This window comes from Triticum aestivum, chromosome 6B, assembly GCF_018294505.1.
Source record: "Triticum aestivum cultivar Chinese Spring chromosome 6B, IWGSC CS RefSeq v2.1, whole genome shotgun sequence".
Classification (NCBI taxonomy): Eukaryota; Viridiplantae; Streptophyta; class Magnoliopsida; order Poales; family Poaceae; genus Triticum; species Triticum aestivum.
The window spans coordinates 714,696,108-714,758,714 of NC_057810.1; the positions used below are offsets into that span (position 1 = coordinate 714,696,108).

At 46.8% G+C, this 62,607-nt stretch overlaps 4 protein-coding genes, 4 non-coding genes and 1 pseudogene across 8 annotated transcripts; 7 read left to right on the top strand and 2 right to left on the bottom strand.

Annotated features, from left to right (window-relative positions):
* The first annotated feature begins 10,015 nt into the window (after positions 1–10,015).
* On the top strand, positions 10,016–12,249 carry LOC123135114 (protein DETOXIFICATION 35-like). The gene is made up of 4 exons (XM_044554219.1): positions 10,016–10,564; positions 10,674–11,714; positions 11,797–11,883; positions 11,982–12,249. Exons 1-4 carry the CDS (start codon positions 10,097–10,099, stop codon positions 12,063–12,065), a joined length of 1,680 nt encoding a protein of 559 aa, XP_044410154.1. The 5' UTR covers positions 10,016–10,096; the 3' UTR covers positions 12,066–12,249.
* Positions 12,250–16,101: 3,852 nt separating this feature from the next.
* Positions 16,102–16,185, bottom strand: TRNAL-CAA (transfer RNA leucine (anticodon CAA)). The gene has a single exon. It is a non-coding gene; the product is annotated as a tRNA-Leu (tRNA).
* A 167-nt stretch (positions 16,186–16,352) lies between these two features.
* LOC123139921 (rRNA 2'-O-methyltransferase fibrillarin 1) lies at positions 16,353–19,708 on the top strand. Its single transcript, XM_044559633.1, has 6 exons — positions 16,353–16,763; positions 17,224–17,319; positions 17,439–17,516; positions 17,603–17,779; positions 19,182–19,250; positions 19,336–19,708. The coding sequence occupies exons 1-6, from the start codon at positions 16,425–16,427 to the stop codon at positions 19,501–19,503; spliced, it is 927 nt and encodes a 308-aa protein (XP_044415568.1). The 5' UTR covers positions 16,353–16,424; the 3' UTR covers positions 19,504–19,708.
* LOC123140413 (small nucleolar RNA snoR60) lies at positions 17,910–17,984 on the top strand. Its single transcript, XR_006469978.1, has one exon. It is a non-coding gene; the product is annotated as a small nucleolar RNA snoR60 (small nucleolar RNA).
* LOC123140412 (small nucleolar RNA snoR60) lies at positions 18,170–18,244 on the top strand. The gene has a single exon (XR_006469977.1). It is a non-coding gene; the product is annotated as a small nucleolar RNA snoR60 (small nucleolar RNA).
* On the top strand, positions 18,593–18,688 carry LOC123140274 (uncharacterized; annotated as a pseudogene).
* LOC123140491 (small nucleolar RNA snoR136) lies at positions 18,770–18,915 on the top strand. The gene has a single exon (XR_006470040.1). It is a non-coding gene; the product is annotated as a small nucleolar RNA snoR136 (small nucleolar RNA).
* A 2,213-nt stretch (positions 19,709–21,921) lies between the features above and the next one.
* LOC123139920 (receptor-like protein EIX2) lies at positions 21,922–25,744 on the top strand. The gene has a single exon (XM_044559632.1). The coding sequence runs from the start codon at positions 22,011–22,013 to the stop codon at positions 25,506–25,508; it is 3,498 nt and encodes a 1,165-aa protein (XP_044415567.1). The 5' UTR covers positions 21,922–22,010; the 3' UTR covers positions 25,509–25,744.
* An 11,960-nt stretch (positions 25,745–37,704) lies between these two features.
* On the bottom strand, positions 37,705–39,784 carry LOC123139723 (uncharacterized). Its single transcript, XM_044559453.1, has 4 exons — positions 39,305–39,784; positions 38,505–38,924; positions 38,271–38,426; positions 37,705–38,130 (listed from the first exon to the last, which is right to left on the bottom strand). Exons 1-4 carry the CDS (start codon positions 39,782–39,784, stop codon positions 37,705–37,707), a joined length of 1,482 nt encoding a protein of 493 aa, XP_044415388.1.
* Positions 39,785–62,607: the final 22,823 nt, after the last annotated feature.

Sequence of the window (62,607 nt, forward strand, 5' to 3'; positions counted from 1 at the left end):
GAAAGTATAGGGATTTTAAAAAACATGGATCTGAAAGAAAAAAAAACTAGGTGAATTTTGAAAGCTTGCGAAAACTTGGAAAATTAAGCGGATTTGAAAAAAGCATGCCAATTTAAAAACATTCACTAATTTGAAAATAATATGTGAATTGGAGTCAGCACAGTCAAAACCGGTGTGAAACTTGTCCGGTTTCAATAGTTGAGTGTGCAACTTGTCCGGTTTTGAAGTTACGGGACCAAATTTAAATCCGACAAAAGTTGAGGAACGAAAAATATAATTTTCTCTAATTATAATAAATAATATTTCTTGCAAAAAATATATGATAAATAGCATGTTGTACCGACGGAACATATGTGCATCTTCCGTTGCATGTCTTACCGTCTTCGTGCCGTCACGCTGAACGAAACCTGTCACCGTATGCTGCTGTGGATGCTGTGTATCCTTAAGGCTGGTCACAGTGGGGAGGAACTTAGGAGTAACATCACACACTCCAATACAACTTTGCTTATGTGGCACGTATTTAATGAAGAGAGAGGTGTTTGTGGTAACTAGCTAAGTTACCGGAACATCACACATTCCAAGAAACAATGAGTCTATAACCTAATAAATACATCATTGCATGACACTACATAGATGTTCCTACCCACTATGGATGTAGTAACATAGTCTAGGGATGTGTGAAGTTACTAGCTTATGTTCTTGCCCATTGTGACCAGCCTAACTGTTGTCCACACCCACATTTAATACATGTACCCACGTGTGATTGTTCCATTGGTGCGGCTAACAGGAGTAAGCGAGCTCGTGTGCTCTATTGCCACTCTCGGTTATAAGCGCGCTATTGTACTTGCTCTTAAGACGTTATACACTAAACCATTGATTTGGTCTTATCTACTCATTTGATATGGAAACATCAAAGATGGATATCTTTGATTTGCATGAAACATCGGTTGCATGTTTCCAATGACTTTAATCAGCAACTACACATCCATTCCACATGGATTAAATTTAGCCATTATTAACTTCTTCATGCATTTAATAACCTTTCATTTACACAAAGAAAAATTTCTTTTTTTTTTAGGGTAACTATTGCCATCTTTATTTAAAATTCAAACTTCGGAATGTCATCCGCGACTACAGAAAGAACAAAGTCTGGGGGGACCCCCAACCACACCTTACATAATTCATCACCAACCCCTACTTTAGCTAATTTATGCGCGGCAATATTAGCAGACCGCCGGACCCATGAAATTTTGTGCTCGACGAACGACCCCAGCACGGCTTTCAACTCCTCAATCCAGGGACCGTTAGCCGACAGATTCCTCGCTGGATGTTTGAGCATATTCACCACGGCCTGGGCATCCATCTCCAAATGAACTCTTGTTGCGTTCATGTCTGCAGCTAACTGCAAAGCCCGTCGACACGCCAAGATCTCCGTTACTTCTGGATCCACAATGGTTGGGAAAAGATGACATGTAGCTGCCAGAAAGGCACCCTTGTGGTCTCTCAGAACTGCTCCTCCTCCTCCCTTCGCCCCAGATTTTGAAACTGCTCCATCTGAGTTTACCTTAACCCATCCCTCGTCAGGAGGCTCACAGCGTTGCGCTTCTTGCCTAACAGGCAGACCCATCTTCCGTGGATGTATCTCCCTCCATTCCGTCATGTGGGCATAAATTGAGCTCATTATTTCATGTGCTATGGCGATCGGTTTACCATCCCTAGCATTATTCCGAGCGAGCCATAGCCCATAAAAGAATGCACCATAACCTCTCGATCTTCATCAGATGCCCCAGCAAACCAATCGAGGAGCCAGCGAGCTAGAGCGCTCTGGGAGTCCGTCGTGCACGGTGGGGTCGCCACCGCAACTCCCTTCTCTGAGCGAAAGAGCTGCCAGAACCTAACAGAATGTTGACATGTCCAAAACCGGTGATAGTTGGTTTCTTCTCTACCACAAGAAGTACAAAAAACACCAGGTTTTATCCGTCATCTGTGTAGTTCGAAACCCACAGCCAGCCCATTTTTGATCAAACGCCACACATGAATCTTCGCCTTAAATGGTGCACATGTGTCCCATAGCGCCATAAACCCCTTGTGAGCAGTCACCGTATCAGAGGACTCCGGCTGTCCGGTCCTCGTTCTTCCCATCCTCTTTCTCAGGTGGTAAGCAGATTTAACCGTAAAGCGACCGTTTTTTGTGTAGTTCCAAGCCATGTAGTCCTGTTCCTCCGGACCCCCAATAGCGATGTGTTTTATATCCGCCGCATCACTCGGACTAAACATGGCATCCACCATTGCATCATCCCATGACCGACCATCAGGGGTTAACAAATCTGACACCCTGGTTACACCGGGTATGAAGAGTTGGCCCAGTGGCTTCATACTTCCCTGCCTCGGAATCCAGTTATCGTGATGTATATTCACTTTCGAACCATCTCCAATTCGCCAGATTGTTCCTTCCCTTAGGAGATCTCTACCATGCAGCACACTGCGATAGGTATAAGATGCGTTGGAAGGGCATGTGGCTGTCATGATTGTTTGCTCCTTGAAGTAGCGGGCTTTGAGAACCCTTGCGCATAGCGAGGTTGGTTCTTGCAGAATTCTCCCCGCCTGTTTTGCAAGCAATGCTTGGTTGAAACCCTCCGGATCTCGAAAACCTAGACCCCCGTCTCTTTTTGCAGCACACATTTTTTGCCAAGAGATCCAATGTACTTTTCTTTCACCATTTGATTCACCCCACCAGAATTTTGAAGATATCGAAGTCAGATTCCCGCACATTTTCTTGGTGAGCTGAAAACAGCTCATGGTGAAGGTAGGTACAGCTTGGAGTCCGGATTTCACCAAAACCTCCTTCGCCGCTTTGGACAAACCTTGGCCCTTGTAGCCCCCCACTTTTGACTTGGCACTTTTCGTCACATACTTGAACGTGCCCTCCTTGGAACGACCAACCAGTGTTGGCAGCCCAAGATACCGTTCACTTAGAGCTTCCGAATCGATCCCAAGTGCAGCCTTCAGCTCTGCCTTTGTATCTTCCCCACACCCCTTGCCAAAAAATATTGAAGATTTCTGTAAATTCACCCGTTGCCCTGAAGCCGCTTCATAACTATTCAAAATCTCCTTTAAGGCCACCATATTGTCCCTCGATCCTTCCAAAAAAACTATGCTGTCGTCCGTAAACAGGAGGTGAGTAACATGGGGGCCAGTGCTCCCAAACGTCACCCCTTTGAACTTGGCGTCCTCTTGAGCCTTCCTCAACAACGCCGAGAACCCCTCCACACAAAAGAGGAAGAGGTATGAAGAGAGCGGGTCACCTTGCCTCAACCCCCGGGAGGGTGAAAACCTCCGAGAGCACGCACCATTCATCCTGACAGAAAAATTGGCAGTGGTAACACACCGCATGATCATCATAATCCATCGTGGTGCAAAACCAAACTGCTCCAACATCTGTTGCAAAAACACCCATTCCACCCTATCATACGCCTTCATCATGTCCAGTTTTACCGCACACAACGGCTTCTTCCTTTTACTATTCCGTATTGCATGAACACACTCATAGGCAACAAGAACGTTGTCAGTGATGAGACGACCAGGTACAAACGCGCTTTGTTCCTCCAATATAAGAATGGGGAGAATGCCTTTCAATCTATTAGCCAAAACTTTGGTAGCAATTTTATAAAGCACGTTGCACAGACTAATTGGTCTAAACTGAGACAGCAACTCCGGTGAGTTGGTCTTGGGAATCATAACAATGACTGTATCGTTGAAATCCTCCGGGGCGGCCACGCCACCCAAAAAGTCCCTCACAGCCCGGCACACATCATCACAGACCTGCGGCCAGTGCCGCTGGTAAAAAAGAGCCGGGAGCCCGTCCGGCCCGGGCGCCTTTGTTGGCCCCATTTGGAAAAGAGCTGCACGTATCTCTTCATCAGTGATAGGAGCGGTGAGCACGTCATTCATATCCGGAGAGACCACTTGATGAATGTTCTGTAATAATGCATTGGCACCTGACGTACCATCAGACGTAAACAGCCCCTCGTAAAAACTTGTCGCCATCTCTCTCATCTGTTCATCAACCGTACACCTAGTTCCATCCTCTCTTCGTAGAGCTTTAATCGTGTTCTTTCTTTTTCTGTGGGTAGCACGGCTCTGAAAATATTTTGTGTTCTGATCGCCAGCACTCAACCAGTCGACTCGTGACCTCTGCTTGTACATGATCTCCTCCCGTGTATAGATTTCCTTTAGCTGCGCTTCAATCTCGCGAACCTCCAGTGAGTGTCCGGTCGAAAGAGCAGTCACCTTCACATCACTCAGCTGCCCCTTTAATTTTGCAATCTGCCTTCTGATCGAGCCAAAAACTTCCCGCGCCCACCTTTGCATCGCCCCTGTCGTGCCTCTGAGTCTTTGCCACACTGCAGCTAGACCCTGGTGCCCCGTTCGAGCAGTTTCCCACGCATCTTCAAACATTGCTTGGTATGTATCATGGCGAGTCCACGCTTCCTCAAAATGGAAGGCTCTATCTCTTGACCCATCTCGACGCGGAGCCGTCTCCAGCGCCCGGACCAGCAAAGCTTGGTGGTCAGACTCTTCGGTTACGGTGTTCAACTGATGTTTCTGGGAACATCCGTAAGAAAGAATCGGTACAAGTGGCTCGATCTAACCGCACTTGAATATTTTCCACACCATCCCGCTTATTATCCCATGTATATTGATAGCCCGAGAACCCCAAGTCTGCCAAACCACAATCAGCAAGACAGTCCCGAAAATCTTCCATTTGCATGAAAGGTCTTGGATTACCCCCAATCTGGTCAGAAAGAAACAAAGCCTCATTATAATCGCCCAAGCAAATCCACGGCAGATCATCTTGAGCCCTCAAGTATCTAAGAGCATCCCAAGATTTCTTGCGTAGTTCCGTTCGAGGTTTCCCATAGAATCCAGTGATCCTACAAGTTTTCTCTTCCCACATCACCTCTGCATCAATAAAGTACTGGCTCCACGGACGCACGGTAACTTGAAGATGATCTCTCCACCATAGAGCAAGACCCCCACTCTTCCCTTGACAGTCTACCGCTACTCCACGATTAAAGCCCAAGCTCCACTGGAGTCGCTCCATCGCTCTCGCCGTTTTTTTTAGTTTCACAAAGAAAAACCACCGCTGGGTTGTAGGACCGTATCAGGTCTCTCAGTTCGCCAACCGTCGAGTCCAACCCCAATCCTCGACAGTTCCAGGCCAAAAGATTCATGGCGTCCGGCGGCACCCCGACTTGGGGTCCGCCGATCCATCATTGATCTCGGAAATACGATCAAACACATTGGACGTTTTCTGCCTTGTATCACGGATAAAACCATCGTGTGAAACCTGTCTGTCCAGGTCGTCCTTCGCCACCCAAAATTGCTTTGGCCCCCTCTTTCGTCCACCATGATCATATCTTGGTTGGTGCTTGTCGTGCTGCACCTCTCTATACTCTTGCCTGGGCTTTCTGATATAGTGGCCTTTGGTTCTTGTTCTGGCATGTTCTTCACCTTGCCCCACACGATTCATTCCCTCACCCCAATGGCCTCCCCTGTAGTACTCCCCCTGCCCGGCCCATCTCTCTCTCCCAGCGTCCCTTTGGTTGGCCTCATTGTTAAACTGTTGCCTCGCGTGAAGCTTATTTCTCAGATCATTTTCCTTCTTCTGCTCTAGGCCCGTTCTCAGGTCAAACTCTTTACCTCCATCTCTTCTGACCTGGTCCTTGGATGGACTGTTAACTTCAGTTCTCTCCGTCCTAGATCCACCGCCAGTGCGGGAATCCATTGATCTGGATAGCTCTTCATTCAAATTTCTTTTGACTGGCACATCTTGTTTGCCCTTGTACTGGCGTTCCCGGTCGCTGTCGCCGGTTCTGCCACTTCCCCAGCTATTGTTGCTGCTCATCGCCGGACCAAAAGATCCCTCCTTATCGTTACCCTTCCTGCCCGAAGAGGCCCGGAGCCAACCTCCCCATTGTGACGACGAGTCCAGCGGGGGGTGACAAACGCCCCCCGCATGCACTAAACGGCCACACTCAAAACAAAAGTGTGGTATCTTTTCATAATGAAAATCGAACCAGTGTCCCACCTTATCATCTCGGGAGGCCTTAAGGTAGAAACCCCTCACAAGAGGTTCAAAGACAGAAATCTTAGCTCTAACCCTCAGGTTGTTTCCTCTGGCAAGTCCATCTTTGTCACAATCTACTTTAACAATCTCTCCTAGCCAATTTCCCAACGCCTTCCCAAACTTTTCAGTTCTCTTATCTGGGGGTAGATCATCCACCCGGACCCAAACATCCACTGTCTCAAACACCATCTCGGACGGCCTCTTGTTTCCTTCGTATTCGTTAAGAATGAGCACACTGAAATCATATTGCCAAGGTCCATTGTTCATTGCGTGTTTCCAGTCCCCTTCGCTACCAAAGTGAACTTCAAAAACATTGGATCCCAGGTCCCTAAACCTTGCTTCTCTGTGCAAGCCCCAAGCCCTCGTCATCGTTCTTTCCAGGGCACTCCGAATCATTGGTCTATTTGAGCACACCTTACCCACTGCTGACCATCGAGAGCTTTTTGGCAGTACTTCTTCCGATTCGTCAAAAACCAGTCCTTCCGCCTCCTTGTCCATCAGCACCATGCCACTCATCCTCGCCGAGAGACTCGACGTCGGGTCCGGGGTTTTGCTTTCAACAGGGGATTTGGAGGATCCCCTACTCATTGATTCACCCATCTTACGCGTCGGCGTAGCCATTACACCACCTGCCGCATCCACCGTCGTTTTGCTCTTCTGTGCCGACGCCCCCGGCGCCGTCGCCCGAGACGCAGCTCCCCTGATGTTCGTGGATCTCGACGCCGTCGCTGCAGGGTTGGCCTTCGCAGCGTTGTTCTTCTCCTTCACCAGAGCCGCACCCTTCGCCGGGGCAGTCCCCGTGCGTTCCTGCGCGATCGCCGCCGCCGCCGCCGAAGATGCCATCACCCCCCCGGCCTTTGTCGTCTCCTCAGGTCCTTTCTCCGCCATGCCTCAGCCCGCAGCAGAGAGGAGAACACCACCCGATCAGGGACTGAGTCAGCGTTGTCGCTTCCCCGATCCCTACCGGAATCTCTCTCACCCCCGTAGCGAAAACCCTAACCCTAGCACGCGAGCACGATCGCCAGGCAATCGCCTCTCGTCGCCTTAGCGTTTTCCTGCGTGGTGGACCCTCTCGAAAAAATTCTTAAAAAAGGTTTCCCAAGGCAACGCATGGGATATCTTTTTTTTTTAGGGTCACCGGATATCTTTCTAGTTCTAAATGCAAACAATTCTTTTTTGCTTATGTGGAGTGACATGGCAGGCACGTGCTACTACTCACAGATGGTGGGCCCACCACTGTGCTACGTGTCCCTCTCCAGTTTCTACAGTAGCAAGATCGTGGATTGCACACGCTACATCTTTGGCTCAGCTGGAACTTCCACGACGCTGCAATGCTTGACACTAGATGCTAAGCCTAATGCCAGGTGCATTATGCTTAGCATAATGAGTACCCAGTGTGGTCGGGTTAGGATTCTCTGCAGTATTGTACGGTGCTATACAGTCATTGCCATGTGGGACCTGGCCCTACATGTCATCGACACTACAGCACCATACGGTACTGCAGAGGATCTCAACCCATTGTGGCCGTAGTTATGCCACTAGAAATGCATAGTATAGAAGGGGGCCACTGCCCCCCCCCCCCCCTCTCAAACCTTGAAATCAATTTTTTGTGTATCTCACATCAAAACTTATTGGCTATTGGGTTGCATGGAGCCCATAATTTTAAAAATATCAAAAGCGATGTTCTGTTGGAGGGGAACTTTTGGCCTATGGGGACATATGCATCCTATATGGAAAAAAAAAATTAGTAATTCAACAAAAAGTCAAAAATTTCTGGAAATATTTTTGAAATAAACTTGACCTTCTATTGTACTCGTGAGAAAAAGAATCCACAAAAAAAAATCCCTTTGACTTGTTTTCAAAAAAGACAAATTTTTGGCTAATATAGTGTGAATAGTGACCTATAATAGCAAATAAATTTTGTCTTTTTTGCTGTGAGGTCAATTTTCGGTTTTTTTCTCATCGAGATTTATATACCAGTGCAAAAGTAAGTCAAGTGTTTTGTCAAAATAGTTCTTACCTATTTTGACTTTTTATTAAAATATTTTAAAAAATCCCCATATAGGGTGCATATACAACCAGGAACCAAAGTGTATTTCCCTGTTCTGTTCCTCTTGTAACGGGAGCATCTGACTAGGTCATAAACTACTACAAAAAGAAAATATGGTTGTCTCACACCTTAGCACCCATGTTGCTCGGCCTGGTGACCAACGTTATCCTTTAGATCATGTTCAAAGATCCCGCTCGACCACCTGGCGCATGCTCGGAAGTGCTTCATCGTCGCAAGATGGCTATTGAATAAGATTTTTACCTGCTGATGTGCTCCCGCTTGAAGCGAGTAAGAACATCCCTTTAAAGCATCACTCTTTCGTGAGGCTAATAACTTTCTTTTGCATATGACACATGACTGTTTTGGACACTCCCTGATACGTCTCCAACGTATCTATAATTTTTAATTATTTTATGCTATTATAATATCAATCTCGTATGCTTTATATACCATTTATATTGTTTTTGGGAATTAATCTATTAACTCGGTGTCCAGTGTCAGTTGTTGTTTTCTGCATGTTTTTTGTTTTACAGAAAATTCATACCGAACGGAGTCCAAAGATGATGAAACTTATTGATGATTTTTTCTGGACTGAAAGAGACCCCAAGAGCTTTAGGGGGACTAGACAATGCACGAGGAAGCCACAAGACAGGTGGACGATGAACGAGGAAGCGACACGACATGGATTTTCCCGAAACCATAGGACGTGGAAGCTGGAACAAGCAATCATATATGCTAGAACTGGCGGTTGGAGATGTTGCATTTGGTGATGTTTTTCACCGGAACCAGAGCTGCAGCCGGAGACGCGGTCGTCATCGTTTGTTACAAGCGTATCCGACAGAAGTTACATCCACTCTACATAGAGCTGCAACCCTTTCACACGGGAGTTGCAACTGCCGACGACATAGGTTGACGAATGCTACAACCGTACACTACAAAAGCTTCATCCATGTTTCCGAGAGCTGCAAACGGCGACACCATCGTCGGGCGGGCGAATGCTATAACAGTGTACTTAAGAAGCTTCATCCATGGGCCCCATGAATTTTTTGCTAGAACCGCTTCTCTTTTTTGCTGAAACCTTCTTTAGATTTTGCTGCAATTGAGAGGACCGTGGTGTCGTTGCCATCGTGATTTTTTGCTGCATCAATTTGTTTCCTACAACCGCTCCCGATTTTTGCTACTACCAGCTCTGTGTTTTGCTGGAACCAGCAGCCATTTTTGTTACTACCCTTTTCTTTTGGGTTTTGCTGGGACAAAGAATTTTTGTTACCACCATCTGCTTTTTTGCTGGAATTAGTGTCTTTTTTTTGCTACCACCTGCTTGGTTGGCGAGCGCCGCCATGGTTGCATGAATATTGCAACTGGAGGGACGGCAACATCAGCGAGGGCCGCTGTTTTGCCGCCGGCACCGAGAAGGAGCACACATGGATGCACCTAGGAGTGGTAGGGGGCAGAAAAGCTGCTACGCGTCAACGGCCTAATTTTTTTCTTTTGCGTTTTGACGATGGTGAGCGGCGGCGACTTTCAACGGCGAGCATCGAGGGGCGAGGCAAACATGGTTACGCCCGCCATGGATTTCCCCCGTGTTGACCAGATCGAAGACTAGGGGAGAAGAAAGAAGATGCACAACTGGTGGCCAAATTTGGGTCGGCGCACCGGCTCCTAGCACTGCCTTGGGTTGTTTTAAAAATGGCGATCTTCTTTTCATTTTTGAATCATACTGTAGATCGCAGCAACAAAACAGACATTTATTATAATAAACCAAAAAATAAAAGACGAAGAGATATTATAAAGCAACGGAATCGCAACAAATTAGAGACGAGGCTGCTCAACCATCCGCCCCAAATAGGGTAGAGGAGCTCACCACCGGCCGCCACCATCGTCTACACCACCACCACCACCGGCCGCTGCCTGCCATGGCATACACGGAGCCTCTCCTTTTCACCACGCCACACAACACCCACAGCCCGCGCGCCCTCCACCGTGTCGCCGCCTTCGGTCCCCCCACCCCCGCCTCCACGCCGAGGAAGCCCGGCCAAGACGACGACGACGAGGAACCCCTTGCCGGCAGCAGCAGCATGGTAGTGTCGATGCGCGACGACGAGACCGACGCGCTCGTGGCCACCGTCGGCGGCGAAGGCGACGAGCCGGATGACGACCCGCTGGACGCGCCGCCGGTGCGGACGGCGAAGGCCGGGCTGGCGGTTTTCTCGGACGAGTCGCGCCGGCTCTGGGCCATCGGCGCGCCCATCGCCTTCAACATCCTCTGCCTCTACGGCACCAACTCCACCACCCAGATCTTCGTCGGCCACATCGGTAACCGCGAGCTCTCCGCCGTCGCCATCGGCCTCTCCGTCGTCTCCAACTTCTCCTTCGGCTTCCTCGTGAGTCCCCATCCTCCTTTCATGATTGTTCTTCCTCTCCCGATCCACCGATCATGGCGATCCAGATCGAATTGACAATGGAAATGGATGCATGGAACATTGCATGCAGCTGGGCATGGGGAGCGCGCTGGAGACGCTGTGCGGGCAGGCGTTCGGGGCGGGGCAGGTGGCCATGCTGGGCGTGTACATGCAGCGCTCGTGGATCATCCTCACCGCCTCGGCGCTCCTCCTCTCGCCGCTCTACATCTTCGCCGGGAACATCCTGCGGCTGCTCGGCCAGGAGGAGGCCATCGCGGCCGCAGCCGGCGAGTTCACGCTGCGCATCATCCCGCAGATGTTCGCGCTGGCCATCAACTTCCCGACCCAGAAGTTCCTGCAGGCGCAGAGCAAGGTGGCTGCGCTGGCGTGGATCGGCTTCGCCGCCCTGATCGCCCACGTCGGCCTGCTGGCCCTCTTCGTGTCCCTGCTCGGCTGGGGCGTCGCCGGCGCCGCGGCGGCCTACGACATCTCCTCCTGGCTGACCGCGCTCGCGCAGGTGGCGTACGTGGTCGGGTGGTGCCGGGACGGGTGGACGGGCCTGTCCCGCGCGGCGTTCAACGAGCTGTGGGCCTTCGTGAAGCTCTCCCTCGCCTCCGCCGTGATGCTCTGCCTGGAGATCTGGTACATGATGGTGCTGGTGGTGCTGACGGGCCACCTCGACGACGCGGAGATCGCCGTGGACTCCATCTCCATCTGCATGAACATCAACGGGTGGGAGGGGATGCTGTTCATCGGCCTGAGCGCGGCCATCAGCGTGCGCGTGTCCAACGAGCTGGGCTCCGGCCGGCCGCGCGCCACGGTGCACGCCGTGGCGGTGGTGCTGGCGCAGTCGCTGGCGCTGGGGCTGGCGGCCATGGTGCTGATCCTGGCGACCCGGGACGAGTTCGCCGGCATCTTCACGGGCGACCGGCACCTGCAGAAGGCCGTGGCCAACATCGCCGGCCTGCTCGCGGTCACCATGGTGCTCAACAGCATCCAGCCCGTCATCTCCGGCATCGCCGTCGGCGGCGGCTGGCAGGCCGCCGTCGCCTACATCAACCTCGGCTGCTACTACGCCTTCGGCCTCCCCCTCGGCTTCATCTTCGGCTACCTCTTCCGATGGGGCGTCAGGGTAAGCTAACCACCGCCGCCGATCAGTTCCAGCATCCACCATGATTGATCACCTTGCTGCAATGCTGATCTGATCTTTGCAGGGGATTTGGGCGGGGATGCTGTGCGGGACGGCGTTGCAGACGGGGATCCTCATGTACATGGTCTTCAAGACCGACTGGAAAGCAGAGGTAGCTAATTTCCTGCTGTTTAGTTCAGATTTGTACTGATCAATGGAAGATTTGTAAAAATGTGTGTCCTGATTTGTGCCGCGTGTTGATTTGAGCAGGCAACGAGGGCGCTGGAGAGGGTGAGATTGTGGGGAGGGCAGCACGCGAAGCTTCCCACCACAGACAGCGAAGAGACTAGCTAGCTAGCTGATTAAATTCAGAAGCTGTGTACTAGAGCTTAGCTTCAGTTTTGTTTTACAGATAGTGTGTGACATCAGTTGATTGATCAGAATTATGTGAAGATTGAGGTAGATACTTAGCTCTGGGCTCTTTTGGATCTTGTTTGTAGAAACACCTGCGAATATACGTAGATCTACATACTGGATATATGACACGCTAAACTGAGATTTTTTTAGAACTTCGTTAGGGTTTTTGAGTAATTTGATGAAGTAAAGTGTTTTGTCAGGCAACCCTAGCTTCCACACAACCTCTCATCCTTGCCGGCTGATTCTGTCGATCTTCCTCGGCTCCGGCTGCCGGTTTCGACACCGGGAGGCGGGGAACACTATGGATCTTCGGCTCGTTGGCATTTTGGTGTCCTCATGTCTCGTTCATATACAAACAATCTGAACTCATGTTTGCCATGAAAAAAAAATCAAGCTTTTAAGGTTGCGTGCATACAGTCAACACTAGTTTTAATCCACATTTTTAAATTCAAAGTTTCAAGCATAACATGCAAAGCAAAGTGAAGATCATCAAACATAGGACAAAGTGATCTAAAATGCTCAAACATGGAGCATCAAACACCACCATTGCCTCACTCAAACTTGTCCATCTTGGAATTGGATGGGACTAATAAGACTTTGAGCCATAGTGGAGAGATTCTGAGTTGAATTGCGTTTGAGACTTTGAATATAAATCATAATTAATTTTATCTAGAAAAGCCCGACGGGGTGATCATCAAGGTAGACTTCGAGAAAGCCTATGGGGCAGGGCGATTCTTTGCCACCTATCCTATTCAACACAGTTGCATATATGTTGGTTGCCCTAAGTGCAAATCGAGAAAGAAAATGGTCATGTTGGTGGACTCATTCCTTGCTTGGTCGATGTCAATGTGTTAGTATTGCATTATGTTGATGTCACCATCATTTTCTTGGAACATTATCTGGAAAAGGAAATCAATAAGAAGTTGATGGTTTGCATATTTGCACAACCTTTTGGCCTTAAGATTAATTTTGGTACGGGTGAGATATTTCGCTTTGGTAAGGCCAAATAAGCGAACAACTAGTACAAGCAACTTTTTGGTTGTGAGACAGGCTCACTCTGGTTCAGTATCTAAGGACCATTTTGAGAGAAAGCTTGGTGGTTGAAAGGGCAAGTTTTTATCCTTTTTGTGCGTGTGTGTGTGTGTGGGGGGGGGGGGCATTGTTCTCATTGGCCTGTTGATATTTATGATATCCTTCTTTGAGATACCAGGGGGCAAGGATAAATGTAGACTTTTACATATCCAGATTTTGTGTCAGTGTGATGAGCATAAACAAAATACATGTTAACTAACGAGACATTATTTGTAGGGCAAAGGATCAAGGGGGCTTAGAGGATGAGGATTTTGAATAAAGAAAGTGTTTACTCAACAAATGGTTGTTCAAGTTTTTTACTGTGGGAGAAGGGTGATCAGATTTTTGCTACACAATAAATACCTTAACTCTAAGTCCTTGCCCCATATAACAAAAAGCAGACAAATTCAGATTCTCAAATATTTGATGAGAGTTAAAGGTGGTTTTGGTAGCAGGTGCTCCTTCTTGGTTGGTGATGGGCCGACAATGAGATTTCCGGGAAGACGCCTGGTTAGGGGACACCATTAAGTCTCTGGTATCCGACCTTGTATAATATTGTGAAGTGGAAATAAGTTTTGTCACATCGGTGATATGTGATGTATTGTTGAACATTGCATGTCGGCGGGCTCCCACCTAATAAATGGATGACATCCTCTTGTAAATAGGTTGATGAGATCAAGTTATCGCAGGCCCCTCAACGTTTTTCGTTGTAAGTTGCATTCATCGGGTGTATTCTTGGTTAAATCTACGTAGGTTAACCTCATCAATGTTGGCCTTGTCTTAGTATGTTTGGAAGGTAAAATTCATGTTGAAAGAAAGTGGTACTTGAACAGGATATGGAATATAACTTTTAAAAACTAATGACGAATGTTGTATAAAGTGTTGTTTTGTGACTATGACGAAATAATCTCTCTAATATTGTTTGTCACTCTCCATATATCCAGCAAAATACTAGCATTACAGTAATAATCTCTCTAATATTGTTTGTCACTGTCCATATATCCAGCAAAATACTAGCATGTTTATGGGTTTGTCGTGCACAAGTAGTACACCAGTAAGTCTGAAGCCATCATCTTGGCAACATTTGTCGCTACTTATATCCACTTGATGAAGGGGTGCCGATAGTCCGAGCCTAATACGAAACAGACCTCGCAGCAAAGCCTAACATCTAAAAATGGAGGCCCCAGCCAAGCCACATACCTGGTCTGGGGCACACACCAGTCCGACGCACTCTGAGAGGCCGCCGCCTTCCACCGATCCATCTTCATAATAGGTACTGATACACAACCTTGCCAGGTCTGCCATCGATGCCACCACGACGCTAGACGGCGCCATCCTCCTACGTGAGTCCGTCTACAATCATCGAACGCCGAGACTCCACTGCGCCATGCTGCGAAGATCCACAGTCGTCGATGCGTAAGATGAAACACTGCTCCACCAATGATTCTATCTGCTGGTCCCTCGAGCCCGTGCACACCTCCAAGACTGACGCCCCCAAGGAGGAAACGACGCAAGAGTGTCGCCGTCATTTGATCTAGGGTTTCCCCCGGAGGTAACAGATAGAGGTCTGGAACTTCTCCACGGCGATGTCTTCAAGAAGAGAACGATACAGAAGAGCACCGCCATCGCCGGCCTTGGCATCTAGCCAAGCGCAAGGTTTTCACCCAGATATGTTCGAAGAACCTCCATCAAGTCTTGAGTACAGATCGCCGCCATCTCTACCTAGGACTGGAAGTAGGATCTAGGCCGCCGCCGCACCGCGCGAGCAGCAGGGCCGCCCGAGACAAGCCCCAGCCGCGGCACCGGAGAGCCCTGCACCAGATCCCACCGGCGTCCGAGGAGAGGACGATGCCACGTACCCAACAGGAGAGGACGACGCCACGTACGCCTAGCAGCCATCGCCGCCCTTCTTTTTCCTAACCACCCCCTCTTCAAAACTCTAGCCACCACCACTTCATCGCTCTTGCCGCACGAAGCCATTGGCCCTCTTCTTCCCCCCTGCCGCTTCAGCGATGGAGGAGGTGGGGACCTAGGATCTGCGTCGCGCCTATAGTCTGGTCTCTTTTAGTTTGGTTCCTTAGCGGCGACCTTGTGGTGACAACGCTTGTGCTATCGTGCGAATCAAGAATAAGGTTTTCCATCTCTTGATACACCTCATTGGTGACAGTCTTGTTAACAATGCAGAGGAGGGGAGGAGGTTGGGGCCCTCGTTGACGGTTTGATTTGGGGTTGGGTGGTGTCTGGTCACTACTCTTAATGGATTTGCGGATCTAGTCATGTTTTCGCGTTATATTGATGGCCTTGGAGGGAGGGGGTTGAGGCCCTCGTTGATGGTTTGATCTGGGCGTTGGGTGGTGTCTAGTCGCTACTCTTAATGGATTTGCGGATCTAGTCGTGTTTTCGCATTATATTGATGGCGTTGGAGCAGAGGAGGTGGGGACCTAGGATCTGCGTTGTGCCATTATAGTCTGGTCTCTTTTAGTTTGGTTCCTTAGGGGTGACTTTGTGGTGACAATGCTCGTGTCATCGTGCGAATGAAGGATAATGTTTTCCATCTTCTGATACACCTCATTGGTGACAGTCTTGTTAACAATGTAGACGAGGGGAGGGGTTGGGGCCCTCGTTAACGGTTTGATCTGGGCGTTGGGTGGTGTCTAGTCGCTACTCTTAATGGATTTGCGGATCTAGTCGTGTTTTCGCGTTATATTGATGGCCTTGGAGCAGAGGAGGTGGGGGCCTAGGATCTGCGTTGCGCCACTATAGTCTGATCTCTTTTAGTTTGGTGGTGTCTGGGTCCTCCGACCCCGCCTTTTCACTTGAAAAAAAGGCTGTAAAAGTAATAACATAAGAATATAAATAAATAATATAAATTTAAAAAATAGGAAAAGATCAAAAATAAAAATGTCAGGAGTGGGGTTCGAACCCACGCCCTCAAACGAGGACCTGAACTTGAATCAGGCGCCTTAGACCACTCGGCCATCCTGACTAATTTATTTTTAATCCCCACGATTATCTATATAATCTATATTAACCAGCTCCTTAATAAAACCGTGCGATCCAGCCGTCCATCCACCATTCACCCCACCAACGGCCCAGATCAATCCCCAACCCTAATCCCCCCTCTATAAGTCCTCCCCCAACCTCCGACCCAAACCCTCACTCCCTCCCCAAAACCCTAAACCCTCCCTCCTGCGGCGGCGGCGGCGGCACCACACCACCAGCACCATGAGGGCACCCATGAGAGGAGGAGGAGGCCGCGGCGGCGGCAGGGGCTTCGGCGACAGCGGCGGCCGCGGGGGCCGTGGCCGCGGCTTCGGCGGGAGGAGCGACGGCGGCGGCCGCAGCGGCGGTAGGGGCTTCGGCGGCCGGAGCGCTGGCAGGGGCCGCGGCGGCGGCCGGGGAGGCGGCAGGGGTGGCCCCGGCATGAAGGGCGGGGCCAAGGTGGTCGTGGTGCCGCACAAGCACGACGGCGTCTTCATCGCCAAGGCCAAGGAGGACGCGCTCTGCACCAAGAACATGGTCGCCGGCGAGTCCGTCTACGGCGAGAAGAGGGTCTCCGTCCAGGTCCGTGCTCGCTCCCTCTCGGTTGCCTCTCATGCTTATGCGCGGTTCCACACAAATTCTTAGACTTTTCACTGCTGCTGTGCGTATGGCCAGCTTCGATTCAGCGGGGTCATCATCTTAGATTCGGCTATTGTTAGTTCCTAGAGGAGCAAATGATACTCTTATGTTGGTAGTTATTAGATATGTTCACTAGCTTTAAATTCTGTTTATTGATTATTATGCTCTGTTCTGCTTCTAGAGCATGTGAATGATGTTCACTCTGTTATGCTTCTAGAGCATGCGAATGATGTTCATCGCTGCTTGAAAGATGCACTCTTTTTTGATGCCCATATGTAAATGATGCAATTACTGGCTGATAGAGGTGCACTTATTGGCGATGTTGTGAGATGATGTTCATTACTGTTCTACAGGTGCAGTAGACTGATGTTCATTACTGTTTTGTTATTGAATTATTGTACAGAACGAGGACGCATCCAAGGTTGAGTACCGGGTGTGGAACCCCTTCAGATCCAAGCTGGCCGCTGCCGTGCTCGGTGGTGTGGACAACATCTGGATTGTGAGTCCTTTTTGTGCCCTGGCTAGCATTCTGAATTGTTTGTATACCTTGCTTTGTCAAGGATGTAGGTCAGATTATAGTCATTGTTGTAGTAGCTGACTTCGTGGTGGTTGTTTCAGGCTCCTGGAACACGCGTGCTGTACCTCGGAGCCGCCTCTGGAACAACCGTGTCTCATGTGTCCGACATCGTTGGACCGGTGAGATCTCGTCGCTATTTCCTTTGTGTATTTCAGTGAATGTCGCTTAATGTGAGTTGTCTTAACGAAGTCTTATCACTTTGCAGAATGGGTTGGTGTATGCCGTTGAGTTCTCTCACCGGAGTGGTAGGGATCTTGTCAACATGGCCAAGAAGAGGACCAATGTTATCCCCATCATTGAGGATGCTAGGCACCCGGCAAAGTACCGGATGCTGGTCGGCATGGTTGATGTTATCTTTTCAGATGTTGCACAGCCTGACCAGGTATGCCTTTATGAAGAATTTCTAGAGCTCTGTTTCTACATTCTTGCTTACTGTCAATATGAGACATTATAGTTTACACTTACTGGTATTGTCTGTCTGTGTGCAACTCCTTTGTGAGTTGTTGGCGGCTTAGCAAAAGATGAGCTTTACTCGGATTCCCCTTCAGGACATCAAATGGATGATGCAAAATCGAGTCTCTGATGCGTTCATGCCTCTTTAATTTTTTGTCTCTTATGCATTTTGATTACAGCCATACTAAAATCCATTACCATAACATTTGATGGTATATCAAATGATCCCCATACCAGTGGTTAACAATAACTGGTGTGTAACAATCTACTTTTATTAGTGTGCAATGTTTACTTGATTTTCTGTAGCCATATTTGGGCTTAGCAGATGATGAGCTAACTCGGATTCCCCTTCAGGACATCACAATGTATGATGCAAAATCGAGTTTCTGATGCACTTATGCCCATTGCCAGACCTTTCCTTTTGTGTGTTGCTGCATTTCTATGTTCTTGGATTTTGGATTTTGACCATCACGTAATTGTATTTCACTGACTTGGTGTTAATTTGCCTTTTATCTGCCTTGTTTTGCTTAACATTTAAGTTTGGATGGTGTGTTACAAGTAGCCTTGCACCCTTCCCACTGTGACACAGCGTATATGATTAGCCAGTCCTGTATTTATTTTGGTTGGAAGTTCCCTTCTTCCCCGAGGCCTGTTCTATCTTCTGTGAGTCTTCTTTGATTAGTCATGTTCGGCTCTTAGATATATCGATATTTTGTTGTACCTTAACCTCTTTTGATATTTTGACAACCGTGATGAGCCAATTTTACAGTTACAGACCTGTAATGACTCCTGCGGTAATGATCGCATGGCAAAAGAACATCTAAGGGACTGAGTTGTCTTGGAAATCTAGATTTGTATCTTGGATCTTTCCTGTATCTAGTTGTCTTGATCATCTTAGATCATGCTTTTCGTGTTTCGATCTGCTTCTCTTAACAGTATTCGTGCCTGTGAATTAATTTCTATGGTTCCTGGGTAATGAGGAGATGGGAAGCAGAAATTAATGTTCCTCTCGCTATCCAGTGCAGAACTTCTTGTGTTGCGATTGGACGTCGAGGAACTACACTTCTCTTTTTGCTTTTAAATTTGCTGGTCCAGTTACAATTTCCAGTTTGATCTTTGATAACATCGTGTTGTCTTGTAATCTTATCTCTTTGCTTCACATTCCTTTCTTTGCTCACAATATTGAACCCACATTGAGGCTTGATTTTGAATTTGTTCTTGCATTATCAATAATAAAGCCTCAGCTTTAATATTGAAGCATGATGTGGGTGACTTGTTAATATTGTGATTGATCACTTCTGAGCCTTGTCATTGCATCTTCTGTTCCACAGGCTAGAATCTTAGCCCTTAATGCATCATACTTCTTGAAGAATGGCGGCCACTTTGTCATTTCGATCAAGGTACCACTCAGTTTCATACTTGGAGCATGCCTTAGAAAATCTGAAATTTCCATTTGAGCTGACATTGCTCTTTGCTTTGAATCAGGCCAACTGTATCGACTCGACCCAGGCTGCCGAGGCGGTGTTTGCGAGCGAAGTGGAGAAGCTGAAGGCCGACCAGTTCAAGCCCTCGGAGCAGGTGACCCTGGAGCCCTTTGAGCGCGACCACGCCTGCGTTGTCGGTGGTTACAGGATGCCCAAGAAGCAAAAGTGAAGTTGAGAGGAAGCAAAAGAAGTGGATGTGTTGTTTCTGCCATCTGCTTGCTCGGATGTACTAGTAGCAGTAGTAGTAATGTGTGACCCAAGTGTAAGGGGTTTTGTGAGACAATTCCTGCTGTTTTACAGCAATTATGTACTTGATTTGAGCAGAAAATGTCACTCCATCTGAAATGAGTGAACACACTAAAAATGTTAAAACATCTCTTATTCGTGAGCATCTTATATATTTTTAAAAAACAACCCTAGTTGAGCAAGAGACTGGAGATATTCACAGAAACAATGAAACTGAACTGAAAGGAAGACAATTGTCCTTGTATGACTGGGCATCAAAATACAAATTTAGAGTTGTCTCAAAAAGTTCTATATCAGCCACTCATACATAGCTCAGAATTTAACAATATTTTTTCAGATTTCTGTAAAGAGGAATATCAATTTCAGCATGCTACTCAGAGTTCAGGTCATCCGGAATAAAACAAAGGAAAAGGAAAAGAAGATCTCACCAATCAAACTCAAAGCAAGTCTACCAGTGGCTGCTTGTGGCCATTGGAGCCAATGTTGGTGTTTTGTGTAAAAGCTTCCAGCCTGTAAGAGAATTGTTCGGTTCATGTTAAACTTGATTTGAGCAGAACATCGTTATATCTCTGACGCAAACTTGATTTGAGCAGGAAATGCTCATCTTTTGCACAGTTATCTGTTTGAACATGATGCACACCGCCGCAACCCCTCTAGGACTACCAAGCCTCCGTCGCGGCCCTCCTCCACGCCGACGATCTCAAGCGCCGCAGGTTCGCTTTCTATTTCGTGGAATATTCAGATCAATTCAGACTCGTCGCTAGATTTCTAAGGAGAAATTTGCTATGACGTGCTCGCCTCGGTCGATTGTCGAAATCATTCGGCCATAACTTGACTTGACTTGAAGAAAAGTATGCATGCAGTGCAAGGCCATGACGACGACTGCGAATGCGCTGCTTCTCTCTGCTATTATACTACATAATTAACACTTGTTAATTAATCCTAACACTCTCCACACTATCTGCACTACTCCTTTGCTTGTTCAATTGCTTTGCATGGCATGACTGTTCAGATCGTTATAGTTTTCTCATGGTTAAGAGCATCTCCAGCCGTGCCCCCCAACAGGCCCGCCACGTCCTTTTCTAGCGCCGGCGCTGAAAAAACGGCCTAGTCAGACCCAGGCGCCAGCGTCAGTTTCGGTCCTAACATGCCGCGCATGGAGTGCCCGGTGCCCCTCACCTTCTCGCGCCGTCGCGGCAGCTCCTGGACGCCGCGACGGATGGAGACGGCGACCTCCTCGTCGTGGGGCTCTGGCTCCCTCTCCTTCGGTTCGCCGGCGCTCCGCCCCGTCAAGCCGGAGCCACAGGAGACGCCGCTCGGGCGCCGCACCCGCCCCTCTCCTTCTTCCCGGCTCGTGAGACCGAAGACCGAGCCGGGGTTGCTCCTCGTGAAGAAGGAGCATGCGGACATGGCCGCCTCCGCCGAGACCGCCCTCAAATGGGCGAAGGCGGACTACGTCCGCGAGCAGGTGGAGCGCCAGCGCCGCGCCCTCGAGGAGATCGCCGCTCGGCGCCGCAGACGTGAGGAGGGCGGCGTCGTCATCCTCAACAACAACGATGAGGAGGCGCCCATGCCGTCCAACCCCTGCGCATCGGCGACGCTGGTCAGGGTTCCAGCAAGGACGGCGGCGGCACGCACGACGACGGCGACTATACCCGGTTCTACAGGCTCCTCGGCACGTAGAAGGCGGGCTTTTCGGCAGCGGCGCGGCGGCGCAGTAGTGCTTGGCGTTTTTTAGTTTAGTTTAAATTTATGTGTTTTAGTTTTTGTACAAATATCAATGAAATCGTCTAGTTTGGATGAATATGCGTCGTGTTTGGCTGAACTTTGGCCGAGTTTATTTTTCAAAAACGGGGTGTGCGCGCCCCCAGGCGGTGATATTTCAAGCCCCTGGGGGGCCGAACGGCCGGAGATGCTCTAACTTCAGTATTAGAGTCCCTGAAAAAAAGAAAACTTCAGTATTAGAGAAGTATGCATACAGCATGACAAAGACCAGGACCTGGACTGGCTTTGCTTGTGGACCATACAATGGGAGTGGTTGTTGGTAAATTCTGATGAATATGTTGAGTACTGAGAGCTACGAGTCTTTGTATTTATGCATCTAAATTTGTGTATTTCAGGTAGACGGAGGGGTTGCCAACACTAAAATAACTCTCTAGATCTTAATGCTAGACGTGACACACAATGTGTGTTATTGAGCGAATGCTGGATACAGATTACAACTCCAACTTGTGCCGTGCTGTGCATGGTGGGCTGTCCGAATCAACAAATTATAGCCACACCTTGAGTATAGGAAAAGTATGCATGACAAGACCAAGATCAAGACGTGGGTTGTAGACCATACTCCTATACTGCGGTTGTGGTGGAACCGGGATAGAGATAAGCTGCTCTGTCATCCATTCTCCTTTCCATCCGCCATTTCCAATCAATATGACTAAGCTTGCGCTCCTCGTCCGAGGAACTGCACTACTGATTTGTCTATTGATCTTCCAAGCATCATCCACTTCACATGGCCAAGCGAGTGTATCAGGAGCCTGCATCGGCAGCGAGCGAGATGCGCTTCTGTCCTTCAAGGCAAGCCTCCTGGACCCTGCTGGCCATCTCTCGTCATGGCAGGGTGAGGATTGTTGCCAATGGAAGGGAGTCCGCTGCAGCAACAGAACGGGCCATCTCATCAAGCTCAACCTCCGCAACATCGACATGGAAGACTACATGGGCTACTACATGGACAACATGTACTACATGTACGACTACAACTACCCGAACAGGAGCGGATCATTGAGCTTGTCGGCAGGCGAGATGAGCTCTTCTTTGGCTACTCTACAACACCTGAGGTATCTTGATCTGAGCTGGAATGACTTCAACGGCACAAGCATCCCTGTGTTCTTGGCTTCCCTCAAGAACCTAAGGTATCTCAACCTCTCGTCGGCACGATTCAGTGGGAGAATACCTTCCGAACTTGGCAATCTCTCAAAGTTGCAATATCTTGATCTCAGTTGGAATTATAACTATTATGATGGAAATAACTCTTACATAGTGGATCTTGCATGGTTGCCACGTCTCTCTTTGTTGAGACATCTTGACATGAGTTCTGTGGATCTTGGTTCTGCGAGGGATTGGTTTCAGAGAGTTAGTATGCTTCCTTCTCTTAAAGTGCTTCGCTTGTCCGGCTGTGGACTCAATGGTACCGTGTCTGCTAGTATATCAATTTCCAACCTCACACATCTTAAGGTCCTTGATATATCCTATAACACCTTCAGAATACCTTCCCAATTTGGAAATCTCACAAAGTTGCAATATCTTGATGTCAGTGGGAATTATTATCCTGATGTGGCTCTTGCATGGTTGCCACGTCTATCTTTGTTGAGACATCTTGACATGACTTATGTGGATCTTGGTTCTGCGAGGGATTGGTTTCAGAGTGTTAATATGCTTCCTTCTCTTAAAGTGCTTGGCTTGTCCGGTTGTGGACTCAACAGCACCATGTCTGCTAGTATATCACTTTCCAACCTCACACATCTCGAAGTCCTTGATATGTCTGGTAACAACTTCTATACTTCACTCAAGCATGCATGGTTTTGGAATCTCAAAAGCCTTAAGGAGCTTTACCTCTCTGGTTCCAGCTGGATAGGGTCTATTCCTAGTGATTTGGCAAACATGACGGCCCTTCAAGTCATAGATTTAACTGGGAATCAGCTCGTGGGTTTGATACCAGAAAAATTGGGAAATTTGTGCAATTTGACCAGAATGAGGTTCAGTGGTAACAACATAGGTTCGAGCATAGGGGAGTTCATGGGGCGATTGCCAAAGTGCTCGTGGAATACACTGCAAGAATTCTCAGTGCAATATGCAAATATGACCGGGAATCTACCCGGTTGGATTGGGAACATGACCAATCTCAGTGTTCTTCAAGCATCTAAAAACATGTTAACTGGCACTCTACCTATAGGAGTTGGAGCATTGAGTACTTTGAAAATGCTGGACCTCGGGTACAATAACTTCAGCGGCGTGCTATTGAAAGAACATTTTGCAAGCTTAGGGAAATTAGAGGTTCTGGAGCTCGGGTACAATAGCTTCAGCGGTGTGCTCTTGAAAGAACATTTTGCAAGCTTAGGCAAATTAGAGCTTTTGGACCTCAGCTACAATAACTTCAGCGGTGTGCTCTTCAAAGAAATCTTTACAAGTTTAGGTAATTTGGAATATTTGGACCTCAGCTATAATAATTTCAGTGATTTTCTCTTGAAAGAACACCAAACAAGTTTAGGTAATTTAAATCATTTGGATCTCAGCCATAATAAATTAGATAGTGTGCTTGTGGAGGAGCATTTTGCAGGCCTATTGAATTTAGAGTATTTAGACTTGTCGTACAACCCTCTGAGATCAGCTATCAACCAAAAATGGGTTCCACCATTTAGATTGAAGGTTGTAAAATTCCAATCATGCCAACTGGGACCCATCTTTCCAGAGTGGCTAAAATGGCAATCTGACATTGATGTTCTTGTTCTCAGTGATGCAAAGCTGGATGATGTTATTCCTGATTGGTTTTGGGTAACATTTTCTCGAGCTTCAACCTTGCAAGCATCAGGAAACAAATTGCGTGGCTCATTACCAGCAAATCTACAACACATGTCAGCTGACTATATACATCTCGGGTCCAATAAGTTGACAGGTCAAGTTCCACAGTTGCCTATAAATATAAGCCGACTGGACCTATCTTCAAACTCTTTATCTGGGTCATTGCCGTCAAAGCTAAATGCTCCTGCACTCGAAGACTTGATGCTTGCAAATAATCAATTAACAGGCACCATCCCGTCGTCTATATTCCAATTGACTTCTCTGTATAGGTTGGACCTATCAGGAAACCATTTAGAAGGAGATATTATGCAGTGTTGGGAGGAATCTGATGCAAACTCTACAAGTCAATTTGGTTGGAACTTGTTCAGCTTGGCCCTAAATAACAACAACCTGACTGGTCAATTCCCTAAATTTCTTGCAAGGTCATGGCAATTGATGTTCCTTGACCTTTCTTACAATAGGTTATCTGGAGCATTACCAGAATGGTTGCCAGAAAAAATCCCACGGTTGAAAATATTAAGAGTGAGATCAAATTTGTTCAGTGGTCATATTCCTAAGAGTTTCACTTCCCTTCGCCGTCTTCATTATTTGGACATAGCACATAACAACATATCAGGAAGCATACCGCGGTCTTTGCCAAACTTGAAAGCAATGAAGGCAGTGGTGTCACATGACATGAAGGATTACTACTATGAAGAGAGCATCCCAGTAATCATGAAGGATCAAAAGCGTGACTACACCTTCGCAATCTACAATCTATTGGCAATTCTTGATTTGTCAAGTAATAATTTGGCAGGGCAGGTTCCAGAGGAGATAACTCTACTCATTGCACTTACCAGCCTGAACTTATCAAATAATCTGTTCATAGGAACAATCCCAAACCAAGTTGGTGATTTAAAGAGGTTGGAGTCACTCGACCTATCCTTCAATGAGTTTTCTGGTGCAATACCCTCAAGCTTATCAGCTTTAACTTATTTGAGCCACTTGAACTTGTCATACAACAATCTGTCCGGTGCAATACCATCCGGCCAACAGCTACAAGCTCTTGATAACCAGATGTATATCTACATCGGTAACCCTGGTCTTTGTGGAGATCCTGTTGGCAGGAGCTGCTCAACACATGATGCAGAGCAAAGTGGCCTTGAAGATATAGATCATATGCCATCTGTTTATCTTGCCATGAGCATTGGATTTGTGGTGGGTCTGTGGACAGTTTTCTGCACCATGTTGATGAAGAGGACATGGAGGGCTGCCTTCTTCCAGTTTGTTGATATGATGTACGACATGGTTTATGTGCAAGTGGCTGTAAGGTGGGCTCACGTGATGGAGAAAACTCAAGACGGTGCACCATGAAGTGCCAAACTCCGCAGCAAGCGAATTGCATGTATCTAAATAGTATTTGCACCATATCTCTATTTGTAGCTCTAAATGAGCCTTGGCTGGATGTCTGTACTCTATTGTATTGTTATTTGTATGTTTGCACCATAGCTCTATCTGTTGCTCTAAATGAGCATTGGCTGGACGTTTGTACTGTATCGTATTGGTATTTGTATGTCTATACTTGAACCAATGAAGAGCATGTATACGTTTTGCTGGATTGTTTAAGCTGAAGAAAAAATATACTGCCCTATAACTGCACTCTGCCTTTTTCATGTTTTTCGGTAGCTTTGTAGCATCTGTTCCCAGAGAGTGATAATTCATTTACATAGCAAAGAAAAAAGCACCTGTTGGTTAATATAAAAACATATTTGTTTGTTAATATTAAAACATATTTGTTTGTCTGTTCAGCATCAAGGAGCAGAGGAGGAAAGCTCTGTTCCATTTGAGCTGACGTTTCTTTATTTTGGTGAGGTAAACTGTATCGACTCAACCATGCCCATCATGGCTGTGTTTACCAGCGAAGTGAGAAGCTCGAGGCCGACCAGTCCAAGTCCTTTGAGTGCGACCACGCCTGCATCTTTGGTGGTTACAGGGTGCCCAGGAGGTAAAAGTGAAAGTAAGAAGAAAATAAGTGTATGTTTTATGTCTACAGACTGTTTCATTTCAGAAAAATTGGATTTTTTTGCGCCCAGGAACTGAAGCCAGTATAGAATAACAAGTGTATGTAGTATAAATTCACTGGTGTGCATGATGGACATTTAGAACAAAGAAACAAATTGTGAGCAGTCACAAACCGCGTCGTATCCCATAGTCAACACTAACGTCTGTAATCTTCAGCTATTAAACTTGTTTCCAGGGGAAAAACTTCAGTTGTTAATATCAAAACCACCATTTAAACTTCAGCTGAATTGTTTTGGGTACTGTGTGGAGTCACTTCTTTCTCCCAATCTCCTGTTTCCTTCTACAACCCGGTACCTTGCTCTTCCTTCTCCAGTTTACTGATATGATATACAAAATGATGGATAAAACTCAAGACAGTGCACCATGAAGTGCCCACCCCGCGGCAAATGATGGATAATGCTATCTGTACGCTTGCACCATATCTTTATTTCTAGCTTTAAAATGGACCTTGGCTGGTCGTCTGCACTGTACTGTATGGTTATGTTTCTACATTAGCAAATGAAGTGTATGCATAGGTTTTTGCTGATTGTTTAAGCTGAAGAAAAATATAACGGCACCTATGCATTTTTGGTGGTGTTCAGTTTGCTTTGTACCATCTATTCCCAGTAATGTTCTGTTTGCTTTGTTCACTGCAGGTAGCCTTATTCATGTTAGTCTGAAGTTGCCATTTGAGCTGACATTTCTTTGCTGCAAACTGTAGCGACTCGACCATGCATGCATCTCTCTGCTGTAGCGAGCAAAGCACAAGTTCAACATACAGTCGGGTAGCTCTATTTTGATTGATTTTAAGATCGATGGTAATTTAGCATGCCTCTTGACAGACAACATTTCTTCTCTGTTTCACTGACCCACTCTGTGATGCTCTGCTTCATAGTTCTAAAGGAGCCTTGGTTGGACGTTTGTACTGTACTGTATTGGTATCTGTATGTCTATACTTTGACAAATGAAGCGTATATATATGTTTTGCCGGATTGTTTAAGCTGAAGAAAAGAATATACAGCCCTATAACTGCACTCTGCCTTTTTTATGTTGTTTGGTTTGCTTTGTATCATCTATTCCAAGAGAGTGATAATTTATTTGCATAGCAAAGAAAAAGGCACCTGTTGGTTAATATGAGAACATATTTGTTTGTATGATATCTCTGAAGGCAAGAGAGTGCTTGAACTCTTATTCATGTTAATTTGAAGCCTCCATTTGAGCTGACGTTTCTGTATTTTGGTGAGGCGAACTGTATCGACTCGAAGACGCCAGCCGAGGCTGTGTTTGCCAGCGAAGTGGGAAGCTCGAGGCCGACCAGTCCAAGTCCTCGGAGGAGGTGACTCTGGAGCCCTTTGAGTGCGAGCACGCCTGCATCTTTGGTGGTTATAGGATGCCCAGAAGGTACAAATGAAAGTAAGAAGAAAGTAAGTGTATGTTTTATGTCTACAGACTGTTTCATTTCAGAAAATCAGATTTTTTTGTTTTGCGCTCAGGAACTGAAGCCAGTACAGAATAACAAGTAGATTCAGTACAAAATTTACTTGTGTGCATGACGGACATTTAGAACAAAGGGACAAATTGTGAGCAGTCACAAACCGCGTCGTATCCCATAGTCAACACCAACGTCTATAATCTTAAGCTATTAAACTTGTTTCCAGGGGAAAAACTTCAGTTGTTAATATCAAAACCACCATTTAAACTTTGCTTCAAGGAGAAAAATAGGATGAACTGCAGCAGACATTCTGGTCTTCGGTTTCATGCGAACTCACACGCTTAAAACATCCAAAAATGCACGAGTCTGCTAATGAAAACGAACTAAAAAAATGTGAGGGAAGCTTCATATCATTTGGAAGTAAAACTCAATGCTGAAGTAGGCGCTCGAGATTTGGTCAAGCAAAAGCAAAAGCAGATACTCCCTCCGTTCCGAATTACTTGTCGCAGGTATGGATGTATCTAGATGTATTTTAGTTCTAGATACATCCATTTCTGCGACGAGTAATTTAGAACGGAGGGAGTACAAGGTAAGGTCTCTGTTTCAGCAAACCACTGACCAACAGACAGCTCGAGATTCAGTCATTCTGGTGACAATGACATGGCACATGGACATAAATCAGGAACCACCAGACACTCCCACAGTGTATAGATCGAACGAACACCAATGCCTCGAATCAGCTCCCCGGGCCTCAGTACCGAATCAGCTCGACAGAGAGATGCTCTGCTTTTACTAGTCATGCAGAAAGCGGATTGTGCGTCGCCACACTTGCATAGTTTTTTTTTGCGGGGGGAAAAGAGTTTTATTCCAAAATGATATGGTTACAGTCGAGAGGCAAGAGTTCCTCTATACATGGGGGTCCTCTGTGTAGCCATACAGCAGTGCTACACTCAGTACGACTATATGTCGTGAATCGATCTGCTACCCTATTTTGTTCCCTACCCTACTACACTTGCATAGTATTAATAAGACCGATCACAGAAAACCTCACTAACTTCCCAAGATAAAAGGGTGGAGGAACTTAGCTTCTGGTACCATTATCACACACCCATAATACCAATAGCTGGTACAAAAAAAACCATTGGCGTATAAATGACTTCCCAAATTGATTCTCTCAAACACTACAGTACATTCAGTACAGTCGCAACACGCACGGAACATATGAAGAATACATGCTTTAAAGTGCTACCCGAGTTTGGAGTTTTTTGTCCTTGGCTATTTCCGCGACAACCATCTCTATGCTGTAGCGAGCGAAGCACAAGTTCAGCCTACAGTCAGGTAGCTCTATCACTGATTGATATCAAGATCGATGATAATTTAACATTCCTCTTGACAGACATCATTTCTTCTCTGTTTCACTGGGTCACTCTGTGACACTCTGCTTCATAGTTCTGAAACAATCTTATGCCAAAGCGTGTGATGAACTGATGATCCATTTATTCGTTTCGGGTTAAAAATGTACAGCCTTACAACCCCGTGTATCTTTTTACAGATAAGCATGATGAGGAGCATAGATCTTCAGCCAAGTTTAGAAGTGATTCACCTAACCAAATTCAAGACTCGGCTTGCTGTCAAAGGAAGGTGATTGGATCTCAAGACTCGGCGAACTGAACAGAAGAAGGCAGCTGGTTGTTGGGTAGATAAAAGCAGAGAAGCCTCTCTCCTGTGGACCAGCCTTCCTCCTCTGCTCCTCGTCTCCTTTGCCAGCCTTCCATCTGCACATCATTGATCCTCCGCATCTTCCCAGCTCTCCTCCTCTGCTCATCGTCTGCTTCGCCAGCTACGCAACCTGGCTTCGACTACTCATTGATGAATTCTTGTTCCCTTCTCCTAGTGCTTTGCTGGTCCCGCTTTGCCCGTGAACTTGGGAGAACCTGGCTTTGCCTTTGAGAATTTGATCCATGTACTTTGTGAGCTCGTAGGCTATCTTTATTCCTGATGATGGCTCGTTGTGCTCAGCAGTTCATACCTTATAGCTCTTATGCTTGCACATCCAAAAATAAAAACCGCATGACAACCTCTGCCCCCCTCTGCGAAGAGCCTATCTTTTGCTTTTCTGTAATTACTTTAAGCAAGAGTCAATAAGGTTCATCCCTCTTTCGCTCTATGTATTCTCTAGTTGGCAAACATCATGTGGTGAGGAAAAATCCATGCATATATATCCAGTTGGATGTAGTTGATCATAAGTTATTATTGTTGACATTATCCTCGAGATAAATAAGTTAGACGGTGAAAACTATAAACCCCCATCTCCTATGAGTTTGACTGAAACTTTTGCTCTATAAATATGTCGTGAGTGTCAGCAATCATAGAAGACTAAATGATACTCCCTCCGGTCCTTTTTTCTTTGCGCATAACTTTCTCCCTTTCTCCCTCATTAGTCTGCGCATTGCCCGTTTCTATCGCTACTTTCCAACTGTACCCCGCTGAAACAACACTAATTAGGCTCGTAGCAGAGGAGCGCCAACCAATCAATCCTGCATGCAGCGGTCCCATGTTGCGCGCGTGGGGGAGAGAAGGCGAGACCCAAGCCACCGCCCAATGGACTGCATGCAGCAGTTGACAAAGTACGGCACTTTCCATGCACGCAGAAGGGTAAAACCGTCCAAAACACACCCCATCCATGCCTTCCTTGGTATCCGGGATTCTCCTTATGCGCAGGGAAAAAAGGACCGGAGGGAGTAGTTGAGTATGTGAACTTGCTAAACAAAGCTCTTACATAGACTCTGTATGAAAATATGATGAATTGTGATTGTTTCAATGACTGACATCATATTTTGTTAGTTCCCAACGAAGTTTATGGTTCATACTTCAACTTGTGAATGAATTGTTACTTTAGCATGAGAAGTTTTATGACGATATATTGCTGCTATGATAGTGATCATGATGCTCTCATGTCCGTATTTTGTTTTTATAGACATCTCTCTCTCTCTCTCTCTCTCTCTCTCTCTCTCTAAACATGTGGTCATGATTAACGATTTCGGCTTTCGCTTGAGGACAAGCGAGGTCTAAGCTTGGGGAGTTGATACATCCATTTTGCACTATATTTTCCTACTTTTATTTATTATATTTTGGGTTGTTATTTCACTTTATGATGCAATTCTTATGTTTTCTCTCTCTTATTTTACAAGTTTTACATGAAGAGGGAGATTGCTAATAGTTGGAATTATGGACCAAAAAAGGCTACAACAGAGATAGCTATTCTGCACAATACAAAATGACCTGAAAATTTATGGAGAATTGTTTTGGAATATATAAAAATATTGGTGGAAGAAATACCAGGAGGGGGGCCACCAGGGAGCGACAAGCTCAGGGGGGCGCCCTACTCCCCCGGGCGCGCGTACCGAGATTGTGGGCCCCTGGTAGGCCTCCGGTACCCATCGCCATATGAAGCCATTTTCCATAGAAAAAATAACGAGAAGACATTCGGGACGGAGCGCCGCCGTCTCGAGGCGGAACCTGGGCAGGAGCACTTTTGCTCTTCGGCAGAGCGATTTAGCCGGGGAAACTTTCCTCCGGGAGGGGGAAATCAAAGTCATCAACATCAACAATGATCCTCTCATCGTGGGAGGACCAATCTTCACCAACACCATCTCATCTCAAAGCCTAGTTCATCTTTTGTATTCAATCGATGTCCCCAAACCTCAGATTGGTATCTGTGGGTTGCTAGTAGTGTTGATTACATCTTGTAGTTGATACTAGTTGGTTTATTTGGTGGAAGATTATATGTTGAGATCCTTAAGCATATTCAATACACCTATGATCTTGAACATGAAGATGATTTGTGAGTAGTTACTTTTGTTCTTGAGGACATGAGAGAAGTCTTGTTATAAGTAATCATGTGAAGTTGGTATTTGTTTGATATTTTGATGATTTGTATGTTGCTGCTTCCTTTAGTGATGTCATGTGAAAGTCGACTACATGACACTTCACCATATTTGGGCCTAAGGGAAGGCACTGTTGAGTACTAAGTAGATGATGAGTTGCCAGAGTGACAGAAACTTAAACCCTGGTTTATGCTTTATTCCGTAAGGGGCTGATTTGGATCCATATGTTTCATGCTATGATTAGATTTGTCTTAATTATTCTTTCGTAGCCATGGATGCTTGCGAGAGGGGTTAATCATAAGTGGGTTGCTTGTTCAAGTAAGAACATCACCCAAGCACCGGTCCACCCACATATCAAATTATCAAAATAGCGAATACGAATTAACTAAACATGATGAATGTGACTAGACAGTAATTTCCATGTGTCCTCGAGAGCACTTTGGCTTATACAAGAGAACTTTCCAACTTATCCTTTGCTATAAAAAGGGTTGGGCCACCTTGCTGCACCTTTGCTACTATTGTTACTTGTTACGAATTATGTTGCTACAAAACTATCAATCACTGCTACTTTCAGTACTTGTAGAGAATACCTTGCTAAAAAATCTCTTATCATTTTCTTCCGCTCCTCATTGAGTTTGACACTCTTGCTTATCGAAAGGAATACGATTGATCCCCTATACTTATGGGTCATCATCCTTCGGCCACAAGGAATCTTATATCAGAAAAAAATATGTTAAAATTTCAGCCCGATCGGAGTTACTGATCTTTGGATATTTAAGAAATGGTGTTCTCCATAAAACAGGAACGCGAAACAAAGAAGAAAACGCGCATGCATGCCCCCCCCACACACAGAGAGAGAGAGAGAGAAAGAGAGAGAGAGATCCAATCTAGAGGGCCTCCTTCCCCTCGGGGGCCATGGCGACCAAGGATCGGAGGGGGAATCCTTCTTCCATCTAGGAGGAAGGCCAGGCAAAAATAAGGAGGGGGCTCTCTCCCCCTCTCTCCTGGTGGCGCCGGAGCGCTGTCGGGGGAAACATCGTGACGACGATCTCCATCAACAACTCCGGCACCATCAACAACACCTTTCTCCCCCCATGCGGCGGTGGAACCTCTCTCTACCCACTGTAATCTTTACTTGAACATGGTGCTTTATGCTATATATTATTATCCAATAATGTGTAGCCATCCTATAATGTATGAGTAGATCCCTTTTGTCCTACGGGTTAATTGTGGTATGGTGTGATTGATATGAGTTGTATGTTATTATGGTGCTGTCCTATGATGCCCTCCGTGTCACGCAAACGTGCGGGATTACCGCTGTAGGGTGTTACAATATGCTCATGATTCTCTTACAGTGAGTTGCGAGAGTGACAAAAGTTTAAACCCGAGTGAGGGGGTTGTTGCGTATGGGAGCAAATGGGACTTTATACTTCATGCTATGGTTGTGTTTTACGTTAATGATTTTAGTAGTTACGGATGCTTGCTAAAGTTCCAATCATAAGAACATGTGACCCCGGTATGGTAAGTATGTTAGTATATGCCTCTGCCTAATAGCATATGATAAGTATCACACGTGCCATATTCAATTGCCCATGGAAAATATTTCTCATCGTTCCCCAAAATCTTTAAGACAACAACTAACTTTTATTATCTTGCAAAGCGCTCCTAGTTTTATTCCCATGAACTAGTTTTATACTTGTTCTAGGTAAAGCAAACGTTAATGTGTGTAGAGTTGTATCGATGGTCGATAGAACTTGAAGACAATATAAATCTTACATTTAGCTCCTTGTTGGATTCGACACTCTTATTTATTGAAATGGCTACAAACGATCCCCTATACTTGTGGATTGTTATCACCCCTCTATGAAGGCATGCGTGTTGCTGGAGGGATTGCACCTAGCAGATGACATGGGGATTTACTCTATGGCTATAGAATTTGATTCAATGGAGATTGTGCAATCCATTCTAGATCCATCCGAGTATAAAAAAATCCGGAGTCGTGATAACCGAGACTTGTCGAAAGTTGCTATGTTTTTTGGCAGGGCGACAATTGTGCATTGTGCCCGGAAAGTAATGTTGTTGCACATTCGCTCACTCAAGCAGGTTATAGAAACAAACCGTCAGAGGAATGACGTGAAGACCCTCCTGATTTCTTAATCCCCTGTCTTGTAACATAGATGGTTATTGTTTTATGATAGTTGCCAAAGTTAAAAAAGAGGAGCATAACACATGCAACCATAAAGTGTTGTTTTTGAACTCTCGGTCTTGGATAGTTGGAACTTATTTGCCAGCAACTATCGTGGTTTTCAAGTGAAATAGATTTTACTTTGCCACTAAACACCACATTTTTTCTCCTTAACCACACATAGCACGTGCCACTTGCATAAAGGGTGCCTCAAACTTTGCTAGTGTTAACTTGATAGCTGGTTCCATTGATTTGCATTATTGGTCTGCAAAAATAGTACACTAAATGTCCTTATTTTGTAGCAACCTAGAAGAAAATTACCCAAACAAGCAATCCGTTTATTGATTCATTGATTTCGTGGTTTAGGATTAAATTTGTATCTTTCTAAATCATGTTGTCATCCCATCGTACCTTCAGGACCCAAATTAGTTCATTTTTAACCAAATTATGATAGTTAAAAAACAGAGGGTTTAGATTCCAAGTAATTCCTACTTGTTAGGTTGCATTTGTTATTTTGCCGTTCACGTTTGTTGTCGTCTATAGGGTAATACTAGTAGCATTCGCTCGCTTTGCTAAGCCGAGAATCATCACCATATTTCATCAATGACATGTTTTTCACTATGTGAGCTACAATGTGCTTATTTTATATTCTAGGTTTCAGTATGTAACCATAGCAAGAAAACTACTGTCAATTGCATAACCTATAACTCCATTGTTTAGGAAACAACAAAGTTCACAACCCAAAAATATGTTTCACATGAAAGAGAAGATGTTAACCTTTTGATTTATTTTGTAAAGAAAAGTGAGGGACATGGCCTAAAAAATCAAGGAGCATACACATTATTGTTCATCATCAGACAAAAGAATATATAACAAAAACTTAAAGGCACACATGGTATAATCCATAAGCCAATTTTTGTACTCTAATAAAATTGGGATCCTTTTATGTTACAAAAAAATCACTAAATGTTTGTAGGGAACAATATTTCACCATCCCCCAACAGCCTTTGTTCTTGAATATAATATTTTACTATGGCTCAAGAGCCCTTTTTTCTTCTTTTTCAATCCATGATCTGGCAGGCTAATTCTTGCTTTCTGTAAATAAGATTCAATACCTAAAAATAAATTCTAGTGATCATATTCTACTAAAATGTCGAGAAAGCTCCAATAGTTCATTCTTATAAGATTTCTCAAACTCTCATGTGTAGCTTGATGTGGGTGACTTGTTGATATTGTGATCAAGCATTATTTCTGAACCTTGTCATTGCATCTTATTTCCAACGTCTAGAATCTTAGGCCTTAACGCATCTTCTTGAAGAATGGCGGCCACTCATTTCCATCAAGGTACTAGTCAGTTTCATACTTGAGTATGGTTGTCATGTACAAACACTAGTAGAAAACAGGGCTTTGGTCACAGGGCAATATTCACATTAGTCCCGGTTCAGTCACGAACCGGGACTAATGTGAGCATTGGTCCCGGTTCGTGCGGCTAAGGCATTAGTCCCGGTTCACCTGAGCCCTTTAGTCCCGGTTTGAGACACGAACCGGGACTAAAGGGTGCGATGCCCATTAGTACCGGTTCGTGGCACCAACCGGTACTAAAGGTTAGACCTTTAGTCTCGGTTCGAGCCACCAACCGGTACTAATGGGGTTTGAGGCATTAGTACCGGTTCATGGCACGAATCGGTACTAAAGGTTCCATTTTCAAACTCTACCCCCCCTGTGGATCGCCTTTTCAGTTTTGTAAAAAGCAAAAGAAAATAATAAAAACTTCAAAAATTAAAATCCTTCCAGATGTAGTTATGTTACTACATGTACTAGTTAGGAAAATTTAAAAACTTAAATTTGGACATGTTTTGCAAATTTTGACGGCCTATGGCCTCTTTGCAAATTTTTAGAATTCTCAAATTCTAAAAGGAAAAAAAGTTATGCTCAAATTCCAGTTTTTTTTGAATTTTTGTTAAATCTGGTCAAACTATGGTCAAACTACTTATTCAAGAAGTATTAATGTTACTAAATAATTATTCAAGAATATTAGTGTTACTAAATAATTATTTCAGCTTTTTTGAATTTTGGTCAAATCTGGTCAAACTGTGGTCAAACAATGGTCAAACTAATTATTCAAGAATATTAGTGTTACTAAATAATTATTTCAGTTTTTTTTGAATTTTGGTCAAATCTGGTCAAACTATGGTCAAACAATGGTCAAACTAATTATTCAAGAAATATTAGTGTTACTAAATAATTATTTCAGTTTTTTTGAATTTTGGTCAAATCTGGTCAAACTATGGTCAAACTACTTATTCAAGAAATATTAGTGTTACTAAATAATTATTTCAGTTTTTTGAATTTTGGTCAAATCTGGTCAAACTGTGGTCAAATAATGGTCAAACTAATTATTCAAGAATATTAGTGTTACTAAATAATTATTTCAGTTTTTTTGAATTTTGGTCAAATCTGGTCAAAACTGTGGTCAATCTATGGTCAAACAATGGTCAAACTAATTATTCAAGAAATATTAGTGTTACTAAATAATTATTTCAGTTTTTTTGAATTTTGGTCAAATCTGGTCAAACTGTGGTCAAACTACTTATTCAAGAAATATTAGTGTTATTAAATAATTATTTCAGTTTTTTTGAATTTTGGTCAAATCTGTCAAACTGTGGTCAAACTATGATCAAACTACTTATTCAAGAAATATTAGTGTTACTAAATAATTATTGTTTTTTAAAACAATAGTTTCAAACTCAAACAATGAAATGTGTGACTTCATACTCAAGCTAAATTTCTGAGGGTTAATAGGATTGACATCTTACTATTGTCAGGAAAACAACAAGTGTAGACTTGGAAACGAGGGAGAATAGAACCCGGAAGTTAAGCGTGCTCAGGCTGGAGTAGTGAGAGGATGGATGACTTTCCGAGAAGTTAGATGATTTGGAATGATGAGGGGTGATTAGAGATTAGAGGTTAAATTGAGCAGTGATGAGGGGTGGTGATTAGAGATTAGAGGTTAAAAAAATTCAGAAATTTGAAAATAAAAAAAAGTTCAAAAATTTTGAAAAAAAATTCAAGAAATTTCCTTTAGTCAGGCTGCGGCCACGTGGACGGCCTTTAGTCCCGGTTCGTGTAAGAACCGGGACTAAAGGGGGAGGCTTTAGTAATGACTCTTTAGTCCCGGTTCCAAAACCGGGACTAAAGGCCCTTATAAACCGGGACAAAAGGCCCTTTTTCTACTAGTGAAATTACACATGCCTTAGAAACTCTGAAGTTTCCATTTGAGCTGACATCTTTTACTTCCGGCTCCACCCAGGCCGCGGATGCTGTGTTTGCGAGTGAAGTGGAGAAGCTCAAGGCCGACGAGTTCAGGCCGTCAGAGCAAGTGACCCTGGATCCCTTCGAGCATGACCATACATGCGTCGTTCGCGGTTACAGGATGCCCAAGAAGCTAAAGTGTACTCCCTCTGTAAACAAATATAAGAGCGTTTAGATTACTAAAATAGTGATCTAAACGCTCTTATATTTCTTTACGGAGGGAGTAGTTAATAAGAAGAAAAGGAGTGGCTATGTTGTTTCTGCAATCTGTTTTGGTCAGGTGTAGTTATAGCAGTAGTAGTATTGCCCAAGTGTAAGGTTTTTTTTTGGAATATCTCTGTGATACAATTCATGCTGTTTTACATCAATTATTCTGCCCCCACGGAATATATGTCGCTTTTTAACTTGGACAAACAAACGCACAACGGCCTCTTGAGTTCAGGTGACGATCGTCCCCCAAGTTGATTTGTAATAAAGCAATAATATGCGTTAATTTTACCAATGAAGAAAAATGTTTCTAATTCTGAACTTATATGAGAACAATCGGCACTACAGCATAATAATATATTGATCCTGAAAAAAAAACATAATAATACAGTTTGCGGTCAAAATTTATAAAAAGACTGAAATAACTCTCAACCAAAGTAACACCACTTCAAACACAGTTTACTGAAATCAACAACATTTTCAGCCTCACGTAAAAGACCTTTTTGCCTCAAGCAGTGAGCACTGTGGGTACTTCATTTTTTCTATATGGGCAACCCTCATGCCAACAAAGTGAAATATGGCAAATGACTCAATCCCAGCTATGAGTCTCCTCTTCAGTGAGACCCTCTGCCTTTTAGTCCAGGGGTACCTATTAGGCTTCTCCTCGCACTTGCCACACACCAACCTACTATACAAGAACACGTTTGCTAGATTGACCGCCGCCACCATAACGCGTCTGATATAACTCACAAAGCAGTCTTCAGATTCAAAGCCAATGATGACGAGTGTGGTCATGCTCTGGTGTTGGAAACCTGTTGTGATAGAGTCCCACTCTACACCCTTGTTCTCACTATATGATCCTTCTTTCCTCTTCTCCTTATCCGTTTCCGTTAAACACGCATGATCCGATACCTGCATGCCAGCAATTAGGACAAAGATTAAAAAAAATGAGTTATCAATAGAGCAGACATCTTTTGTATCTGGTGAGAAAATCTTGCGAAACCTAACATTAAGCCCATGTGGGAAAAAGAGATCTTCAGGTAAGCACGTACCGTCATGTATAGCTCCTTCAGTAAGGGCGCAACTTCAAGAATAAATATTGTCCAGGTGAGATCATACCCTTGAGGAAGATTAGCTAGATTCACAAACCTTAGCTGGCGGAAAACAGACGCCAGACGTTGTGTCGGACATTCTGGCTGCACCCAAATCTGCAACGAATAAGCATATGGTGAGATGGGCAGAGAAGAAGCGAAGCCACAGCTCGCAAAGCGACAATCTTGACTTACCTTTTCAGAATTAAATTCCAACTTCAGATCTCGTATAGAGGTACCGCTAAGAAACTCACTTAACTCGACCATCCTGCTGTGACTAAGGGCGAGGTTTGTGAGGCTTACAGTCTCCAACAATGGGACATGACCAATAAATAGTGGATCTTGGAAACGCAGCCAACCTTCAAAGACCATCTTTGTGAGTTGAGGAAGCCAGTTCAGCTGAACTTGCACGAGCCTACAGTGGGCAATACTAAGCTCACTGAGATGAGCATGTTCAAGTTGCAGCGTGCTGCAATCACCCGAGTCACAATTGTACAAACACAAGTGCTTCAGCCGCTTGCAAGTGACGAGGACGTTGGATATGTCCGATTCACCAAATCTCAAATTCTCTAGGTCGAGGGTAGTGAGACCACCAAATGCACTTGGGCAGGCATTTTGCAGGTTATTTTCCGAGCTACGGTAGTGATCCGTTCGTGGTCGCTACTCACTCCGATGGAGGCCAGGGAGCATTTGGTTACTGGATCTATCCGTTGGGAGATGGTAGCTCGGGATATCTTCAACCGGTTTGGATGGCGGTCATGTAATAGGATAGGCAATTAGTTTACCTACCCTTGTTTAGCCAGCCGGTTGTGGCATCGTTTTATGGCTAGTTTGTGTGTCTAGCCTTTTGCGCTCTGTGTGAGCTGCCTTTTTTTTTTTAAGTTTGAGACTCTGAAACTTTGTTGGCACAATTTTATTTCTAGTTAATAAGATGATCGTATGCATCACCCTTGATGCAGAGGCCGGGGAGCCCCCCCCTCCCCTTTTCAAGAAAAAAAGAACAACATGAATTTTCTCCCAGCGGTGACCAGATCATCCTCGTCCAAGTCAATGATGTCATACTTCCCTGTCATAACATTGAATTTCGCATTCTCGATCAGGTGTGCCGACATGGCATGACCGACAGCACACCCAATGGATATGGGGACATCATCTCTCAAGTAGAACGTCGTGGACAGAAGGCGGATGGTGTGCTCTCCAGGATTTCTGCGGGTCAGTATGCTCCCCATCGCTTGGACCACAGCGGCATTGATGCGAACCAATTCATCATTAGAGACGCCGGTGCATAACACGCCATTGGGAAGGAAGTGTTGAGCACTTATTATAAGTTGAGACAGATTGGCGCAGAGTTGAGTCCACCGTCTGGAGAGGACGCTGGTTCTCGCAGCCTCGCGGAGATTGAGTCGGTCAAGAATGTTGACCAGAATGTCATCAGGCAATGCGCTGAGCCTATCAGCCCTCTTGCCTTTATGCATCTGGCATGAAGACAAATAAGAGTTGATTTCACACTAGTTGCAAAATAAAAATCATATTCTTTGACATATGCAAATATTAATTTCGATGGTAAAAGACATCCTGACTTTGACATATTTATTGTCACAGAAGAAAATTGTAATTATCACAGATGCAATTTTGATTCAGTCACAAATTAGGATGCAGTTTTTAGAGTCACAAAGAAGCAATTTTGATGTAATTTCAGTTTTGGTCCAGGTGTGCAAAATTTTCAACGTTGATTAGATGTAGGAAAAGGGCTCTCTCTGAAAACAAAAGATCCGCCAAGGAAAATTAAAGAAGACAATTAACTCACCGCCATGGCTCCCGCGTAGATCTGCCCGATAAGAAATTGTCTGGAATAGCACAATTAATACAGAAACACCTACGTGTCGTGAGCCGCCCAAGCGACTCACGAGGCGATCCCCCCGCCGCCGCCGCTAGTCATCCAGTCCGCCTCCTCATCCTCGCCGCTGCCGGCGGCAGCCTCCGGCCGGCCAGCCGGTGGCGGCGGGACCTACAGGCCATCTCCTCCTCTACTCTTTCTCTGCTTCCTTGTGATCGATCTCAGCGATGAGCACTGCTGGAGTCTCCCGTAACAAGGTTCTGATGGATCTTGGGGTGGCTTTGACGAGATGCGTTCACTGCCTTGGCTCCCAGCAATAAGGTCTACACTCATGGTCACTACCCACGCAACTATGCCCGGATGCCACGCCATGAGGTCCGTGTTAATGGTGGTTGATCTTGTGGCGGCGACCGACTCTTGCGCGGCAACTAGGCACGTGTATGCAGACATTGCGCCGCCGGCGTGTTCTGCTCCTCGCACCGAAGTGGCCTTGGCCAATTGTGCACGGTCTGGATCTTCGGCCTACAGCGTCGGCCTCGGCCTCGCTGGGGTTGTGATGCCACCGGAAGGTCTTCATGAGGGTTCCTCCCTTCAGATCTGGTGGTTGAGTTTGGTGGTGAGATGCAGGACATCAGCTTGACGCAGAGGGATGGTTGTGCAGCGGCGGCGGTCCACATTGCATGTAGTTGCTTGAATTGCGGAAAAGTGGTGGCGACAACACATGTGTGGCATTCATGGTGGTGCTATTTGAGCATCCGGTCTCGAGACCCGGGATGAAAACCTAGGTCCAACCTGAGTTGGTTATACCTGGCAATGGCGATGTTTTTACGTCGTTACCTTTTTGAAGGCATTGCTCAGATATGCTCGGACTGGTTCTTCAGGATGAAAATCTAGATTCTGGCCTTGAATGGTTAGATCCGGCGACGGCGGCGCTTAAGCGTCACTCCCTTCCTGAAGGCGTTGTTGTTGAAGAACCTCATCGTCCGTGTGGTGTCATAAGGTAGTTGGTGCGAATATGGGCATTTGTTGAAGTTTGCTGATTCACGGATCCGATCACTTTCTCTTTTTTTTTTTTTGCCTACGCATAGCTTTGGTCTTGTATGACTTTGCTATTTGCTGGCATGTTTTTGGTGTGTGTGCGTAGTGTTGGCTGTGTGCATCCTAGCTATGCAGAGGCCGGATGTGTATTCATTTTGTTTGTATCCTCTTGATGCTTCATTTTGAGTCAATAAAATCCATCCTTTATCGAAAAAAGAAATTGGCGGCTGAAGGCTCACGCGCGAGTTGCCGTGAGTCAGCAGCGCGGTTGCCGCCATATATATATATATATATATATATATATATACTGCAAGGTTCCCGCCACCAATGGAAAACTCCCGTTTAAATTTTGAGAATTCTATCTCCATACGATGGAAACTATGCAGAAGGGGAGAACGAATTCGGAAGAGGACTTGCGTCCGACTGTAGCCCGGGAAGGACTGCTCTGGCCACGGATTGCGGTTTAAAAAGGGAGGCGCTTCGATCTCCCACTGCGTCTGAGAGAGGCCTCCGATCCCTTTCCTCTGCAGTGGCGTGTGGTTGATGAACTCCATGAGCCCAATATCGTGGTTGTGTTTTCCCATCTTGCAGGTAGCGAGTGCATGCATATTGTAATTAGGAAAATAGCAACATAGATGAGGACGTGAATTTTTAAGACATGCAGCCACGCGCTGCCGTAATCCAATCCATTCACCCGCGCGTCGCGATGCCTACTTATTATAGGCCATTCGCAAATACTTGACAGGTTAATTACCAGCTTCATGAATACATCGCGTTATACGCCATGCCGTGTGGCCCAGGGCGTCATTTACATTCCTATGAATATACGAGCCACGTGCGCACCCCCGGCGATGGAAAAAGCCGTTACGTTGATGACACATTAATGGTTTGCTGAGTGCTTTGATGTTTTGCATGGCAGCTGGGTGTATTGATTCCCATCGCATGTCGGCTGGCCGAGCATTATTGCAGGTGGGATCAATGCCCCGATCCCTGCCTTTGGTCGTTACGTAGTTTAGTAAATAATTTTGCACTGTCTCACACGATTAGCCGGACTTAATGCTTCATGCTCACAAACGATGGACATGTATTATTGATAGGGCAGCCTGCTGCGTACGTATGACGTAGTTGGAACTGGGAGATACATGCAGTACATGGAGAAGAAGGGAAGAAAGATACATAAGGGGACTAGAGCGAATCCATCGCCCGTTGGGTACAGAGGAACTACAACAGATCCATCTCGCGGGGTACATAGGGGAACAAGATCAAATCCATCACACGAGAGGTCGCTTTAGAATTTGTGCATGCAGATCATGGCCATTAGGAGCGTGTTCGCAACGCCCAAGATGAAAATGTTCTTCAGGAGGTGTGGGGATAAGCTGGGACTTGGATGAACACATTGTGATGACCTGCGGCACGCTGTGAGAAATGAACAAGGAGAACTGATGAAGAAGGGTTGGGCAGCATGAGCATTTCCAAGCAAGCCGGATGTTTGCTATGTTAGGTGATTCCATCTAGCACTCAAGTACTGTATATACTTGTTCTTCGGTTTCCAAAGTCTGCATCCTCATTTGCATTAGTCGAACAAAGTGCAAACGATGTATGGAACAGTAGACGATGAACTTACTACACCATGGCAATCACAGCTGTAGAAATGTCTCCTCGGGTTTACTACTGCCTGAAATGAACTAGACCACATGCCCAACTTTGAACTCAGGGCAACGGATGAGAGAGAGAGCGAGGCGACCTGGTTGGAGATGACATGAGGATGAATGTGGTGGAGAGCTTCCCTGGAGCATGGATGAACACATGGTTCTGACCTGCATCGGGAGGATGGTTGCAAGAGAGAGTGAGAATGAGCGCCGAGCAAAATGGTTGGACAGCCGAAGCAACAAAGCCGAATGGATTAAAGAGACGGAGGGGAGCATGGTGCAGGTGGCTGTTGCAACAAATGAGTGATTCAATGCGTCTGGTTTGTTTGCATGCAGCAGATCTGACCTGTCAGGCAAAATACGAAAGCTATACAGGTTGGATATGGGGCAGAGAAATGAATATACATGCTCACAGTATAATATATGCACGGATCACGTGGGAATGGGCGGGCGGGATACCGACCTCGCTTGGCACCATGTCCACTCGTGATTTATCGCATAGATGACAATAGATTGAATGCTACCTCGCAGCAACATGAGCGACTGGATGGACAAGATTCCCATTTATCCTTTTCTTTTGAGGCATGGTTATGGCTCACGTCTTTGGTAAATGCTCCGGCGTTGAACTAATTTCTTAGCCATGTAAAATAATCATTCTTCAAGAATCCTGAGTCTGCAGAAGACCATCCCGCGTCATGAACCCCCGAGCCACCAATTCCTCTAGCTGCAATGGGACCACCATCCATTGTCCATCAAATGAATGGGAACCATCCAGTCGTGAAGGAATCATCTATGCCGGAGATTATGTACGGATGGAGGCTATGACTACGAAAAAGGGTCTCCCCGCTTTAAATTATAAAGCAACGACCAACCGATACAACGAGTTTGCTAGGGCGCAACACAAACGAGCCCAAAATAAAAAGGAAAGAAAGAACAAAGAACCAAATGTCAACGCCGGCAGCTCAACTAAGCGAAGATGACTGACACCCGCTGCACCCTCCGGAGAAGTACCACCACCCGCCAAGCACTCCGAACCCTCGCATACCAAGCAACACCTTCATGAAGGAATGCGACGACGACGCCGCTGCTGCCTGGACAAGTCCTAGGGTTTCCCCCGGTACATGGATGGCAGTGGGGAAGGGGTATCACCGACGCCCCTCGGGAGGGTCCGGCAACGCCCACGGGCGCAGCCGCGCCGGTGGCGAACAAGCCGCCAGAGATTTCTCCCGCCCCGAAACCACCACTGCCACCCCAGACAATTGGAAGCGCGCAACCCAACATGCCGCCCACCAGCCTGTGCCACCACGGATACCGCACCATCTTCACCGTCTCATTGAGGCCACCAACACGAGACCTGGAGGTAGGACAAGGAGACACCTTACTCGATGATAACCACAACGCAGCCGACAGGAGGGAACCACCTCCACCGCCGCGCGGAACCGACCGGACAAAGCAACAGGGACCTGCCAGGCCACCACCGGCCCAGCCTGACCCCAACGGGTCCGGACAGTCCCTGCAGCCACGCCGCAGCACGCCGGCCGCCGGAGCCATCACCACCACAGCCACGGCTGCCTAGCCTCACCACCAGGGAGCAACGCCATCGCGCCCCGACCCACAGGCCCGCCCCAGCCCAGATGGGACCCGAAAGTGCCCAGATCTGGGTCGAGCGGGCGCCGCCGGCGAGCCGCCCACCGAACCACCTCGTAGCCAACATCCATGCCACCGCGTCGAGAGCACCCGAGGCCCGTAGAGCTACGCCGCGGGGCCCCACCGCCGCCGGCCGAGCAGCACCTCCACAAGGCAGGAGGGAGCCCCAACTCCCCCTCCAGGCGCGCGGAGAGGGGACATCCGTCAGCACCGGCGCCACCCGCGCATGCCGGAGGCCACTGCCGGCGGCGGCGAAGGGAGAAGGAGAGGAGGGGGGTCGAGACGGGGAGGAGGGCAGGGGTGCTCCGCCGCCTCGGGGGGCGACGGGAGCACATGGGAAGGGGGAGGAGGAGGGGGAGAGGGAGGCGGGTTGGGGGACGCGCGCACCGGCGGCTAGCGTCGATGGAAAGGGGCGAGGGAGGCCGGTAGCGGCGCGGAGGAACCCTAGCTCGGGGGCGGGCACGGGAGGTGGAGTGAGCTGGAGTCTTTTGGGTCATCCCACACATCGGAGCCTATGACTCATGGGGTAGGATCTCAGACAAGGACAACGTGCTATTGCCCGCACCTATATATGAGCTGCATCGGCTCTCGCGCAGAGGCGGCGACGTGTACGTGGCTGGCTCGGGGCCCCTCGCGGTGGGTCTTTGCTGGTGCTGTTCCGGCCCTGGCGGCTACAAGCCCGCGTCTCTCCGGTGTCCCTCGCTGCAGGCGTTCTTCACCGGACTGCTCCGGCCCGGCGACCGGGTAGCTGCGCCCCTTCCAGCTTACCTGGCTCACCGAGATCCTGACGGTCAAGGCCACAGCAGCTTGGATCTGCGTGCTTCCAGTCCTTGCTTGCCGGCGTCGCTGGACGCCGCCGCGGCAAGACCCCCCCTCCCCCCGCGTGGTTCGCCTCGTCACCCGCCTACCGTATACGCCTCAAAGCCCCCCTTTTGCCAGATCCAGTGCCCTTGGGTGTGGAGGTGGTGCCACCCTCCGATTGCAGGTGCAACCCCGCCAACCCTCCATGACTCGATGATTCTAACTAGCGTTGGCCTCCCATCTATGATCCCGGATTTGGCGGCTATAGGATCGCTCATCTCCAGGCCAGGGAGAGATCCCTGCTCGGCTCGCCGGTGCTGGCAGCTATGGCGCCCGCGGATGTCGTTTTCCTCCTTGGAGGCGCTGCCAAGGCTGGGCTCCTCTTTGAGCTCGGGGGAAACCCTAGGTCCGGGTCTCCTGAACCCAGGGGCGGAGCTACAGGGTGTCCAGGGTGGGCCGACTTTGGGTCGGGCTGTATATGATAGGATATTGAAAAAAAGGCCCAGCAATAGCATACTAACAGTGGATGGTCGTCAGGAGCCCAACCTGGTCCCCGAGTCGATTCTCTGATCTACCTCTACGCATGTCTCAAAAAAAACCTCTACGCGTTCCGATCCGCCTCCAGCCGCGAACAACTTGCCTCGCCGAGTCGCCATCGCTCGTGGCCGTCGCCGGCCCCTACAGCCAGCACGTCCAGCCTCGCCCAACGAGCTCTTCGTCTCTTTGACGCCTTCCATGGATGATTCAGCACAGTGCCGTAGTGAATCGATCTCCCGCACCGGTCTTCCTCGGCTCAAGCAGAGCCGGCGAGTAGTGTGCCTTCGTCTTCCCCGGTTCCTCTCATGGTCTTGGTGACCGAGGTCTGCTCCTGCACCGTACCTCCCATCCTTCCACCGGAGCCACGACTAATTCTACATGATACTCCCTCCGTCCGAAAATACTTGTCATTGAAATGGATGTATTTAGATGTATTTTAGTTCTAGAAACATCCATTTTGATGACAAGTAATTCCGGACGGAGGGAGTACAAATTTAAGTTGGAGTTGCAGGAAGGTTTGGATGTACTGTATGTAGATGATGAAAACAACAATATGTGTTCCTTTCGCTTGTCCATGGCACTGCTGAAAGAAAGTTGCACAATTGAAATATCTTGATATATTGGACCTCGAAGTTATAATCTGAATTTTGTGTTCAGAAACATGCAAATTGTCTACATGATACAAACTTAAGTTTATTGTTTATGAACTGAAAAAAAATGCAAATTATTATTGTAGAGTTATTGAAGAATGGAGAGGACTGGAGACATTGCTTCTCTTTTTTTGGAGATATGCTTCTTTGAACTTCTCAAGGTATGTGCTATGTAACGTCTTTTATGCAAAACTCGCACTTAATTGAGAACTTACTGATCTAATTGTGCGTTCTATTGGTAAATTAGTTACCTCATTCACATGATTTTTTTTTGTTGTCAATTTTTTAGAGGTGGACCATCCTGCTGTCAAATCCTAGCTCCGCCACTGCCTGGACCGGATAGTGACGGAGTCTCGTCGTCGTTCTCCTTGAAGACACTACCTTGCTCGCTCGCGGTGTCCCTGGTTTTGGCTCAGACGATGTTGTAGTTCTCATTGATTTGGCAGCGCTGCTTTTGGCTCAGGTCTGGTAGGTTTAGATGTGATGTATCTTCTGTTTGGGCCGAGCATCCCTTGTCTCTCTGCTCCGGGTACCATGTTCGCACCCTGTACTGATTCTTCTTCTTCTATCAATGGAATGATACGCAAGCTTTGCGTATTCGAGAAAATAAATCTCTGAGGCAAACGTGATTTGAGCACAAAATGCTCATCTGTAGCACAATAATCTGTTTGACAATCATGCATGGGGTCACACAGTAATCTATTTGAACATCATGGGGCTGAGGGTGTGAGCCATGCTGGGGTTGAGAAGCTTGTAATTGGATTATCACATCAAATGGAAAATGAGCATTCGAACTACCATGCGCAAGACATTTCATATTTTCCTTTTGTTCCAAGCTAGTACAACATAGGCTTTCAAATGACACTTCTTCTTCGGTACAACCCCCTAAACACAACAACGGCTGAGATCGTTCCGTACCCCTTCATAAAAAAGGGTAGGATCATCCAAGCACATAAAAAGCCGCCGCCCGCGCGACGGGGCTGTACCTGCCCGCGCGACGGGGCTCTACGCCGACTACCCCGTAGACGCGTCCGTCCGCATACGTACGACGACGAACCTATAAAAAAAACGACGCGACGTACTCGTGGCGACGTGGCGTCGGCTGGACGAAAAATAAATAAGACGACGCGACGTGTGGGGACGACGACGCGACGTGTGTGGACGGGGCGGTTGCGTGCCGTCTAAGCGTCGGTCAAAGACGGTTCCCGACGCAGCGGCCGGCCCGATGCGCCATTAATGCCGGCGTTACGCCGGGGCGTCGGTCACCTACCGGACGGCGCCCCCCACCCACCGACGCCTGCCTTTAAAACACCGCCCCTCGTCGCCCGTCTACCTCCCGCACTCCACTCGACGCGACCCGACCGCTCACCCCACCCACGGACGCGCTTCCACCGCCGACGAGCTCCCATTCCCGGCGGTCTCCATGGCGTCCGACGGCGGCGGCGGCGGCAGGTCGTGGCCGACGAGCTTGGACACGCCGGAGACGGACGAGCTCATCCGTCTCGGGTTGATGGTGCCGCCGGGCTGCCGTCTGCCGCGCGTGTTCCACATCACCGCCGACGGGTACCCGACGAGGGGGCCCGGCGCGACGACGGCCGAGCTCCGCCAGCACGAGGGCGGCCGGTGGAACATCATCGGCCGCACGAGGTTTTGGAAGGGCAAAGACTTCCGGGCCGTCGTCGCGCAGGCCCGTCGGGAGATGCGGGCCGGCGGCTCGTCGTCGGGCCCGGGTGGCTCGTCGTCTGTCGCGCGCGGCGCGTCGTCCGCCCTGCGCCGGGCCCGCCGTCCCCCTCCGGCAGCCACGCCGTCCGCGCCGTCTCCGAGCTTGTCCCGCCGTCCGGTTCCCGCCATCGCCCGGCCCGCCTCCCCTCCCGTCGTCGAGATCCCGCCGGAGCAGTTCGCACTGCGCGAGGACGGCGACCCCGACGACTGCCCCGGCTACCTCATCGCACTGCGGGCGTCGCAGGCAGAAGCGGCGGCCGCTGTGGCGGCCGTGGAGGCGAGAGAGGCCGCTGAGCTGCAGGCCGCACTCGACGCGGCGGCGGCCATCGAAGCGGCGCAGCCGCAGATTGGTCAGGATCAGGGGGGCGACGGCTACTGGGAGGACGGCGGCAAGAGCAGCGACGACGGCGACGGTGACGACGACGGTGACGTCGGCGAGGGGGAGATCGTGGACCTCGCCGACTCCGACGAGGACGAGTAGATTAGGATTTTTTTTCATCGAGTAGTAGATTAGGATTAATTAGTTATGTTTAATTAAGTTTAATTAAGTCATGTTTAATTAAGTTTTTATGTTCTAATGTTTAATTAAGACATGTTTAATTAAGTGGGCGTTCGGTTTATATGGTTAGTTCGGTTCGGTTTATTCGGGTTTTCTAAATTTTGGTTTCTGTAAAATAAAAACTTAAATAATCAAAGTAAAATTATAAACCGAACCTTTTTAACCAAAATTTGTCGGTTCGGTTTGTCCGGTTAACCGTAAAACCGATTATGTATGCGTCTCATATGCCATATGGAATAGAAAGAAATCAATATATTAAACACATATGGAATAGAACATTTTTAGAAATTACACTTTGAAAATTTATGACTTTTTTCAGAAAATGATGATCATGTTTTTCAACATATGATTTTTTTAATAAATATCACGGATATTTGTGGAATGGTCCGAACATCTTTTTATAATTGCACTCACATTTTTAGTTTCATGAACATTTTTAATATCCAGTGAACATTATTAAAACTAAGTAAGTAAAACCTTTTAAAATCGAAACAAAACCGACCCAAAGAAACAGAAGTAAAAAAGACATAGAGAAAACCCGCCAGAAAATTAGGGGTAACCTTCTAGAAGGTTCCCAAATCCGGAAACAATGTACGGCCCATGCGAATAAGAGATTATTTAGCGCTTAAGATTTTCCCTGATAAATGATAGTACTAACAACAAGAAAGGCATAGCATCAACTCCAAAAAAAGAAGTTAACAAAATACTCTTTGCACACCTGTCTTATAGGATTATTATTTTCGGGCGTTTCTTGTATATTTAGGTGTAATCCTTTGAGAGGAAAAATGATCGACTTTGGCGGATGCGACCGAGAGAAGTACGACCGAGGTCCCCTCCGCCCATACCGAAACCACCGGGTTGCACAGCAAGTGCCAGTGTGGTTTGCCGGAATGCACCCAACTTTTGGCAGCGCGTGTGGGCCCCCGCCCGGGGACCGCACGCCACAGATGAACGAAAACGGACTACGAACGCACGTTGCGTCACGTGCGGGCAGTGTTTTAGGGGTTTTCGGTGCGAAAAATCATAGAAAATCCGTACAACGTCAGAACGCGACAAAATTTGGCGTGCGTGGCCTGCGTGGTCACTGTGGCCGGTGGAAAAAAATGATCGACTTTGGCGGATGCGACCGAGAGAAGTACGACCGAGGGTCCCCTCCGCCCATACCGAAACCACCGGGTTGCACAACAAGTGCCAGTGCGGTTTGCCGGAATGCACCCAACTTTCGGCAGCGCGTGTGGGGCCCCGCCTGGGGACCGCACGCCAGAGATGAACGAAAACAGAGTACGAACGCACGTTGCGTCATGTGCGGGCAGTGTTTTAGGGGTTTTCGGTGCGAAAAATCATAGAAAATCCGTACAGCGTCGGAACGCGACAAAATTTGGCGTGCGTGGCCTGCGTGGTCACTGTGGCCCGTGGAAAAAAAATGATCGACTTTGGCGGATGCAACCGAGAGAAGTACGACCTTGGGTCCCCTCAGCCCATACCAAAACCACCGGGTTGCACAGCAAGTGCCAGTGCGGTTTGCCGGAATGCACCCAACTTTTGGCAGCCCGCCCGGGGACCGCACGCCAGAGAGGAACGAAAACGGACTACGAACGCACGTTGCGTCACGTGCGGGCAGTGTTTTAGGAGTTTTCGGTGCGAAAAATCATAGAAAATCCGTACAGCGTCGGAACGCGACAAAATTTGGCGTGCGTGGCCTGCGTGGTCACTGTGGCCCGTGGAAAAAAAATGATCGACTTTGCCGGATGCAACCGAGAGAAGTACGACCGAGGGTCCCCTCCGCCCATACCGAAACCACCGGGTTGCACAGCAAGTGCCAGTGCGGTTTGCCGGAATGCACCCAACTTTTGGCAGCGCGTGTGGGGCCCCGCCCGGGGACCGCACGCCAGAGATGAACGAAAACGGAGTACGAACACACGTTGCGTCACGTGCGGGCAGTGTTTTAGGGGTTTTCGGTGCGAAAAATCATAGACAATCCGTACAGCGTCGGAACGCGACAAAATTTGGCATGCGTGGCCTGCGTGGTCACTGTGGCCCGTGGAAAAAAATGATCGACTTTGGCGGATGCGACCGAGAGAAGTACGACCTTGGGTCCCCTCCGCCCATACCGAAACCACCGGGTTGCACAACAAGTGCCAGTGCGGTTTGCCGGAATGCACCCAACTTTTGGCAGCGCGTGTGGGGCCCCGCCCAGGGACCGCACGCCAGAGATGAACGAAAACAGAGTACGAACGTACGTTGCGTCACGTGCGGGCAGTGTTTTAGGGGTTTTCGGTGCAAAAAATCATAGAAAATCCGTACAGCGTCGGAACGCGACAAAATTTGGCGTGCGTGGCCTGCGTTGTCACTGTGGCCCGTGGAAAAAAATGATCAACTTTGGCGGATGCGACCGAGAGAAGTACGACCGAGGGTCCCCTCCGCCCATACCGAAACCACCGGGTTGCACAGCAAGTGCCAGTGCGGTTTGCCGAATGCACCCAACTTTTGGCAGCGCGTGTGGGGCCCCGCCCGGTGACCGCGCGCCAGAGATGAATGAAAACGGAGTACGAACACACGTTGCGTCACGTGCGAGCAGTGTTTTAGGGGTTTTCGGTGCGAAAAATCATAGAAAATCCGTACAGCGTCGGAACGCGACAAAATTTGGCGTGCGTGGCCTGCGTGGTCACTGTGGCCCGTGGAAAAAAATGATCGACTTTGGCGGATGCGACCGAGAGAAGTACGACCTTGGGTCCCCTCCGCCCATAATGAAATAGTAGACGAGCCGTCGCCCACTTAATAATTGCCGCCGGCCCGACGCAGCAAAAAATCTGCCAGAGCCGTCGCTATCTGAGGGAATATTCCCGACAACGCGCACGTCGCCCAATCACGTCGCGCACGCAGTTTTTTGCGTCGTACGTGCCGACGACGCGCCCGATCTGATCCCCGTCGCCCGCCGCTGCCCGCACTGTCGTTCCCTGCCCGACAGCGTCGCGCCGCCGTCAACGCCCGCCGTCACCCCCCGCACTAGTCGATGTTTGCACCCGCCGTCAGCGCCGGTTGTCAACGCCCGTCTTCACCCCGCACTAGTCGACGTCACCGCCGCCGTCAGCACCGGTCGTCAACGCCCGTCGTCACCCCACACTAGTCGACGTCACCGCCGCCGTCAGCACCGGTCGTCAACGCCCGTCGTCACCCCGCACTAGTCGACGTCACCGCCGCCGTCAGCACCGGTCGTCAACGCCCCGCCGTCGCCCGCTGGATTAGCCGTCTGGCAGGTATTTCTTTTAATATTTGCAACAGTATATATCACATTAGCTGCATGCAACGTCACATAGATAATATTATATGCAGTATGGACATCGATGGTGTGATTGCATGTTCCGTAGAAAAGTGGGTTAGTCTTGTTAATAAGTTAACACCAAGTAAGCGATTTACGTTTTACGAAACGGAGACGGAGGGCATGTTACGAATACCTTCGGTCAAGATGCGTGATAATTTGCTTGCGCTTATGATTCAAGGTTACAATCCTAGTAGTAAAAAATTCAAGGTGCAAGAGGCAGCCGGAAAAAAAGGGTTGATTTCACTGAGGCCTGATGATGTGTTCACTATATTTGGTTTGAAGAATGAAGGAGTTGACGTTTCTAGTTTTTTGAGTATGGACCAAGGCAAAGCAATTAAAAAAATTCCAGCTTGTTTTGTTAACAAGAAGAATGGTAAAATATTGATTGATGATCTTATTGAGAAGATTAGGAGAAATAAAAACGCGGACGATGAATTTGTTCGGATGGCGTTTCTCGTCCTGTTAGGGACTATAATTGCACCAGTGTCTGATGAGTACATTCCGAAGAATTATTATGCACTAGTGCAAGATGTCAGGCAGATAAAAAAGTTCAACTGGAACGCATTCACTTTGCGGTTTTGTTTGTCGGAGATTGGTATGGTCTTGCAACCCGGTCGTGTTAGGGAATGGCCACGTGGCAACCTTGCACTTTTGTAGGTATGTTTTGTTTTTTAAATTGAATAATTGTTTTATATAGTAATACTATACCACATGCTATATGGTTGTTTGTTTGTTTTGCAGTATCTATATTGGGAGAAGGTGCAGCCAAGCACCGCTCCACAGTATGATCCTTTAGCGCTGTTGAGCCCCTTGATGAGGAATTGGACAGAAGCGGTAGCGGAGAAAAGAGACAAGTACGACTTTCAATATGGTCGTGGTGTTGGAATGGTAATACGTTAAATATATATTTTTCCATTTAAAGTCTGCAATTTATTATTAATTAAATATGACTGTATGATTCTTTATGTTGTAGATCGATGACACCATTACTGAAGAGTACCGCTTAAACAAAATTAGAATGGAACAGGCTGAAAAGAATAAGAAATCCAGTACGAGAAAGTCTAACATTACTGGAAGGAGAACAGACGTTAGTACATCTGAGGCTTCAGCTACCCACATGTTGGGGAACGTAGCAGAAATTCAAAATTTTCCTACGTGTCACCAAGATCTATCCATGGAGAGACTAGCAACGAGGGGAAGGAGAGTGCATCTACATACCCTCGTAGATCGCTAAGCAGAAGCGTTCAAGTGAACGGGGTTGATGGAGTCGTACTTGTCATGATTCAAATCACCGATGATCCTAGTGCCGAACGGACGGCACCTCCGCGTTCAACACATGTACAGCCGGTGACGTCTCCCATGCCTTGATCCAGCAAGGAGAGAGGGAGAGGTTGAGGAAGACTCTATCCAGCAGCAGCACAACGGCATGGTGGTGGTGGAGGAGCGTGGCAATCCTGCAGGGCTTCGCCAAGCACCTGCGGGAGAGGAGGAGGTGTCACGGGAGGGAGGGAGGTGCCAGGGACTCAGGTGCGGCTGCCCTCCCTCCCCTCCACTATATATAGGGGCAAGGGAGAGGGGAGAGGCGCAGCCTTGGCCCTTCCTCCAAGGAAGGGTGCGGCCAGGGAGGAGTCCATCCTCCCTAAGGCACCTAGGAGGTGCCTTCCCCCTTTAGGACTCTCCCTTTCCCTTATCTCTTGGCACATGGGCCTCTTGGGGGGGCGCACCAGCCCACCTGGGGCTGGTCCCCTCCCACACTTGGCCCATGCAGCCCTCCGAGGATGGTGGCCCCACTTGGTGGACCCCCGGGACCCTCCTAGTGGTCCCGGTACATTACCGATAAAACCCGAAATTTTTCCGGTGACCAAAACAGGACTTCCCATATATAATTCTTAACCTCCGGACCATTCCGGAACTCCTCGTGACGTCCGGGATCTCATCCGGGACTCCGAAAAACATTCGGTAACCACATACAAACTTCCTTTATAACCCTAGCGTCATCGAACCTTAAGTGTGTAGACCCTACGGGTTCGGGAACCATGCAGACATGACCGAGACGTTCTCCGGTCAATAACCAACAGCGGGATCTGGATACCCATTTTGTCTCCCACATGTTCCACGATGATCTCATCGGATGAACCACGATGTCAAGGACTCAATCAATCCCGTATACAATTCCCTTTGTCTAGCGGTATTGTACTTGCCCGAGATTCGATCGTCGGTATCCGATACCTTGTTCAATCTCGTTACCGGCAAGTCTCTTTACTCGTTCCGTAACACATCATCCCGTGATCAACTCCTTGATCACATTGTGCACATTATGATGATGTCCTACCGAGTGGGCCCAGAGATACCTCTCCGTCACACGGAGTGACAAATCCCAGTCTCGATTCGTGCCAACCCAACAGACACTTTCGGAGATACCTGTAATGCACCTTTATAGCCACCCAGTTACGTTGTGATGTTTGGTACACCCAAAGCATTCCTACGGTATCCGGGAGTTGCACAATCTCATGGTCTAAGGAAATGATACTTGACATTTAGAAAAGCTTTAGCATACGAACTACACGATCTGTGCTAGGCTTAGGATTGGGTCTTGTCCATCACATCATTCTCCTAATGATGTGATCCCGTTATCAATGACATCCAATGTCCACGGTCAGGAAACCGTAACCATCTATTGATTAACGAGCTAGTCAACTAGAGGCTTACTAGGGACATGGTGTTGTCTATGTACCCACACATGTATCTGAGTTTCCTATCAATACAATTATAGCATGGATAATAAACGATTATCATGAACAAGGAAATATAATAATAACTAATTTATTATTGCCTCTAGGGCATATTTCCAACAGTCTCCCACTTGCACTAGAGTCAATAATCTAGTTCACATCGCCATGTGATTAACACTCACAGGTCACATCGCCATGTGACCAACATCCAAAGAGTTTACTAGTGTCATTAAACTAGTTCACATCATCATGTGATTAAGACTCAATGAGTTCTGGGGTTTGATCATGTTTTGTTTGTGAGAGAGGTTTTAGTCAACGGATCTGAACCTTTCAGATCCGTGTGTGCTTTGCAAATTTCTAGGTCATATTATAAATGCTGCTTCCACGCTCCATTTGAAACTATTCCAAATGGTTGCTCCACTATATGTATCCGGTTTGCTATTTAGAGTCATTCGGATAGGTGTCAAAGCTTGCATCAACGTAACCCTTTACGCCGAACTCTTTATCACCTCCATAATGGAGAAACATGTCCTTATTTACTCCAAGGACAATTTTGACCGCTGTCCAATGATCCCCATTCCTGGATCATTCTTGTACCCCTTGACTGACTCATGGCAAGGCAAACTTCCGGTGCGGTACACAACATAGCATACTATAGAGCTTACGTCTAAAGCATAGGGGACGACCTTCGTCCTTTCTCTCTTTTCTGCCGTGGTCGAGCTTTAAGTCTTAACTTCATACCTTACATCTCAGGCAAGAACTCCTTCTTTGACTGATCCATCTTGAACACCTTCAAGATCATGTCAAGGTATGTGCTCATTTGAAAGTATCATTTAGCATTTTCGATCTATTCTCATAGATCTTGATGCTCAATGTTTAAGCAGCTTAATCCAGGTTTTCACTTGAAAAACACTTTTCAAATAACCCTATATGCTTTACAGAAAATTCTTCATCATTTCTGATCATCAATATGTCAACGACATATACTCATCAGAAATTCTATAGTGCTCCCACTCACTTCTTTGGAAATACAAGTTTCTCACAAACTTTGTATAAACCGAAAATCTTTGATCATTTTATCAAAGCGTATATTCCAACTCCGAGATGCTTACTCCAGTCCTTAGAAGGATCGCTGGAGCCAGCATACCTTTTAGCATCCTTAGGATCGACAAAAACTTTCTGATTGTATCACATACAACCTTTCCTTACGAAAACTGGTAAGGAAACTCGTTTTGACATCCATCTGCCAGATTTCATAAATGCAGCTAATGCTAACATGATTCCGACGGACTTAAGCATCGCTACGGATGAGAAAATCTCATCGTAGTCAACTCCTTGAACTTGTGAAAAACTCTTTGCCACAAGTCGAGCTTCATAGACGGTGACATTACCGTCCACGTCCGTCTTCTTCTTAAAGATCCATTTATCTCAATGGCTTGCCGATCAACGGGCAAGTCCACCAAAGTCCATTCTTTGTTCTGATACATGGATCCTATCTCGGATTTCATGGCTTCTAACCATTTGTTGGAATATGGGCCCACCATTGCTTCTCCATAGCTCATAGGTTCATTGTTGTCTAGCAACATGACATTCAAGTCAGGATCACCGTACCACTCCGAAGCAGTACGCGTACTTGTTGTCCTACGAGGTTCGGTAGTGACTTGATCTGAAGCTTCATGATCACTATCATAAGCTTCTTCTTCAATTGGTGTAGGCGCCACCGGAACAACTTCCTGTGCCCTGCTGCACACTAGTTGAAGTGATGGTTCAATAACCTCATCAAGTCTCCAGCATCCTCCCACTTAATTCTTTCGAGAGAAACTTTTCCTCGAGAAAGGACCCATTTCTAGAAACAATTACTTTTGCTTCCGGATCTTGAGATAGGAGGTATACCGAACTGTTTTGGGTGTCCTATGAAGATGCATTTATCCGTTTTGGGTTCGAGCTTATCATGATGAAACTTTTTCACATAAGCGTCACAGCCCCAAACTTTTAAGAAACGACAACTTAGGTTTCTCCAAACCATAGTTCAAACAGTGCCGTCTCAATGGAATTACGTGGTGCCCTATTAAAGTGAGTGCGGTTGTCTCTAATGCCTAACCCATGAACGATAGTGGTAATTCGATAAGAGACATCATGGTACGCGCCATATCTAATAGGGTGCAACTATGATGTTCGGACACACCATCACACTATGGTGTTCCAGGCGGTATTAATTGTGAAACAATTTCCACAATGTCTTAATAGCGTGCCAAAGCTCGTAACTCAGATACTCATCTCTATGATCATATCATAGACATTTTATCCTCTTGTCACGATGATCTTTAACTTCACTCTGAAATTACTTGAACCATTCAATAATTCAGACTTGTGTTTCATCAAGTAAATACACTCAGTATCTACTTAAATCATCCGTGAAGTAAGAACATAACGATATTCACTGCATGCCTCAGCACTCATTGGACTGCACACATCAAAATGTGTTACTTCCAACAAGTTTCTATCTTGTTCCATCTTACTGAAACCGAGGCTTTTCAGTCATCTTGCCCATGTGGTATGATTTTCATATCTCAAGTGATTCAAAATCAAGTGAGTCCAAACGATCCATCTGCATGGAGTTTCTTCATGCGTATACACCAATAGACATGGTTCGCATGTCTCAAACTTTTCAAAATGAGTGAGCCCAAAGATCCATCAACATGGAGCTTCTGCATGCGTTTTACACCAATATGACTTACATGGCAGTGCCACAAGTAAGTGGTACTATCATTACTATCTTATATCTTTTGGCATGGAAATGTGTATCACTACGATCGAGATTCAATAAACCATTCTTTTAGGTGCAAGACCATTGAAGGTATTTATTCAAATAAATAGAGTAACCATTATTCTCCTTAAATGAATAACCGTATTGCGTTAGACATAATCCAATCATGTCTATGCTCAACGCAAACACCAAATAATAATTTTAGGTTTAACTCCAATCTCGATGGTAGAGGGAGCGTGCGATGCTTGATCACATCAACCTTGGAAACACTTCCAACACGTATCGTCAGCTCACCTTTAGCTAGTCTCCGTTTATTCCGTAGCTTTTGTTTCGAGTTACTAACACTTAGCAACCGAACCGGTATCTAATACCCTAGTGCTACTAGGAGTACTATTAAAGTACACATTAACATAATGTATATCAAATATACTTCTATCGACCTTGCCAGCCTTCTTATCTACCAAGTATCTAGGGTAATTCTGCTCCAGTGGCTGTTCCCCTTATTACAGAAGCATTTAGTCTCGGGTTTGGGTTCAACCTTGGGTTTCTTCACTAGAGCAGCAACTGATTTGCCGTTTCATGAAGTGTCCCTTCTTGCCCTTGCCCTTCTTGAAACTAGTGGTTTCACCAACCATCAACAATTGATGCTCCTTCTTGATTTCTACTTTCGCGGTGTCAAACATCGTGAATACCTCAAGGATCATCATATCTATCCCTGATATGTTATAGTTCATCACGAAGCTCTAGTAGCTTGGTGGCAATGTCTTTGGAGAAACATCACTATCTCATCTGGAAGATTAACTCCCACTCGATTCAAGTGATTGTTGTACCCAGACAATCTGAGTACAAGCTCAACGATTGAGATCTTCTCCCTTAGTTTGTAGGCTAGAAAACTCGTCGGAGGTCTCATACCTCTTGACGTGGGCACGAGCCTGAAATCCCAATTTCAGCTCTCAGAACATCTCATATGTTCCGCGACGTTTCAAAAACGTCTTTGGTGCCTCAATTCTAAGCCGTTTAACATTACCGAACTATCACGTAGTCATCAAAACGTGTGTGTCAGATGTTCGCAACATTCACAGACCACGTTCAAGGTCCAGCACACCGAGCGGTGCATTAAGGACATAAGCTTTCTACTGACCGCATAATTGCTACTGTCAACTTTCAACTATATTTTCTCTAGGAACATATCTAAACAGTGGAACTAAAGCGCGAGCTTACGACATAATTTGCAAAGATCTTTTGATTATGTTTAGGATAATTAAGTTCATCTCATGAACTCCCACTCAGATAGACATCCCTCTAGTCATCTAAGTGATTACATGATCCGAGTCAACTAGGCCGTGTTCGATCATCACGTGAGACGGACTAGTCATCATCGGTGAACATCTTCATGTTGATCGTATCTACTATACGACTCATGCTCGACCTTTCGGTCTCTTGTGTTCCGAGGCCATGTCTGTACATGCTAGGCTCGTCAAGTTAACCTAAGTGTTCTGCGTGTGTAAATCTGGCTTACACCCGTTGTATGTGAACGTAAGAATCTATCACACCCGATCATCACGTGGTGCTTCAAAACGACGAACTTTCGCAACGGTGCACAGTTAGGGGGAACACCATCTTGAAATTTTAATGAGGGATCATCTTATTTACTACCGTCGTTCTAAGCAAATAAGATGTATAAACATGATAAACATCACATGCAATCAAATAGTGACATGATATGGCAAATATCATTTTGCTCCTTTTGATCTCCATCTTCGGGGCTCCATGATCATCATCGTCACCGGCATGACACCATGATCTCCATCCTCATGATCTCCATCATTGTGTCTTCATGAAGTTATCTCGCCAACTATTACTTCTACTACTATGGCTACCGGTTAGCAATAAAGTAAAGTAATTACATGGCGTTTTATAATGACATGCAGGTCATACAATAAATAAAGACAACTCCTATGGCTCCTGCCGGTTGTCATACTCATCGACATGCAAGTCGTGATTCCTATTACAAGAACATGATCAATCTCATAAATCACATATCATTCATCACATTCTTCTTGGCCATATCACATCACATAGCATACCCTGCAAAAACAAGTTAGACGTCCTCTAATTGTTGTTTGCATGTTTTACGTGGCTGCTATGGGTTTCTAGCAAGAACGTTTCTTACCTACGCAAAACCACAACGTGATATGTCAATTGCTATTTACCCTTCATAAGGACCCTTTTCATCGCATCCGATCCGACTAAAGTGGGAGAGACTGGCACCCGCTAGCCACCTTATGCACCAAGTGCATGTCAGTCGGTGGAACCTGTCTCACGTAAGAATACGTGTAAGGTCGGTCCGGGCCGCTTCATCCCACAATACCATCGAAACAAGATTGGACTAGTAACGGCAAGCATATTGAACAAAATCAACGCCCACAACTACTTTGTGTTCTACTCGTGCAAAGAATCTACGCAATAGACCTAGCTCATGATGCCACTGTTGGGGAACGTAGCAGATATTCAAAATTTTCCTACGTGTCACCAAGATCTATCCATGGAGAGACTAGCAACGAGGGGAAGGAGAGTGCATCTACATACCCTTGTAGATCACTAAGCGGAAGCGTTCAAGTGAACGGGGTTGACGGAGTCGTACTCGTCGTGATTCAAATCACCGATGATCCTAGTGCCGAACGGACGGCACCTCCGCGTTCAACACACGTACAGCCCGGTGACGTCTCCCATGCCTTGATCCAGCAAGGAGAGAGGGAGAGGTTGAGGAAGACTCTATCCAGCAGCAGCACAACGGCGTGGTGGTGGTGGAGGAGCGTGGCAATCCTGCAGGGCTTCGCCAAGCACCTGCGGGAGAGGAGGAGGTGTCACGGGAGGGAGGGAGGTGCCAGGGACTCAGGTGCGGCTGCCCTCCCTACCCTCCACTATATATAGGGGCAAGGGAGAGGGGAGAGGCGCAGCCTTGGCCCTTCCTCCAAGGAAGGGTGCGGCCAGGGAGGAGTCCATCCTCCCTAAGGCACCTAGGAGGTGCCTTCCCCCTTAGGACTCTCCCTTTCCCTTATCTCTTGGCACATGGGCCTCTTGGGGGGCGCACCAGCCCACCTGGGGCTGGTCCCCTCACACACTTGGCCCATGCAGCCCTCCGAGGATGGTGGCCCCACTTGGTGGACCCCCGGGACCCTCCTGGTGGTCCCGGTACATTACCGATAAAACCCGAAACTTTTCCGGTGACCAAAACAGGACTTCCCATATATAATTCTTTACCTCCGGACCATTCCGGAACTCCTCGTGACGTCCGGGATCTCATCAGGGACTCCGAAAAACATTCGGTAACCACATACAAACTTCCTTTATAACCCTAGCATCATCGAACCTTAAGTGTGTAGACCCTACGGGTTCGGGAACCATGCAGACATGACCGAGACGTTCTCCGGTCAATAACCAACAGCGGGATCTGGATACCCATGTTGGCTCCCACATGTTCCACGATGATCTCATTGGATGAACCACGATGTCAAGGACTCAATCAATCCCGTATACAATTCCCTTTGTCTAGCGGTATTGTACTTGCCCGAGATTCGATCGTCGGTATCCGATACCTTGTTCAATCTCGTTACCGGCAAGTCTCTTTACTCGTTCCGTAACACATCATCCCGTGATCAACTCCTTGATCACATTGTGCACATTATGATGATGTCCTACCGAGTGGGCCCAGAGATACCTCTCCGTCACACGGAGTGACAAATCCCAATCTCGATTCGTGCCAACCCAACAGACACTTTCGGAGATACCTGTAATGCACCTTTATAGCCACCCAGTTACGTTGTGACGTTTGGTACACCCAAAGCATTCCTACGGTATCCGGGAGTTGCACAATCTCATGGTCTAAGGAAATGATACTTGACATTTAGAAAAGCTTTAGCATACAAACTACACGATCTGTGCTAGGCTTAGGATTGGGTCTTGTCCATCACATCATTCTCCTAATGATGTGATCCCGTTATCAATGACATCCAATGTCCATGGTCAGGAAACCATAACCATCTATTGATTAACGAGCTAGTCAACTAGAGGCTTACTAGGGACATGGTGTTGTCTATGTACCCACACATGTATCTGAGTTTCCTATCAATACAATTATGGCATGGATAATAAACGATTATCATGAACAAGGAAATATAATAATAACTAATTTATTATTGCCTCTAGGGCATATTTCCAACACCACAACCCTGTGATGGATCGGATTTTGACTGAGCTGAAGCACATTCGTAAGGATATGCTTCGAATGCCGGAGCTATGCGCACAGGTACAAGTTTTCTGATTTTGCTGTTCACTATGTTTTTTGATGTGTCACATAACTAATTACAACTAATTTTTAATCACAGAGGGTCATAGAGAAATTGAACAAAAGCGATGTATTCTACAAAGCCGGTGATATTGAAAAAGAAGAAGAGAATGAGTATGGTGAAAATAGTGAAGATAGAAACTATGATGGGTCACCTCGTAAAGAATTTGTATATAATCCTGACGTGGACAATTACAAAACACCAAGAAAAAAGAATGTGCAAGAGGATGATGAAGATGATATTAATGATTCTGAAGAGAAGACACCTTATTATTGCACACCTGAATATTTGGATAGTTTCAAGGGTGATAAAGAAGATCCTATCGAAGTTCCTGAGGTATCTGATGAGAAATCCGTTACATCTTTAGGAACAGATGAAATCGTATCACGTGGATCCATAGATTGTATTGGAGAAGATGAGGTACAAAAGGAGGGTGTAGGGAAACGGAAGCGGAGGCTATCAAACCTTGTAAAGTCTCCTTATATTCCAGTTATACCTACAAAGCATGCAAAACGTACAGCAAAAGCAAGTGAGTTTTATCATATTGTTTAATAGCTGAACCTTGTACTTATCATTGACTTATTAACATATTACCGTCATGTATTGCAGAACTATTCGAGAAAGAAGTCTTTCAAAATGAATACGATGTGATTAATGCTAGTATTAAGTTTGTTCGTGCTTATGAGCG

Excerpts from the sequence above, each read along its gene's own strand:
- LOC123135114 (XM_044554219.1), top strand. The coding sequence starts at position 10,097 with ATGGCATACACGGAGCCTCTCCTTTTCACCACGCCACACAACACCCAC. Across the intron at positions 10,565-10,673 it reads ACTTCTCCTTCGGCTTCCTC|CTGGGCATGGGGAGCGCGCT; the intron begins GTGAGTCCCCAT and ends CATTGCATGCAG. Across the intron at positions 11,884-11,981 it reads AGACCGACTGGAAAGCAGAG|GCAACGAGGGCGCTGGAGAG; the intron begins GTAGCTAATTTC and ends TGATTTGAGCAG.
- LOC123139921 (XM_044559633.1), top strand. The coding sequence starts at position 16,425 with ATGAGGGCACCCATGAGAGGAGGAGGAGGCCGCGGCGGCGGCAGGGGC. Across the intron at positions 16,764-17,223 it reads AGAAGAGGGTCTCCGTCCAG|AACGAGGACGCATCCAAGGT; the intron begins GTCCGTGCTCGC and ends ATTATTGTACAG. Across the intron at positions 19,251-19,335 it reads ACTTTGTCATTTCGATCAAG|GCCAACTGTATCGACTCGAC; the intron begins GTACCACTCAGT and ends GCTTTGAATCAG.
- LOC123139920 (XM_044559632.1), top strand. The coding sequence starts at position 22,011 with ATGACTAAGCTTGCGCTCCTCGTCCGAGGAACTGCACTACTGATTTGT.
- LOC123139723 (XM_044559453.1), bottom strand. The coding sequence starts at position 39,784 with ATGCATAAAGGCAAGAGGGCTGATAGGCTCAGCGCATTGCCTGATGAC. Across the intron at positions 38,925-39,304 it reads GAAAATTCATGTTGTTCTTT|AATGCCTGCCCAAGTGCATT; the intron begins TTTTCTTGAAAA and ends AATAACCTGCAA. Across the intron at positions 38,427-38,504 it reads TGGAATTTAATTCTGAAAAG|ATTTGGGTGCAGCCAGAATG; the intron begins GTAAGTCAAGAT and ends TATTCGTTGCAG.